This window comes from Triturus cristatus, chromosome 5_1 (genome assembly GCF_964204655.1).
Source record: "Triturus cristatus chromosome 5_1, aTriCri1.1, whole genome shotgun sequence".
NCBI lineage: Eukaryota > Metazoa > Chordata > Amphibia > Caudata > Salamandridae > Triturus > Triturus cristatus.
In genome coordinates this window covers 342,964,603-343,036,691 of record NC_140587.1, presented here as the reverse complement: position 1 = coordinate 343,036,691, position 72,089 = coordinate 342,964,603, and positions in this window count along the sequence as shown.

Here is a 72,089-nt window from a genome sequence, read left to right as displayed (position 1 = left end):
GGAACACTCATTGATATAGATTCATATTTTCGTAACAATTCTGTAGGTGTCCTTTATCCACATCCAATGAGAATAGTTCACAAGGTGGTGTCGTCCGTCAACTGATGATTCTTCTTCTTATTTCCACAGTGTGTACTGTCGCCACCATGATTGATACAATTATGACCGCATTTGTTACTTGAGAGAAGGTTCTTATGACTACCCTCTTACCTAAGCTAACATATGCACTATGTACTTGATTTGTGAACAATGGCCAGTTAGCAATATGGAAGCAACTATCAATGTCATTAGGAAACAGCATTCATTAAAGGCTCTAAGTCATTTATTTATTTATTTATTTTGAAAGTTTTATATAGTGCAAACATGACCACCGAGGGTATCAGAGCGCTTTACAGATTGTGCAGTAGGACGTGTACATGGAAACACGAATAATCAACATATCGACAGGGACATAGACTTAGAATGTCCAACATTCTCAAGAGCCTAGCATCTGGGGCACAAAACAGCGTCGAATGCTCTGGGAGTCAAGTGGGGAAGGAAGACTGAGGCAGATATTTCTTCATCAGGAGCTCTTTAACTTCTGATTTGAAGAGGGCAGAGGAAGGGATCACCCTGACTTCGGGGGGGGGAAGAAAGTTCCAGATCCATACCTGAAAATGTTCAATTATAGATCTTTTTTTTCTTGAAATGTTGTGGTTTAAGTAAGAGGGTGCTGGTACTTCTAGTGGCTCTTGAACCACATGAGAGCTCCAGTTTCTGAGCCAGGTACATCGGGGTCTTGAGGTGGATGGCTTTGTGTGTCATGCATGCAATGTTCAGCTGTATCCAAGCTTCATAGGGGAGCCATTTCAGAACTATCAGGTACGGAGAGATGTGGTTGAATGTTTTTGTGCCCGTACCGAGCCTGGCCGCAGCATTGAAGGTCACCCTAAGGGGAGCCATTTTCACTCTGGGCAGGCCACACAGCGTAGCACTGCCATAGTCCAGCTTTGCGATCACCAATGCTTTCACTGCAACTTTTAGGTCATGAGCAGGGAGATAGTGTTTGAGCTTTCTAAGGATGCTGAGTTGGAAGTTCGGTTCTCTGTTAGGGAACTGATGTGTTTTTGCATGTCCAGACTCTTGTCTAGTATGATACCAAGTGAGGATGCCAAGTCCACTAGGTCAGGTCTGCAGTTAAGAGCTGTAAGCTGATTCAACCATTGTTCAATGTCCGGTGATTGCCTATGGGGTGAGATAAGGAGGGATTCTGTTTTTAGAGCATTTAGTTTCAGGTGGTTACGTGGCAGCCAGCTTTGTGTTTCCAGTGCGACTGAGTTGAGGGACTGAATGTCCTCAGGGGAGGCGATCTTCAGGTATAGTTAAGTATCATCCACATACATGTGATAGTGAATGCTGGATGATTTCAGCATTTCTGTTAGAGACTCCATAAACAGGTTAAAGAGCATGGGAGAGAGATTGCTGAACCTTGGGGAACCCCCAGCAAAACCGGTGCAGGATGGGACAGGGATTGGTTCACCTTGAAGTGTTGGGATCTATTCAGGAGGAATGAAGAGAACCAATTAAGCAAAGGCCAATACAATCCCATCCTGTTTTCCAGGAGGTCAATTAGAGTATCATGTTTGACAGTGTCAAATGATGATGAAAGGTCAAGAAGGATCAGTAGGCATGACTCATTGTGGTCCAACATGCGTTAGGGCCAACTCTGTGCTATGGCCTGAGCGGAAACCAGATTGGCATTGGTCCAGGAGTTGGAAATGGTCGATATGGTTGCAGAGTTGGTCAAGCACACATTTCTCCAGGAGCTTTGCTAAGGTGGAGATTTGGTGGAAGTTACGAAGGTCCGAGGGATCCGCAGTAGGTTTCTTTAAAATCGGAGTGACTTGACCCATTTTTAGGCAATCTGGAATAACACCTTGCCGCAGTGATGCTCGCAGGCAGGTCGCTCCCCATGCCGCTGTACTGCCTCGGTTGTACTGGTGTTCATTCTGCTGCACTGCTTTGTCTGCAGTCTGCTTGACTGAATTTGCCTTGTTGTAAATTGCCTTTTTTCCTCTCCTTCCTTGCCTTGTTGTAACTTGCCATTTTTTCTCCTTCCTTGACTCTATTTGCCTTGTTGTAACTTGCTGTTTTCTCTCCTTCCTTGACTGTATTTGCCTTGTTGTAACTTGCCGTTTTCTCTCCTTCCTTGACTGTATTTGCCCTGTTGTAACTTGCTGTTTTTCTCTCCTTCCTTGTTCCCCCTGCTAATTCTGTGCCCTACTTACCTTCTGTTCCCCCGCTCGCCGTCCGTCACCCGTTCTTTTCCCACTCTTCCTGCTGGTGCGTCCCTGCGGCCCCGCCCCCTGCTCACTCATTCGCCACCCCGCTCCAGCCTCCCAGCTGCTCCTCCCTCCCAACTCCCCTTATATGGAGGTCGCACAGCAGCCAAGCTGCTGGAGTGCCGAAAGCGTGCCTAAGGCAAGCCCATCTGCGTCCGTCCACGCCTGGACCGCGCCCAGCACCAGAACCCCTGGCCCCCGCTACCGCCACGACGCCCATCACCGCTACAATGCCAGCACCCTCCACACGCTCAACACCAAATGACCAGACACCTGCTTCCTGGCCGCCCCGAAGCGCACCCACGGACCTTTCATCTGCCGGAACAGCAGCTTCACCAGCATCCACCCGCCAAGCCGCCGACCAGGAAAGAACCGAACTACCTCAGATGCATCTTCCTCAACACCCACTCTGCTCGCAAACATGCCATTGAATTCTGGGACCTACTCGACTCAACCTCCCCAGACGACGCCTTCCTGACGGAGACCTGGCTGAACCCCGCCTTGGCACCTGACATCGCCATAGCCATCCCGGAAGGCTACAAGATCACCCGCAGGGACCGCACCAACGGAGTTGGAGGAGGAATCGCCATCATCCACAGGAACACTCTCAGAGTCTCGACCAACACCGACGACACCATCATCACCGCCGAACACCTGCACTTCCAAATCCACACCGATACCAACACCACCCTCAGAGGAACTCTGATCTACAGACCCCTCAGACTCTGGCTTCAGTTCAGCAACTCCATCGCCGACTTCGTCAGCACACACGCGCTCGGCTCCACGGACTACATCCTCCTTGATGACCTGAACTTCCACCTTGAGAACAACAACGACACCAACTCCACCACCCTGATAGACAACCTAGCCAACCTCGGACTCAGACAACTCGTCACAACACCCACCCACTCAGCCGGCCACATGCTCGACCCCATCTTCTCCGCAAGCCCCCACGTCTCCTTCAACTCTACTGGACCGACCAACGCTGCATCCACTTCACCTTCAAGAAGCCCACCACGCACCACATCACCCAACAGATGCCCCGCCGCTGCTGAAGCGAAGTCACCGAAGACCAGCTAACCACCTCCCTCGCCCAGAGCCCACCCGCTGACCCCATCAACCCCGACCTCCGCCCGCAACCTCAGTCAGTAGATCGCCGACTGCGCCAACTCCCTTGCCCGCTCAAGAGACCCTCCAACAGTCACACCAGCAAGAAAGCCAGCAGGTTTACTGAAGACCTCCAGGCCTCCTAAGCAAACATGCCGAAAACTGGAGAAGAAATGGCTCTGTGAACAAACACTAGACAGCTACGCAGCCCACAGGAACGCCACCCACAGACACCATCACCTCATCAGATCTGCCAAAAGGGCCTCCTTCAAAGACCGCCTAGACAACAATGCACACAACAGCAAAGAACTCTTCAACATCGTGAAGGAGCTCTCCAATCCCAGCTCCAGCACCAACGACGTCCCACCTTCACAAGACCTGTGCGACTCACTGGCCACCTTCTTCCACCGCAAGATTGCAGACATTCACAACACCTTCAACGCCATGACCACCCCGACAACCACCAAGACCTCCGCCCCCACAGCCACCATCCGCATCGGTCGCCTGCTCGCCTGGACCAACATCACCGACGATGACAGCTTCATGATCTTGAACTCCGTTCACTCCGGATCTCCGTCAGACCCATGCCCACACCACATCTTCAAAAAAGCCAGCACAGCCATCGCGCCACACCTCCGAAAAGTCATCAGCATCTCCTTCAAGACACTAACCTTTCCACAGAGCTGGAAACATGCTGAGATCAACGCCTTACTCAAAAACACCCAAGGCGGATCCCAAGGACCTCAAGAACTTCCTGCCCATCTCCTTGCTCCTTTTCCCGGCGAAGGTCATCAAGAAGACCGTGAACAAACAACTGACCCACTACCTCGAGGAGAACAGTATCCTGGACCCTTCCCAGTATGGGTTCCGCAGCAACCACAGCACCGAAACTGCCCTCATCACCACCACAATGACATCAGGACCCTGCTAGACAATGGAGAAGCAGCGGCCCTCATCCTTCTGGACCTGTCAGCTGCCTTCGACGCGGCCTGCCACCGCACACTATGACCATGCCTCCACGACGCCGGGATCCAAGAGAAGGCCCTGGACTGGACCACCTCCTTCCTCCCCGACAGAACACAGAGCATCTGCCTCCCCCTTCCGCTCCGAAGCCACCTAGATCATCTGCGGCGTACCCCAGGGCCCAACGCTGTTCAACATTTACATGGCACCACTCACCCACGTCGCCCGACTGCACGACCTCAACATCATCTCCTATGCCGACGACACCCAGCTGATCCTCTCCCTCAGCAAACACCCCCACACCGCCAAAACCAATCTCCACGAAGGAATGAAGGCCATCGCCAAATGAATGAGGAACAGTCGACTGAAGCTGAACTTGGACAAGACGGAGGTCCTCATCCTCGGATCCACCCCCTCAGCCTGGGATGACTCCTGGTGGCCGACCGCATTGGGAACAGCCCCAACACCCACCGACCATGCACACAACCTAGGGATCATCCTCGACTCCACCCTCTCCATTACTAAACATGTCAACGCCGTCTCTTCCTCATGCTTCAACACCCTCCGCATGCTTCGCAGGATCTACAAGTGGATCCCCACCGAAACGAGAAGAACGGTCACCCAGGCCCTCGTCAGCAGCAGATTGGACTACAGAAATGCCCACTACGCAGGAGCCTCGGCCAAACTCCTCAGACGACTGCAACGCATCCAGAACGCCTGTGCACGCCTGATCCTCGACATCCCTAACCACAGCCACATCACACCCCACCTGAGAGACCTGCACTGGCTCCCCGTTAACAAGAGGATAACCATCAAGCTCCTCACCCACGCACATAAGGCACTCCACAACACCGGACCAGCATACATCAACAGACGACTCAGCTTCTACACCCCCACACGCCAGCTCCGCTCCGCCGACCTCGCCCTCACCACAGTCACCCGCATCCGAAGAGTGACCTATGGTGGCAGATCATTCTCCCACATCGCTCTCAAGACCTGAACACCATCTTTACCTACCTATGGCAGACCCAAGACCTGCTGACCTTCAGAAGACTCCTCAGGACCTGGCTCTTCGAGCAGTAGCAGCATCCCCCCACCCCAGCACCTTGAGACTCTCACGGGTATGTAGTGCGCTTTACAAGTGTTTTGATTGATTGATTGATTGATTGACTATCGTAACATAATCAGTTTTAATGAGCTCTTTCTAGTCTAACTCTTTCTATTTTAACATATGATCTAACATAGGGTGAGGAGCTGGATGAACATGATGTTGGAGTCAACATATTTCTAAAGGATTTCTCTTATGTTAAGCAGTTTTACTAAATGTCTTATTCATGTGAATGTGAGCAAGAGTTCAGTGAATAATACTTTTTAGGCCTTGTTAACATACAAGTTAAGAAACGGTGGCCTGGTGCAAAAATATTTGAAACACACATTAATTTACTAACATTCTAGGGATATTCTGAATCTTACATGTGATTAACTAATATATTTTCACAGTTTATTTACTAGGATTCTAAACATTATGCGTTCACACTTTTCTAATGCTAACATTTCTACAGCATTTAATGCATTTTTAAAGTGCAATTCTAGCGCAGTGTGTAAGTCAGTTTTCTAAATTCGTGCTACTTTCTCCAAGAATTCACTCTTTTTGCACAACTGGGTGCTCGTGTGGCTCATTCAGCATTGCTCCCAAAGAAGGAACTTGAAAAAACATGCCAACAGCCAGTGGCTGAAGGGATTGAAATAAAGTCTATTCTTCTGTACAACATGAACAGCCGTCTGTAGGTGAGGCCTAAAAATGTTGATGCTTTTACCATGCTGGCTTGTATGCTGCTCCAGCATATACTCTTGTATTTCTAGTTTCACCAACCTTCTCTAGTATTTTATAACAGAATCTTACTGCATTCAGTGGAGTGATATGCAGCTCATTTTAAATGATACACACGCGAACAATAACCCCAGGCGCACAGAAAAGGAAAGGTGTCTCTTAACTTTCTTTTACATTCACACCTTTACTGGTAATATAATATGAAAGCAGTCTTGTACATTTCAAATTTCTTTTTGACTTTAAAACGTATAATTTCTGAAAACCAGCATTACTTGCTACAGGGGCATTTTGGAGGATTATAGTCACTTCCTTTTATCGACTTTGAAAAGGAAAGGCAAAGTAACTTTTACAAAATATCATATTTTCACAGGAAGTGATTTAATTGTCTTTGGTTGAATGTCGTGATTAGATTTTTTAGGCCCCTTCAATACCTAATTTATAAAATTGATTTTGTCATTATAGATTTGCTACATTCTCATTCTTTTCGAATGCACTTAAAGTATGTATCTTAGAACTCTTAGCAATAAAACACAAATTGCCTAATAATTCAGCATGTCATTTTTAGAGAAATCTTTCTCTGGATGATAGTAAAAGAAAGTTGCTAAGGCAATTCAATTTGTAAAGCTGTAATATACATATATATTGAGCCAGCATTTTACTGGTCTGAATTTCCTCTGATCCTAATTCGGGTGGAAACTGCATGAGGACACATTACATTTTATTATAGCTGGGAGTGATAACACCTCCACCTTAGTATTTTAAAAGCATGTCTCCATATTTACCAATGCTGCTCTTGTCGGGCAGTAGCATTTTCTGTCTTTGAGTTTTTCATACCATTTGACTATATGCTATTGTGTTTCTTTCTCCTCATCACAGTTACAGGACATTTATGGAGAAGCAAAAATTTCTGAAAACCTAATAAGCTGTTAAGAGTGGGTTTGCTACTGCCTCCTTCTACAACACTAAAGCATCTTCCGTGTACCCCTGGAATATGCTTCAAACAATTCCTTGAGGGCATGGTTCAGCCAGAAATGTATACACAACCATCACAGTAACGCAGCATGAAGTATTTTATCATAGGAAGCGTCATGACTGTTACAAAATGCACAAAGTGCACTGAAATATTTAAGTAAAGCTGGCCACATTCGTTTTTCAATGTTGTGCTTTCATTGTTATATATTTGTCAATTATTTTAAAACTATATGTATTTCAGTGCTGTTACTCTGTGCATACCCTCCCGGAGCGAACCAGATACTTGGAATCTGTTTTACTTTTCACTCACCCGTGAAACAGTCAGGAGCAGGCGGACATACTGGGTAGGGCTACGGGCAGCGCGCTAGTCGTTCTCCTCCGTCTTCGATAAAAGAGGATGACAGCGCGTGCGCGCCGGCGGCGCGCCGAAGTAGCGCCAAAGGCAAGCACGTCTGCGCACGTCCGCGCCCAATCGGGCCTAGGGGCCGGAGATGCTGTCCCTCCTCAGGTAACTTACTACAAAAAACATTATTAACTACACAGCTGAATCACTGCGTGCCGTAAGAGACACTGAATCCTTTAAGAGACATAGGTTAATTATATGTAACCACATTTTTCCCGGGTTATTAGAAGGACCTGTAGGATGTCAGCTCTGTCAATTCTCTACCATCACATATATAGCGGACCACATTCCAGGAATAAAAGCCTCAGACCATTCCATCGTAGGGTCCAAAAATATCCTATGTAATGTTAGGTCTCTCGCCAAACACCCCTTCGAAATTTGGGACAAGATTGTCTCTTATTCCCCCGCACTATGTTTCCTTACAGAAACTTGGTTAAACCCTTCTAATCTTTCCATGATAAATCTGGTGATTCCAGACAATTATCAATTTATATACTTGAATAGGGAAGGAAAAACAGGTGGGGGCATTGGCATTGCCTTTCAGAATTACCTTAGGGTAAATTGGGTGTTTACAGAAAAAAATGAATGGCTGGAACTAGGTATTTTTAAGGTTACTGTATCTCCAACTGACTGCTGGCACGGCGCCTTGCTGTACAGACCCCCAGGACCTACAGCTAATTTTTCTAACCTCCTGGTGGAACATATAGGGTTGCACGCCCTAGCAGCAAGTACATTTCTCCTACTTGGGGACTTTAATTTTCATGGGAAAAACACCTCTAAACTTTTTGCCTCGTTGAAGTCAATAGGCCTTACTCAACGAGTGGTAGGCCCAAGGCATCGAGCTGGCCATCTGTTAGATCTTGTGTTCACTAACTATGACCAGCTGAGCTGTGACCCCCCTGATCCCCTGACATGAACGGACCATTCCATTATCTCTTTCACCTTTAATCAGACTAAGGGGAAAAAAGGGAAATTACAAAAAAGAAAAATAGGGGAACAATATAGGGTCTGACGGAATCTTTCCCTAGAATCTTTTAACAAGGCTTACTCCCCTGATGTGGGAATTAACCTAACGGAGGCTTCCAAAAAATTGGAAGCTTTTAACTCTGCTCTTCAATCTGCTTTTGATGTAATTATACCTAACAAACGGAGCTCGACCATACAACGAATTTCGACTCCTTGGTATACGGAAGAGCTCAGGACGGAATAAGCCAAATGTAGGCGCCTTGAGAGAACTTGGCGGGCAAATAAGGAACATCAATTTAGACTTCTGTACACTTACAAGCAGCGAGACGCTCCTTCACCATTAAGCAGATAGAACAAGCCAGTAATTCCTCGAAAGCCCTGTTCTCCATAGTTAAAGACTTTGCATCTCCTAGAGCTTGCTCTCAGCCACTCATAGAATCTCAGGATCTCTGTACCTCCTTGGCATCCTTCTTTCAGGATAAGATAGCTAAAATTTATAACAGTTTCCCTCCGGAAACTTCGTCAATCCCGGATCTAATGCCAACAATGAGTGATGCAGCTCAGACAGTAAAGGGCCATCTGGAGCACTTTGAATTTACCACCATTGAAGAAGTTATAATAGGCCTTTCCAAAGCGAAATCGGTGTCCCCTAACGATCTGTGTCCTCCAAAAACTATGGCCCTCTTAGCCACAAGCTGTGCCCCGGCAATTACAGATATTTTCAACTGCTCCATAACAACGGGCATCATTCCTACTGTTTGGAAAGAGGCATATGTCCGCCCCATATTGAAAAAACCCTCAGCGGATCCGTCAATTATTGCCAACTACCGGCCTATCTCCCTGCTACCACTTCTCGGAAAATTGCTGGAAAGCATCATAAAAAGGCAACTTTGCTCCTATCTGGAACAAAATGATATTCTGGCCCCCTCTCAATCGGGTTTCCGGAAAGGATATAGCACGGAAACAGCTGTATTGGCAGTGACGGATTCACTTAGATGAACAGTAGATGCGGGGGGCTCAGTGATACTGATTTTTCTTGATCTCTCCGCAGCTTTTGATACTATCTTGCATGTAAAGCTGGCGGAGAGACTAGACTCTGGCGGTGTAAGAGGGACTGCCCTGAAGTGGCTAAAACAGTTTCTGGTTGATAGAACCCAAACTGTCACTCTGGGTCCCCATTCCTCTCCCAAAATGCCTTTGAAGAGGGGTGTTCCCCAGGGCTCCTGCCTGAGTCCTACTTTCTTCAATATTTACATGACCCCTCTGGCGAGGACAGCTGAACAATTAGGCTTCGAGATCATCTCCTACGCATATGACACGCAGCTTATGTTCACTGTTGGGGAAATCTTAGGGAGTGAGAAAGTTTGTTTTGCTAATGGCATGAAGATGATCTATGACTGGATGACTGCCTATTATCTACAGCTGAATCCAGACAAGTCAGAAATTATGCTTCTGGGGAAAGCAACCGATGCCTGGTCTGATGACTGGTGTCCTGCCCAATTGGGCTCCGCCCCCATCCCCAAACTTTCAGTTAAAAATTTGGGCATATAAATTGATCGGCTGTTGTCCATGAAAGACCATTTTGCGATCACGTCTTCCTCATGCTATTATAGCCTCCGTCTTTTGAGAAAAATCCTTCCATATATGCCTACTTGTTATCGCTGGACTTTAGTGCAAGCTTTGGTAACTAGTCGGCTGGATTACGAAAATGCACTGCTGGTAGAGGTAGGTGAGACCCACCTAGCTAAGTTGCAGGTGGTTCAGAATACAGCAGCGAGAATGATCTTAAATCAACCAGCAGGTTCCCCCTCTCTGCCACTGCTCAGAGAATTGCATTGGCTAACTGTAAAGAAGAGATCTTTTTTCAAGATTTGCTGTCTCACCTACAACGCCTTGAACAACAGAGTTCCTCTCTACTTACGAAAAAAACGTTTTAAATATTGTCCATCAAGGAGTCTCAGATCTAGTCTACAGGGCCTCCTCCAGGTTCCACGTTTCCGTCTTAATCGGACTGGAGGCAGAGCTTTTTCATACCTTGCTCCAAAATATTGGAATCAGCTTCCCCAGACTTTGCGATCAATTCCTAAGTACGAACATTTTAGGAAAAAGTTGAAAGCCTTTCTGTTCTGAACTATTCACACTGCTCCTTTCGCTTTTTCTGTCCAGGATGTTAGTCTATCAGGTAGCGCCGAGATGCCCTTGGGTGAGTTGAGCGCTTTACAAACTCTTTAACATAACATAACATAACATTATGCTTTTAACATTTGCCTGACACCTTATTCTAAGCACGCCCGACGGAAAAAAGAACTCTGGGGTTCTATCCAGATCCTTTAAGAGAAACATTGGGATTTCAGTTGCATTGACTAGCATTTAATATCCTCGCTGGCATTTTTCCCTTATCAAAACATACCTTTAACAGTTCATGTAAGAAGAAAACATTTTAAAATGTGTTTCCAGCTGTCTTAATGGCCCCTTGCTTATAATTTAAGTAAACAGAGACAAAAAAGCAATGTTAAAACCATACGGATTATTTTATGCAAAGTTCTACTTAACAATCATGTGCAGGCCTTTACAGAATCCTAAAACATGAAGAAAGAGAGCTGATATTTCTTTTCTGGGAAATGTGGCAACCCTCCCTTTGCTCCAGTCATTTCCGTGCTGCCATTTACCCTCTTAGAGAAGCAGTGCCCCCCTGGGGATGCTCTCCTTCAGGAGCCCCATCTACTCATATAGGTGCCTGGCAGGCTTGGACTGAATATAAATAAATAGGTTTTGTTTCTTTTCAGTCCTGTCTCTGTGCGGTGTCATCTCAGAGTATGCTGCACATTGCAGCTGCTTTAGAGAGACATGCACAGACAAGTTGAGGGGTCCTCCTTGATATAGAGAAGACTGGGGGTCCCCAGCACCACGGGTGCTGCATGGGTGTCTGTTACACCTCCGATCATGAAGTTTGGGCTTTCCTTATTTCCTTGGCATGTAGACAACCGAGCTTTACATGATACCCTACCTGAACTGTTGAGTGTTTTCCACGACTAGGATTCTTGTACTCTCCACCAACTGACTCACAAAGTATCGATAACTTCCCCTCAGAAGACTTTGTATGACTCAATTTTTGCTCTTCTGATTAGTAAAACTTACTTGACTTTTCTGAATTCAAAATGCTGCAACCAAGAAGTCTTTTGATGTTTGATTTCCCTTACCTTTTGAAGAGCTGTCAGCTCTCACTCTGTTTGTTATAAACTGCAATCCATGACTGCCATATGTCGTAAACATAGTTAAAGTGACAATCGATGTTAGTGAAGATTCGCAGTTTGCCCGCAGTGGATGACATAGCTTTTACTGACCTTTTTCAAATATCAGCATGAAATTGTAGTGGCTTTGACAAAATGTTCAATGTCGGGTGAAAATTATTTTGAACTTTGATGATTTTAATGATGCATAGGGTCATAATTGACGAATTACCAATGTTGCACTTGAAATTACTTTACTGAATCAAAGAGAAAAAACAAATAGTTATGCCACATTTTCTGCGAGACACTATTTATTTCACTATGGATGCCGTTTCACTTGTTCTACTCATCTCACTCCTGCTCATTCCCTCTCCCAATCAGTGTCCCACTACAAATCATGCCTCCTCTCATTTTTGTGGAGCGGCGTCAAGATTCAAAAAAGCCCTATTGTATTATGAAGTTTGTATTGTGAATGAAGCGTCCAATGCATGCCCAAGAATGACATTCAAGGACTGGATCTCTGACAGAATATCAAAAATAACAATATTGTGTTCCAAAAATATTATGTCAAAAATATTTTTTACAGAAATATTGTGTTCCCGTATTTAAAATGGTAAGTATAAAAATATTGAAAATAAAATATTGTTTCAAACTAAAGAAATTAAATAACATACAAAAATACTGTCTTTGATATATGTGTATATATATATATATATATATCTTCACTTAAAAAACCATAGGTTTCACACATGTTATAGTTAGGTGGACATTTCACTCGTAAAAAACCAATGAAATTCCCCCGTTATAGTTAGTTCAGATAACTATAACTCGCGCGCCCGCAATTCACTGCTCATGACGTCACATATTACATCACTCATGACATGGTCAGTGGCATCACTCATTACATCACTGATGACATCATCATTGTGATAGACTGGCGGTCGTGCGAGTTATAGTTATCTGAACTAACTATAACGGGGGAATTTCATTGTTTTTTTACGAGTGAAATGTCCACCTAACTATAACATGTGTGAAACCTATGGTTTTTAAAGTGAATTTGCAAGGTTTTTTAAATGCTAATTCCTAACTATAACGTGTGTGAAACCTATGTTTTTTTCAGTGAATTTGTACAGTTTTTTAAATGCTAAGTTATGTATTTATTATTATATTTTTTATATATTTATTTTACAATAAACTACGTATCAAAAATTATTATTTTTTAATGGTTTTTCACCGTGCGCGCACGGTGCGCGCACCCTGCGATATTTTTTAAAAAAAATTAAAATGTTTTTTTCTGCCTTCGTGGTCCTTCAGGGACCCCCTGACAAAGGCTAGGTGGTCAGGAACTCTCTACCCTGCCCCCTTTTCACGTTCGCCACCTTCCTTTTTCACTCTCTCACTCAAAACAAACAAAATGGCGGCCGACACTTCCTGATTTTGACCGATTAGAACGTTGACTGACATGTAACCACCAATCAGAATTACGCTCGCGCACGTTAGGGTGCGCGCACCGTGCGCGCACGGTGCGCGGCTATAGATATTTATGTACTTTAACTGCAATTTTCTCAGGAACTACTGAACAGATTGACTCCATATATGCAAAAGGCACATCCCTGACCTGAGGACTACCTCTTTGCCAAATTTCAAGTAATTCTGTTCAGCTGTTCGGGCTGGACCTTCGACTAAAGGTCCTATGGGAAAATGCATGGGGAAAACGCGTTTTGGGACCCCCCTTTTTTCTCGGCCCCCGCTTGACGAATCCCCCCGAGACTTTCAGGGTGGGAGCTGAGCAGAGCGCCCCATTAGTTTTGAAAATTTCGCAAGGATTTGTCAACCGGCGATAAAGTTATTCAAAATAGAATTTTGAGATTTCCTATGGAAACACGGTCCTAACTATAACTATCTACTGGCGACCGCCAGTAGATAATATATATATATATATATATATATATATATAGATATATATGTCTCTTAGTTCTTGCTCCTTCTGCCTTCCCCCGCCCTATGCAGTATATCGCTGGTAGGTTACTGAATGCGCCAAACATGAAAATTCCAAGCACGCAATAAAGCGATCATTCAGAGGTTTTTGCAAAAGCACCAGCAGTTGGTTTTAATCCAGGTAACGCGTTTCGCTTGCACAGCAAGCTTGGTCACACAGTTTGTTGTGGGAATCGGCTAGCAATACATAGGAAGTATGGAAATCAAGGAGGGACCACAAATTACATGTAATACTATAGCCAATTGGCATCCATTTTGTAGTGTCACGTTATACACATGAATGTATTCAATTCATACATAAATAACAGTCATAATAAAAGGTTGTATTAAAATCCTACAATACTTTCCAAAGTGGATCAAGAGTCCACCCTACCACAGTTTAATCACACACGACTGAGGTTCAGAGACCATTATTTTACCTGAATGCAGTGATCACATGGTTTACCCAAATACTCGTGGCATCCATTTTGAAACGTGCATATTGTCATGTGGTTATATAGGATTCGATTATATTTAGTTACATTTAACCGACTTGGTAAACCACTGTTATGTACTTCCTAACACATGTGCTGTATGCAAACTGTAACTATGCATTATTCGTTTCAGTCGGCTTAGTGCCCTAAAACATTATGCTTAATCTGTGTTGTAGGTAACACGGTCTCTTTTGAGAGGGTCGTGGTGCGTGGGGAACTTTCTTACCAATACTCATCTGCATAAAGGCTATACTCGGCATAGTGCCTGTTAATACCCTGTGTGTTCAGCCCACTTAAATGCCCCAACCCCTAAGTAGTTTGTCATTTGGCATAGTGCCCTAAAGCTCCTTCAGGCACTATCTGTCCCCAAATGTTGTATTGCTATAAGCCCTTGCCCATTTAACCAACACCCAACCCAGTAGTCCACAAAGGAAACCAGTGTAAAGTGATGAATTTGAAAAATCTACAAAATAACTGATGACATAAGACACGAAGAGAAAAGGTAAGATTATGAAACCATATCTCTTATCTGTCTGGTCAAGCCTTCCACCATGATGACTGAAGAAAAGGTTAGGGGGATCCAATGGAGTCGATTCTCAGAGTCCGCCCCTTCCTTTTCTCCTGTGTAAAAAGAAAATACAAAAATCTATGAGAATACTCACAGTAGAGATTAAAATCTTATGTATGTCAAAAAACAAAATTTGCCTTAATAAATAGCATGCATGCCCTAATAGAAATATACAGATATAGAATACAGATAGGAGATCAACTCTTTATCGTTGCAGTAAACACTACTCATGTAAATTAATGCTCATTTCTTTGTCTTGCTTAAGCCCTTCGGGGTTTTGGTTTGGAGATTGATTATGTGCCAGGATTCTTTTTTGCGCAACTGTAAAACTCTATTCCCCCCTCTATGTGTGTACTCAATCTGTTCTATTGCAAAAAAGGTTAGTAGGGAATTGTTGGAGAGGTGGTATTCTGCAAAATGTCTTGCCACCCGGTAGCTGGGGTCTTTGTTAGTGATTTCCCTCATTTGTTCCAACTCTCCTTTCTTGGTGGCTAGTGTGGTGCTGCCTACGTATCTTTTCTTACATGGCCATTTGAGGATATAGATGGTGAATATGGTACCACATGTGAGGAATTGTTTTATCATTTTTTCTCCTGTCGGTGTCTGGTGTGATTTCTTCATTGAGCTATTCCTGCAGGCCTTACAGTGGCCACAGGGACAGAAGCCTTTTAGGTTAATCTGTGTGTCTGTTGGTAATGTCCCCTTTCACCAGAAAATCCCTGAGATATCTTCCCTTCCTGTACGTTATCTGGGGTCTTTCTTTTATTGTGTAACCTATGATAGGGTCGCTTGTAAGGATATTCCAATTTCGTGTCAGGATTTTAGCTATTTGTTTGGACTCTCTGTTGTAAGTAAGGATCACCCTAGTTGTAGTGTCTTCCTCAGTGTGTGATTTGTCTATCAGTGGCTCCTCCCTTTTGATTTTTTCTACTTTACCTTTAGCTCTAGCTAAGGCCCAATTAGGATACCCTCTTTCCTTGAACCTAGTTATCATATTTTCTTTTTCAATGAGGAAACTTTCTTGTGTGCTGCAGTTTCTCCTTGCCTGCAGCAGTTCACCAAACGGGATACTCCATTTGAGTGTATCAGGGTGGCTGCTGCAAGCATGGAGACTGTTCCCTGCTGTTGTTTTCCTATGGAGTTTAGTGTCCATTCTGTTGTTCTCTATTTCTACCACTACATTGAGGAATTCAATATGTTTTTCGCTTATAGTATATGTGATGTTCAGGTTAAAAATGTTATTATTAAGTTCCGTGATCATATCTGTACCACTTTACTCAGTCTCTTTCCACACCACAAACAGGTTGACAATGCACCTGTACCACCTGATCACCTTGTTGGTTATAGGATCTGACTTGAGTTTAGTGAGGACTTCATCTTCCCATACCCCCAGGAATAGGTTGGTAAAGCTGGGGGGAAAGCAAGTACCCATAGCTGTGCAAAGGACTTGTTTATACATTGTGCCATTGAACAAAAACATGTTATTTAAGAGATAACATTTCATAAGTGTCAATAACATTTCCGGATGTTCCAGGTATCAAATATTGCGGGTATTTAGGAAATGCTGACAGCATTGGATGCCAAGCGAGTGCTCAATAATAGAGTACAGTGAATTGACATCCATGGTAATCATCAAATAGCCTTCTTCCCAGGCAATGTCATGAATTTTGCCCAGGAAGTCTTTGGTATCCCTTATGTATGAGGGAAGGGTCTCTACATATTCTCGGAGGAAATGATCAATATATTTGGAAATATTTTCTGAGACACAACCTATTGAGGATACTATTGGTTTTCCAGGGGGTACCTCCGGGATCTTATGTACCTTCGGTAAAAGGTAACAAATGGGTGTTCTGGGGTAGTCACATTTAAGATAGCAATATTCTTCCCATTGGAGGATACCTTTGTCTTTCTATTCAGTGAGCATATCCCAAACGTTATTTATACTTTCTTTGTACTATTGTACATTAGTGGTGACATCATTTCTAGTGTCTTCTAGTTGTTTTCTGGCTTCCACAATGTAAGCCGTTCTTTCCCACGTTACAATATTGCCCCCTTTATCGGCAGGACGAATGATGATATTTTCATCCTCAGTAAGATAATTAATAACCTGCCATTGTTTTTTCGGGAAGTTCGGGGAGGTATTGTTTTTATTCCGGAATTTGATCAGATCTTTAGTGGTGGTTTCATGAAAGGCATCAATGTTATGTGACATTAGTGGAAGAAAATGGATTTTGGTTTGAACTTGGTATTTGCCGGAAGATCAGCTCTGGGAATGGGTTGTTCTTCATACTGATCTAGGCCTGATTCTAGGTAGAGGTCATGCATAGCCATTAGTGTATCTCTATAATTTATGTTTAGAAAAGCATTTTGCTCAGTTAAGGGAATTTCCTTCGAGCAATCAGGTGTCCCTTTCAAAGTATGTCATTTTTTAACTTAACTTTTCTCACAGATTTGAACATATCAACTCTTGTCTCTGGGTAATTAAAGGAAGTAGTAGGGCAAAAGGAAAGGCCTAAGCAGAGTGTTCCATATATGTGTGTATATATATATATATATATATATATTCACTGAAAAAACCATAGGTTTCACACACGTTATAGTTAGGAAATAGCATTTAAAAAACCTTGCTAATTCACTGAAAAAACCATAGGTTTCACACATGTTATAGTTAGCTGGACATTTTACTGATAAAAAACCAATGAAATTCCCCCGTTATAGTTACTGTAGGCAACTATAACTCACGCGACCGCAATCCTCTGCTGATGCTAATACTGTATTTAGACACTTATTTGCCCATATCTTCTTCCATTAAATTTTAGCTATACATATATTACAAATATTTTTTTTTCATAAAGACACATATGTCATCAGCAGAGGATTACGGTCGCGTGAGTTATAGTTGCCTACAGTAACTATAACGGGGGAATTTCATTGGTTTTTTATCAGTAAAATGTCCAGCTAACTATAACATGTGTGAAACCTATGGTTTTTTCAGTGAATTAGCAAGGTTTTTTAAATGCTATTTCCTAACTATAACGTGTGTGAAACCTATGGTTTTTTCAGTGAATTTGTACGGTTTTTTAAATGCTAAGTTACTTTACGCCATTTGTGGCGTGCGCGCCCACTTAACGCAGTTCGTTCCGTGCACGGTTTTTATCAACTTTAATAAGCCCTGTACATTTGGTGGCCTTCGGCCACCAAAAGCACAGGGGGTGAGGTCAATGTGGATAGTGTTTTTTTTATTTCGATTTTATAATTTCATGTTGCCAAAATTACGTTTTTTTTCTCTATTAATAAGCCCTGCACATTTGGTGGCCTGCAGCCACCAAAAGCACAGGGGGTGGGGTAAGTGTGGATAGTGTTTTTTTTATTTTTATTTTTTTACCGTAAGCGTACGGTAAGCTTACGGTAAGCGTACGGTAAGCGTACGGTAAGCGTACCCCGCGAAATTGCCGAAAAAAAAATAAAACCGTTTTTGCTCTTGGGGGATGTTTGGGGACTCCCTCAACATGACTATGTGGGAAGGAGTTGTCAAAACAGCCCCGTAACATGTTTTTGCCCATCATGTTTGATAAACAACACTAAGTGCGAGAGACAAAATGGCGGACGCCGCTTCCTGGTTTCGGCCGATTCGAATGTTTACTAAGATCTAAGAGCCAATCAGAATCGCGCTCGCGCACGCCACCGTAAGCTTACGGTAAGCGTACGGTAAGCGTACGGTAAGCGTACCGTAAGCGGGCTCAGATATATATATTGATTTAAAGGCTATTTTCTCAGAATCTACTGAACAGATTTACACCAAACCTACAAAAGGCACTTCCTTGACCTAGGGACTACCTCTCTGCCAAATTTCTAGTAATTCTGTTCAGCCATTCGGGCTGTAGCTCGTTCTAAAGGTCCTATGGAAAAATGCATGGGAAAAACGCGTTTTGGGACCCCCCTTTTATCTCAGCCCCCGCTTGACGAATCCCCCCGAGACTTTCAGGGTAGGAGCGGAGCGTAGCGCCCCACCTATTTTGAGAAATTCGCGAGGATTCGTCGACCGGCGCCAAAGTTATTCAAAATAGAATGTTGAGGTTTTCCTATGGAAACGTGGTCCTAACTATAACTACCTACTGGCGACCGCCAGTAGGTAATACACACATATATATATATATATATATATATATATACACACACACACATATATATATAAATTACCTACTGCCCGTCGCCAGTAGGAAGTTATAGTTAGGACCTATTTTCCATAGGAAATCCGCAACATTCTATTTGGAATAACGTTGGCGCCGATTGACGAATCTTCGCGAAATTTTCCAAACTTTTGGCCAGCTCCGGTCCACTCCTATCCTGAAAATGTCACGGTGATTCGTCACGGGGGCCGAGAAAAAAGGGGGGTCCCAAAACAAGTTTTCCCCATGCATTTTCCCATAGGACCTGTTGACGCAGCTACAGCCCGAACTGCTGAGCGGAATTACACCAAATTTGGTAAAGAGGTAGTCCTCAGTTCAGACTTGTGCCTTTTGCTTAAATGGTGTAAATCCGTTCAGTAGTTCCTGAGAAAATTAGAGTTAAAAAGATAGATATATCTGGGCGGAGCCTAACCAAACATCTCATCGTGAGATCTGATTGGCTGTCAGCACTTAATCCAAGAAGTGTTGGCAGCCATCTTGGCACCAATATACATGATAGTGATGGAGCTTAGATTTCACCTGTATGTATGTATTATTATATGACATAAAGCTGCAGACATGAGTTTTAAAATGGCACGCAGATTGTGGCGCAAGCAATATCAAAACATAATGCTTCAGTTTGGAGGTGTTTTCATGTGAAAACATGCCTAATTAGTTGAACAGCCATGCTTATATGTGATTAATCCATATGTAATCTCACTATAGAATGCACATTAATTTAGAAAATGTATTTGTACTTTTAAAATGGCATCATGTATTTTTGCAAGAGTAGAAATGTGCTGAATTGTGTTTCACAGTGTAGAAAACCACGTGATTTTAGTTTGCTTTAGTGGACTAAACTGAAACAGTTTGGAATGTGCTACTTTTTCCCTAGCAACTTCCAATGAACGGGCTCTGATAAAAAATAAACCTGCCTACCGCTTCCTCTGACCTTCAAAATGTTGCATAATTTTGTAGCTTGTTTAAACGTGGAGAGAAGAACACACTTTTTTTCATAAATCACATGACTGAAATTTGAACAGGAACAAGCCTGATAAATGACGTATCCAGCCAGCCCATGGGGTGATGATATGTCTTGAAGTTTTGATTGGACCAGCTATGAGTACTGAGCACGTGAACTTTTACTTGAAATATGGCTTACAAGTGGGAGGAGTGCCTTTTTTGTGCCTTGCTTTTTGCCTCTCTCCCAGGGGCAGGCCCAGTTTCTGTGCTGAACACAGAGACAGGGAGGGGCTGCATTCTGTGTGGGCTAAATACTGAAAATAGTGTACCAGCAAGTTCTACAGTGGTTACTGATTCTGTTGAACAGAGAGAAATACAGAATGAGAGAAATGTGCAAACATTTCAGATTGACCCACTACCTGTTGATACAGCACTGACAGTGATACCTCCAGGTGTTACTGCTTTAAATGTGATTGATTCAGTGAAAAAACTACAAGCTGCAGATGCACAGACAGTGCCTAGACAAATTATGACTGTTCAAATTAATATGGACCCTACTCAAAAGGTTCAAAGAGTTGTAGAAGGAGTAAATATGTCAGGGTTTATTTCAGAAACTCAGAATGCACAGATTATTGAACAGAAATTAACCCAGACAGTCCAAGCATTGAAAGATGGGGAAAAAATGGAGTTTACAGCACCCACACCCCAGGTTAAAATGAATATATTTGAAGATGGGATTTTTCAAACCTGCTTTGAGGAAGCAGCAGTAATTAAAAAGATATAAAGCATGGGGGAACAAATTAACCCAGATCCCGAAAAAGAGAAACAGCTTAGGGGCATATGTATCAGCATCTCCATTTGCGATTCTCAAATAGCGATTTTTAAAGAATCGCTATTTGAGAATTGCAAAACGGGATGTATTTAAAAAATCGGAAAACTTTAGCGATTTCTTAAAATTCCTTAACTGCGATCAGCAAATTGCGAAATCGCAATTAAGGAATACCCTCCCATTCATTTCTATGGGCCAGGAGACCCATAGGAATGAATGGGAAGTAATTCTCAAATTGCGATTCGCAATTTGCTAATCGCAATTTGAGAATAACTTCAAAGGTGCAAGGGTGTCATGATGACACCCTGATGCACCCCTGAAATGAGCATGTGGGCATTTATGTGCGCCACGTGGCACTTTGTAAAATTACAAAAAGTGCATTTTTAACAGAAATCGCAAATTACGACCAACTAGAATCGCAATTTGCGATTTCTTACATGCTTACGCAAACTTAAGAAATCGCTAAATTAGTGATTCCTTAAATTTGCGATGAGAATTTGCCTCATACATCCCGTTTTGCGAATTTTTAATCGCTAACGCTGTTTTTTGCGAATCGCAGCGTTTGCGATTAAAAATTCGGTTGATACATATGCCCCTTAGTGTTTTAAATTCAACATTTGAGCATGAAGAAATTAACAGTCCTTGCTATTTAAATCAGGAAAATATGAACCAGTGTCAGGAAAAATAATTAATTTCCCTGAGTAAGGAAACAAATACATGTGCAGTAACTACACATGGTAGACTGACCAATTTGGCTCAAAAATAAGAAATTAATGTTTCAGGAAGTCTTCCATTTCAGAAAAGCTTCAGGGTACACATGAATGAAGAGGCAAATGAGAACATGTGTTCTTCAGGAATAAAATTGCACATTGCAAAAACGAAATATATTTTTAAATGCAATGGATTTCAGAAATTAGGAGACAAGTGCACAAGAAAACATGAGAAGAAAAGGAAACCACCAGACCTAGCAAGGAAATTGGATAAGAAAAAGAAACCACCAGATTTAGTTGAGGAAACTAATAAGCAGAATGGGGGAGAAGCTTTTGCTTGCTCATTGAGAAAAATGGTGGGAGAAGTGCATGTTCATGTGCCACGGAACAAAAGTGAACTTGCAGAATTTCTGAACACATTCCCAAAATTGAGAGACAAACTTATGCTGTGGTACCCACAAGTTGATGGATTTATCGAAATGTTAAAGGAGTTGTGTATTAATTTGGAAATGATTTTTGACACTGCCATGCAAACTGAATTACGGTTTGAATCTAAAGTTGCGATGCAAAGGCCAGGTGAGAAGACAGTGAAAAATGTTTGCATGAATGCACCATCATTTTCTCTTGTTGTTGAGAAAAATGAAGCAGTGATTACTTTTCTGAAGGGCAGAGTGCCAGGAAAATATGTTAATTGGGTACAGATTAAAAGAACAAAACAGGAGCTAAAATTGGTTCATGAGTTTTGTGAAAGTGTGTGTTTAATGTTTCAGCAAAACAGTGGTAGAGTATGTCCAGATGCTACTAGCATAATATTCTTTGTGACTCAGCTGGTTATTGGTTTAATATTTTCTGATCAGATCAGTGTGCACATACAGCAAAAGCTGATAGAATAGCATCTGAAGGATGAAGATTACTATTGTGCAGGACAGGGAATGAAGCCAAAAGAGTTTGAAGAAAAACCTATGATGGTACAGAGAAGGTTTGCACAGAAAAGTTTTCAGAATAAGCTGTTTGCAGAGAATACAATTGTGGTACAGGGTGATGTTTCACAAGCAGAGGTAAAAAGTGCTCAAGAAAGATTTGGTGTGCCACAGGATGGAAATAGAGGTGGTTTGGTTTGTGCAAATTCAGGTATGGATGTTGTACTGCTGGAAAAATTTTAATTTAAAAGTGATGCAGGAATAGGAAATGTGCAAAAATGCAGGTGCAAGAGGTGCCAGCTAAGCAAATGCAAATGCCAGTTCAGAAACAGGTACCAATGGCAGAAATCTTTCAAGCCCAAATTGTCCCAAAAAATATGGAAAATGCTAAAATTAATTTAAATAAGCTGTCCGGAGCAAATGTGAATTATTTCCAGAAACAAGGCCTGACAGAAAAACAATTGTTTTGCAAATTTAACAGCACAGATTACTATACACCAGATAATGTTAATTTTCAGATTCCTGATGAGGATGTACATTTTAAAATGGCCCAACAAGAGACAGCTGTAGCATTGTTTTCAGAAAAGACAGCTGAAAAATTACCTTCTGATTTGAAAGCAATAATAAACACAGAAATAAGAGAGTTCACAGAGAAAGATGTCCGATTGATAAAATGTGCAGAGCATGTCTTATTCAAATTAGAATTAGATGACATGTATTCAAGAACAGCATCAGTTGCAGGAATTTTACCAATAAAAGGATTTTTGATGGAATTGTTTGGAAGTTTATGTAACTTTCTGATCACAGGTTCGCAGAAACTAAATGAAAAGAACAGATTAGAGCAGGAGATTAATTGCATAATTTTTCCATGTTGTCCAGTGGTACCGAATCCAGCCAATATATTTTTTCACATTCCATGTGCTGAAGAATGGCTTACTGTTATTGATTTTTGCCTAGTTCATGTCACAGTGTCATTGTATGAAGCTAGTGAGGAGTACTGTTAGAAAGAAAATGAATGGCTGTGACACATAATTGGAAAGGGAGGTAGAAAGGTGTCTCCACAGAGAGTGGAAATAATTTACCAGATGAATCCACCTCAAATTCAGTAAGAAGTCAGGACGTTTTTGGGAATGGTTAGATGCTGCAGTGAGTGGTTACTAAACCTAGTGGCTAAGCCTTTACTGAGGCTGACACACAAGGATGTGTCTTATCCGCTTCCATTGGACAACAATTGCACAAAAACATTCCTAGAGTTGAAAGTGAAAAGGTGTCGCGCCCTTGCACTAGGAATGCAAGTTTATTTAAAAGAAAATACACCAATGTGCATTGAGAGGGAGGGCTGCGCTCTCTCAGTGCCTGTTCAAAAACATGAATTTGGTCAAAGGTCTGTGACGTATTTCCCAATGACCCTTGACCCCAACGTCACAGAAATGCCCAGCTGCCTTAATTTAGTAGCTGTGGTAGATGTCAGTCATAAAAAGAGTGAGTTTATAATAATGGCATTTCCAATTATTGTAATGGTTGCTTCCTTTGTGGAGTTGTTTTGGGAAAATACTGTGACCAAGAAATGTCTAAATTCAAATGTATTTAGCTTACTGCCAGCAAATGAAATTGTTTGTGATCAAACTGAACCTAAATGTTTAAATGTCATGAATTTCTGCCTGAAACCAAAGTTAGACTTTAATGATAAACGTCTGATTCAGCCCGACCATTTTGTAGATAGACCATATTTGAAAGGTAACAATGACACACTAAGAGCAGCACATGCTGTGCTTCCTATACATTGGTGCTGATTACGATCCTGTAAAAACCAGGTACGAACCGTCGGACGGAGCATATTCTCCGTCCGACGCGTACCCGGTCGGAACAATATACAAACATGGGAGTACGATTCGCACGGAAATACTATTTCCGTACGATTCGTACAAAACACCGACCGACGAAAATATACATACAAATGTGATCCGGGAAAGCGCCGACGTGACGTCGGGACGCACGTAGCCTGCCTTTCACGAACCAGGAAGTACGATTCGCGCCGACGTCATCCCGCACGGAGAATATTTTCCGGCAGCCAAAAAATGCCGGGAAATCAGGACGACGCGAATAAGGAGTACCTGCACGCGACGGACAGACATGGACCCGAACCTACGTGTCATCCCGGCCCTCATAGCAGTCGACCTCCTCTACAGGTTCCGACGCAGATGCCGCAGAAGGTCAGAACAACAAAGGGAGGGGGGAAAGGGGTGGGGGGGCAGGAGCAGGGGCCGGCCACAAAACCCCCACCCAAGTCACACAGCACACATGCCCTGGACATACCTGACCCCCAGGCCCTGGTCACTACGAGGGGGTGGGGGTGTGTCCAGCAAAGCCAGCGTCCGCCACAATGGAAGTGGTTGACGACGCGAACCGGTAACACAACAATACAGGTACGTCCTGTACCCACGCCTTAAGAGCGTGGGTACGAGTCGTACCATGCCCACACATACGTCACCCCAACAATGGCGGGACGGCTCGTACCCACGTGGCAAAGGCCTGGGTACGGCCCGCACAAGCATTCCACAGCGTGGGTACGGATATGTATGGACCGTACCCCCATCCGCGTATGCATGGAGCGTACCCCCCCAACAGTGTACGTACGGACCGTACCCCACCCGCGTATGCATGGAGCGTACCCCCACCCCAACAGTGTACGTACGGACCGTAACACCACCCCCGTATGCATGGAGCGTACCCCCACCCCAACAGTGTACGTACGGACCGTACCCCCACCCCCGTATGCATGGAGCATACCCCCACCCCAACAGTGTACGTAAGGACCGTAACACCACCCCCGTATGCATGGAGCGTACCCCCCCAACAGTGTACGTACGGACCGTACCCCCACCCGCATATGCATGGAGCGTACCCCCACCCCAACAGTGTATGTACGGACCGTACCCCCACCGCCGTATGCATGGAGCGTACCCCCACCCCAACAGTGTATGTACGGACCGTAACACCACCCCCATATGCATGGAGTGTACCCCCCCAACAGTGTACGTACGGACCGTACCCCCACCCGCGTATGCATGGAGCGTACCCCCACCCCAACAGTGTACGTACCGACCTTACCCCCACCCCCGTATGCATGGAGCGTACCCCCACCCCAACAGTGTACGTACGGACCGTAACACCACCCCCGTATGCATGGAGCGTACCCCCCCAACAGTGTACGTACGGACCGTAACACCACCCCCGTATGCATGGAGCGTACCCACCCCAATAGTGTACGTACGGACCGTACCCCCACCCGCGTATGCATGGAGCATACCCCCACCCGTGTATGTTCTAAGCGTACATATCCTGATATAGCAGGGTTGGGTGCAGAGTCCTCCCAGCAGTGCCCAGACACAGGAGGGGTGGGTGCAGAGTCCTCCCAGCAGTGCCCAGACACAGGAGGGGTGGGTGCCTATCACTCCCAGCAGTGCCCAGACATAGGAGGGGTGGGTGCAGAGTCCTCCCAGCAGTGCCCAGACACAGGAGGGGTGGGTGCCTAACACTCACAGCAGTGCCCAGACATAAGAGGGGTGTGTGCAGAGTCCTCCCAGCAGTGCCCAGACACAGGAGGGGGGGTGCCTAACACTCACAGCAGTGCCCAGACATAAGAGGGGTGTGTGCAGAGTCCTCCCAGCAGTGCCCAGACACAGGAGGGGTGGGTGCCTAACACTCACAGCAGTGCCCAGACACAGGAGGGGTGGGTGCCTAACACTCACAGCAGTGCCCAGACACAGGAGGGGTGGGTGCAGAGTCCTCCCAGCAGTGCCCAGACACAGGAGGGGTGGGTGCCTAACACTCACAGCAGTGCCCAGACACAGGAGGGGTGGGTGCCTAACACTCACAGCAGTGCCCAGACATAAGAGGGGTGTGTACAGAGTCCTCCCAGCAGTGCCCAGACATAAGAGGGTTGTGTGCAGAGTCCTCCCAGCAGTGCCCAGACACAGGAGGGGTGGGTGCCGAACACTCACAGCAGTGCCCAGACACAGGAGGGGTGGGTGCCTAACACTCACAGCAGTGCCCCTGCAAAGAAAAGGGTGGAGTACCCAAAGATCCAATGCCCACAAATGTCAGTCAGGTGCACAAAGATCCTGCAGTACATTTACCACATGTGTGCGAGGCTGGGAGTATACACATGCATAGCGCCGAAAAGAAAACATGTCCACATGAAGTCATGTCAACAGTCTACATACACAAGTACAGTGACCACCAAGGACGCCACGAATGATGCAGGTAGAGACATCGCTCAGCATGCATGGCCAAAGTCTAACGAGTCCGTCACACACCCAGCCAGTGTAGACACAGCTCAGCACCACATATTGGAATGACCCTGCAGGGAAGATGTCAGGTTACACAGAGGAAGGAACACACCTTGGGACGGTGTCACCATGCAGTAACTGCTTACATGAACAAAGTTATGTAGCCAATAGCTTGTGATGGCACACAGATACCAGGGTCCACCCTATGACCAGCACAAGACGACAATTCACACACACCCAACACATTATCACCACCCAAAATAATGGAGCAGGTCCACCAACAGCAATACCAGATAGACAGTAGTGTACTAAGGAAAAATAAATTGCTTTATTCAGCATCCAAAAATGTGTTTGTCCCTTGAAAGTTCAAAATGTACTATGCCCATAGGCCAATCCAAAGTTCAAATCCAGCTGGGGGACACAGTGGGACGCGTGTCCCCTAGCTTGCCTGCACTCCTTTGTCTTCCAGAGGGGGGGGGGCATCATGTGGGGGGTAAGGACCAGGCACCGCAGGGACATGAGGGCAAAGGGTAGGCGTCGTGGGTGCAGGGACGGAGGACTCCACCACAGGGGGTGAGGCAGCGCCAAAGGCGGAGGTCAGGATGGCGCTGCACACCTTAGCAAGGTCCTCCAGCGACTCCCCTGCACCCGAAGGAACCACAGGCCCCAAGGAGGGGGGGGTTCGGAGGGATGGGTCGCAGCGCCACTGGGGGAGGGTGTGGACAGGGGGGGGACTCAACTCCCCTGCCGGTGTCCTGCCTCCACCGCTTGCGGGGTGGTGCCACACTGGGGCTGATGGACAGACTGGGCAGGACTGACCCTGTATCCGACTTGTGGCCAGGAGAGCTGAGGGGAGGGGATTTGGAGGGAGTGGATTTTGTGGAATGTGGACTCCCACTCTGGCTGCGTGTCTTACGTTTGCCCCCCGACCCAGTGGGTGTGCCTACTTCACCCTGTGTGTGCGTGCCAGGAGGTGTGCGTTTGACCTTCCCTGCTGGTGTGGTGCCTGTGTCTGTTGTGGTGGGTGCATGCTGACGTCTGGGTGTATGTGGGACAGGCATGGGAGTGGGAAGTGTGGATGGGTCAGGGGTAGGGGGTTGGACGAAGCGCTGCAGGAGACCCACTGCTGCAGACAGTGTCGAGTCAATGGACCTCAGCAAGTTGCGTTGGTCAGCCTGCGATGAGAAAATGCCCTCCAAGTATGCCTCCATGTTGTTCAGCACTTGGCTGTGGCCATGGAGGACATTAAGCATCGCAGCCTGACCAACCTGCAACTGCCGCTGGATGTCCACAGACTCGGCATTGGCGGCAGCAGTGGAGACAGGGGCAGGGGATGCGGTGCCTGGCAGGAAGGAGACATGTGGTGACCGGGCACGCTGGAAAGGGACACGAGCAAGTGGGAGGCGGCTGATGGCAATGGAGGGGGCGGGGAGAGATGTTGTGCCGCTGTCAGCTGGTGGTGCAGCCTCCGCCCACTCGGAGAGCTCAGCCTCGGACCCGTCAGCTTCATATTCTGAGGTGGCAGTGGACAGGTCCTCCGCCTTACTCCCCTCCGCCTCAGTTCCACTCGATGTGCCAGCCAAGATGTCACCGCTGGCACTGGTGCTCGGTCCCTCCGCTCGGTCTGTGCTGATGTCTCCCTCCGTGTCCCCCGACGATGCTGTGGGCAAGGTGAAGAGACAGGAATTAATCATACACCTGTATACATATGTCACATGAGTCCAATCTACATAGGTTACAGTGCATAGCCTGAAAAGAAAGATGAGTAACATCTACAAAACAAAGTACATATGTAGGCCCTGCAACACACAGTTGGTTGACCCACCATGCCACTGAAAAACTATGGAGAGCATGACACAATAGCAAATGACGTGAAATGGATTTTGACAGAGGAGCCAGGCTTTGGGGACAATCCAGCACTGCATCTGCACCACACAGCGTTGCCGAAAATAGGGATGAGCAGGGACCATATCCATGAACTTTAGGCACATGCTGCATAGGTAATACTGAAAACATGCCCACCATGACTGGCTCACTGCACCTTGAGTGTATGTCCAGACAAACATCACACACTGGCCAGACCTAGCAAGGAGATATCAGGTTTTGACATGTAGGCTTTGCCCGCACCAACCACCCCCTACATGAGACAATTTGTTGAGATACAGGAAGCACTTACATCTCTTAGTCTGGGTGAAATACACATGGGCGTACGCTCACTATCACTATGGGTGTGCTCGCGTATACGTACCCATAGTGATACGGACCGTACACGCGCGCGTACGCTCACTATCACTATGGGTGTACTCGCGTATGCGTACCCATAGTGATATGGACCGTACACGCGCACGTACGCTCACTATCACTATGGGTGTGCTCGCGTATGCGTACCCATAGTGATACGGACCATACACGCGCGCGTACGCTCACTATCACTATGGGTAGGCCTACGGCAGCACTCCCATAGTGATAGGGAACGTACACAGGCCCTCAGAGCGAATGTACGGTGCCTTTCACACATCACAGTGGTGACAGGCAGCACACAGGAAGGAATAGAGCTGACATACTTGTCCATGGATGGACATCAAGGCATTGTCTGGGCAGTACTACATGTGTGGGGCACAGGTGTGAAAGGCTGTGATGTGGCACATTACTCCTGAGTTGAGAAGGCAATAGATGTATGATGAGATGTGTACAGATGTTATGTGTGACGGTGCAATATGTGCCAGGCATGCCCTTAACTCCTTTGACATGTGTGCATGTCGTACTGCACACTTGGGATGAGCGTCCCTGCCATGGCACAGTCAACAACACACGCAAGTGTCCCCTGATGCCTGCTACAGGGGTTACCACACCAGACATGTGACTACCCATGGTGCACGATGTGTCTATGTCATGTATGTGTGGTGTGTTCCCATTAGCTTGATGTTGGTGTTCCCTCAAAAGCATCTGCTGTTGCAGCAACCAACATGTGTCTGTGTGTAGATGGCCATGGCACACTGTTACGCACACCAGGCCACATGTGGTATCGGATGTGAGGTGTGTATGTATGCATGGGACATGGAGTAGCATAACAAGGACCTGTCTGCATCCTCTCAATGTATGTGTGGTGAGTCATGACATGTACACCTTAATGGCAAGGTGTGTGGGCTGTCCTAGTGTAATGTCATGTGACCTGTGGCTCTAGTGTTCCGCTACCTGTCTCTGCAATCGACATCCTACTTCTGCTGATGTGTTGATGTATGTCACTCCTGTGTTGCGTCTGGCTGTTCACTTACACTGGGACACAGCTAGTCCCATGCCATGGGATGTGGAGGTTCACAGTCTCCGTGTGTAGCTGGGTCTTGGTAGGAGTGTCACCTGGCAGCCATACGTGTCCAGGGCATGTAGCACATACCTGACTCCCTATGTAGCATATGTGTATTGACAGATTAACATGTGCTCAGTACATATAAATTGTTGTTGTAGTGCACTCAATCTTCCTTGTCACTTCCAAATTACTGCAGAGCGCCGCCTCTTCCCCGACCAATTCCGGACTTGGCTGACATGCGGGAGAATGACTGTTTACGCTGCTACCGCTTCCCACAACCGTTGATTGAGGAGTTGACGGCAAGGCTGGCACCACACCTGCAACCGCTGCACAGGTATCCTACGGCACTGACACCCAAGCTGAAGGTAATGGCAGCCCTACATTTTCTTGCCACGGGTACCTTTCAATATACCATAGCTCATGTTGGTGGCATGTCCCAGAGCATGTTCAGCCGTGTGCTGCATGATTTCTTAGAGGCCATGTTGCTTCACCTGGATGAGTTCATCCATTTCCCAACCCCTGAACAGTTGACTAGGGTCAAGCGTGGATTCTATGCCCTGGGAGGGATGCCCCATGTCATTGGGTCCATAGATGGGACACATGTGGCTTTGGTACCACCACAGGCATAGGAGGTAGCGTACAGGAATCACAAACACTACCACTCCATCAATGCCCTTGTGGTGTGTCTGTCCAACATGGTGATTTCACATGTCTGTGCTCGTTTTCCAGGATCAGCACACGATGCCTACATCATGAGGAGTAGCAGGGTGCCTGAAATGATGACGCAGCTGCGCAACGAACGAGCATGTGTTGTTGGTGGGTACACTCTGTCTGTCCTGTATTTTGCATAGACTTCCAGCACAACCGCTTCTCCTGTCCTACTTATGTCCATGTGGTTTCCATGTAGGAGACGCTGGCTATCCCAACATGCCATGGCTGATCACACCTCTCCGCAACCCCAGCACGCCGGCCCAGCTCCGCTACAACACCACCCATGGGCGGACAAGGCGATTGATAGAAAAGACATTTGGCCTCCTGAAGAGCCGATTCAGGTGCCTACACAAGACCGGCGGCGCCCTCCCATATGCCCCGGCGAAGGTCTGCAAAATCTTCATGGTCTGCTGCATGCTGCACAACATGGCAGTTGAGAAAGCTGTGCCACTCATCCTGGATCAAGGTGATCAGGACCATCCACCCGTGGAGGACGAAGGGCTTGGCAATGGGGCTAGTGATGTGGAGGATGTGGTTCCACAAGAGGACATTCGTGGTCGGCTCATACGCGACTTCTTTGCTTAGTGGTGAGTACCAGTGTCTGAGTGTGCACGCATTGGTCCCCGTGTGGCATGTGTTGCGATGTGTGTGTCCATCTGCATGTATGCCACGTGAGTCAGAGGTGTGTGTGGATGTGTCACTCGAGTGATGGTGCCAGTGATGAGTGTATTTCCCCAGTCATAATTGTGACCTAGCATGTTGTCATCCTTACATGTGTCGAGTACATGCACATGCAAGTGGCTGTGCTTTTTGTGGCTGACTTCTTGTGTGTCTCTCATCCCCAGGTACTTGCGCATGCCGTCTGCTGGTTGCATTGTTGTGGCACTGCTATTCCTCATGGACACGTCATCGTGTGCTGACTCAGCGTTACACGCACGGACAAGTTTGGAAGTCTCCTTAGGGTAAGGGATGCATCAGGGGTGTATTGGGTGTGGCAGTTGTTTACGATGTGTGCACACTGCCCCTGTCGATGTTTGGTTCCTCTGCAGACATGTCGCGTCACCATGGGACACATTACATGTAGCTGGATACACCTGAATAGATGGTCAGACTTGTTGACAGTCATCTGTGATGGGATAGTGGATTGTTATGATGGCATCAATGTGTGTAACACTGCCCTCGGACACAGACGGTTTGCATTGGCTTGACATGGTGTGGGACTTCCACATCAGAGGATCAATGGTGTATGGAGCCTCTCCGTGAGCAGCAGGGGGTGTTTAGCTGTTACCCGACACTTGTGTGCCAGTTCCATGGCTATCACGCATTTGTGCTGCAGAAGGGGGGTTCCAGTGTTGGACCCACATGTTACTCCACATGACCTGTGTATGTGTACTCCGAGTTGCCTCTGCATTCCCGAATACATGACTAATAAATGTGTCCCTATGCCTCTGAGGTGCCTCTTCTCAGTCAATGCTGGTGTGTTGCCATGGTGCATACGGCATGTCTGGCATGGTTTTCCGTGATAGTGGCTATGTGTATATGTGTAGAGTAGCAAGATGCAAGCTGTTTGTGTGGGATTAGACTCTGTATTGTGCATGATGTCCATGACTGTGTGGGTATTGTGACATGTGCCATCCCCATGCATCCAACGTTGGCCAGGCCACCATTCTCTGCATCCACCTGACTCAAGCTTGCAGGACATGGTTCTGCCACCTGTCTACACATACCTGGGTGCCCCCAGGACACTCCACATGATCCCTGACCTCTGCGCATGACTGTCGCTGTACTCAATATGTCTGTCAGCACGGTTGTGCGGCCACCCCCTCAGCTGGTTGGGCCCATCACGGGTGTGTATGGTGCTCCATGTCTGTCTTGCCTAATACATTGTGACCCATGTGTGTCCTGTGCCAGACTCAGGCCCCAGGGTATGGATTGTTGAAGTCATATGAGAACTCAGGCATGGTTAGACTTTACAAGACACATGTAAGGTAATAATGCAAAATGTAGGCATCATCTCTTTATCGTGTAACTTTTTATTTGTGTTGGGGTACGTGTTGGGGGGGGGTATGACAAGAGGGGCTTTCCGGGTGTGTGGAATCCAAAGTTCACTGGGGGAGTTGGTGTCCTTGCCATTGGAAATCATCAGAGTCCATGCCAGTCTTTGTCAACATTGGTCAGACAGTGACCAGCAAGTCCATGTGGCAGAGAATGTCTTTTGCTGAGGTGCTGCTGTTGGTCCAGTGGGCCAGGTGCCAGGCCAGGTGTCCTGGGAGATGGTGCTGTTGCGCCGACCCTCACGGTCTTTTCCGTGGATGACCCGCCCTCCTGCAGGAACCCTCAGAAGCAGGCCGTGACGATGTTTGGGATGCTCCGTCGGATGTCTCCTCCTCCTCCTGATCCCTCCCTGTGGGTGGTGATGTTCTTGGCCTGGTGGCACAGGGAGGGTTGCCCATGTTGTCGGCTATCCGACGGAGTGTACGGTGAATTCCCGTGAAAACCGCCACGAGCTCAGCCTGTCTGTCCTCCATCCGCCCTTGGTGTCGCAGTAGACAGGCATGTTGCTCCGCATGTTGCTGGGCCTGCTGGGTCTTGATCTCCTCGAGGGTCCCCTTCATCTCGTTGAGGGTGGACACAACCTGGCCCATGCCCGTGGTGTCCTGCCGGTATGTGTCCAGGATGTTTCTGACATGGGAATATACCGGTTCCGTAGCTAACTGGTCAGGCTCGCGCCTCCGCCGTCCTCCACTCCCACCACCCCTGCCCACTTGCACCTGGCCTGCCCTTGTGGGCACATCGGGTCTCCGGGACCCCTGAGGGGTGGCATTAGCGTTGTCGCCTGCCTCCTCCTGGGTGCCCGGTACACCGTGTCCCTACTGGTCAGCCTGGCTGCATTGTAGTGGTGGGGCAGGGATCCTGGGTGTCTCCTGGGATGTGGCAGGAGTGGGGGTGGTGGTTGGCCCAGTTGTACCTGACGCAGGTGCTGCAGGTGGTTGGACACCAGAGGGGCCAGGTTGGTCGGGGTCGTCCACAGAGTGGTGAGAGTCGTCGCTGCCGGTGGGATCGTCCTCCCGCAGAGCCGGGTCCTGTGAGTCTTCCCCCCCAGTGTTGGGGGGTGATCCACGACGTTGACCTGTCTGTGAGAGAGACAATGTTATTTTTGTTCCATGCAACATCCATGTTTCATTCGTTTCAAAGTTGGCACATTTCCTCTGGGTATTTGGATATGTCTTGCATTCCACTCACAGTGCACTTGTGTTTGGGTATGTCCCTTGTCCACAGCTTTTGAGACTTTACCTATGTGTGACTCAGTCTTACTTGCTGCGTCAATTGTGACTGCAGTCAGCAGTGGAGTGAGCAGGTGTGGCGAGCCATGCATTGGCGCCTTCCGTGTTGCACTGTACGTGGGCACATGGAGTTGTTCCACACACTTATATAATGCAGGTAGCTGGCGTTGTGCTCATGCACAGGTTGAGACATGGCCCAGTGTTTTGCCATGGAGAAGAGAGGGTGATTCAGGCACTGGCCACCCTTGTCTACATGCACGCAGTCCACCTGCTGACGAGCAGACATTCCCACACCACCCATGGCTGAATTGGTCTCCCTGTGTCTCCCTTTCTCACTCCCTCTCTGTGTCAGCCTCCTTCCTCTGTCCGTCTCCCTGTGTCTCCCTCTCTCTCTGTCCCCCTCTCCCTCCCTCCCTGTGACAGCCTCCTCCCTCTGTCCGTCTCCCTGTGTCTCCCTCCCTCTCTCTCCCCCTCCCTCTGTGTGTCACACTCTGTCACCTCAGCCCAGCTTCCTAGGCACACACTTTTTGCAGATCTTTGAATGGCCCTTGGCTTGTTCATGTGAGTTTGTTTCTGATCTCCAGGCACCCATTGGGTGTAGTGTCTGTGTCTGCGCTGCTGCTGTGGTGGTGTGTGCTGCCACTCTTTCACAGTGTTGGCTGTTCATTAGCTGCTGTCATGTACAAAAAGTGCCTTCACCCCCATGTCTTAATGCAAGGCGTCCGCCATTTGCTGGCAAGTCTTTCCGGTGTGGGGACACACTGTTTGTCTGTCTGTGACCTAGGCCATATGGGCAGAGGGCATTGTTGTCTGCTTCTGAGTTGCACTATGTGATTTTTGGGGCCCACACTCCCGCCATCCGGGTTACCGTGTCTTGTGTTGGTGTTTTCTGTGGCCTGTGACTTGGCATTGTCCAGCTGGGTGCATGGGGCATGGTGGCGCTAGTGGCATGTGCGTGTTTATGGAGTGTGGTTGAGTCATGCGATAGCTTGGGGTGGTTGCGTGCATGATTGTGAGTTTGGTTGTGGATGACGTTCCCCCCATGTGAGGTGAGTTGTTTGTGTACTCACCCGGCTCTCGGAGTCCTTGTACTCCGTCCACTGCCACCACCGGCAGTATGGCCATCACCCTCTCCTCCCAGGGATGGTATTGTACACGTCTGCGGGGCGGCCCTCCTCCAGTGATGTTGGCCTGGTTGTGGTCGTCGGTCATTTTGGCTCGGACCCTCCTCCGCAGATCGGACCACCTGGCTTGGCATTCATGCCTGGTCCTTCTGGTGGATGCAACAGCATTCACAGCATCGACAATCGTCTGCCACATGGCTGTTTTTTCGGAAATGCTGGTCTGTCTGACCAATGTTCCAAAGAGGTGTGGCTAGACTCTGAGGATTTCGTCAACAAGGACCTCCAACTCTTGGCTAGTGAACTTTGGATTCTTGTTAGTAGGCATGGTGAGGGGTGTGGGTGTGGATGGTTGTGGGGGGTGTGGGTGTGGATGGGTGTGGGTGTGTGGGTGTGGTTGTGCAGGTGTGTGTGAGAATGTGATGAGGGGGTGTTTGTGAAGGTGGTTGTGTGAAGGTGAGCAAGTGTAAGGTGTAGTAAAGGTTCAAGTATGGTGCTGTGGCTTGTCTGTGGGGTCTGGCAGAAGTGAGTCTGTTGCAAAGGCTCATGGTTTGTGTCTGTGGGCCCTTTTTATTGGTCCATTGGTGGGTGTGGCTGTGTTTGAACTTTGGGTGGGTGTGTTATAAGGAGTGGTTGTGTTTTGGGCCTCTGTTTGGGAGTTTGGCAGTTGCAGGTCAGTGAATGTGTTGTATTTGTGCTTGTTGGACATGTTTTATGGCTTTGTGCGATTCGAATAGAGTATTCTTGTGTTGTTTTGCTTTGCCCTGGTTGTGTACGTGTGTTTTTTGCGTGTGTACGGTGTGTACATCGGCCATTTTGTTGTACAGTGCTGTCCTTGTCTCTGGCTTGGTACGACTCGTACATGCGCGATGTTGGGTGAAGGTGATGGTGTTGGGGCCTGGGGTGCGCTCCATACTTAGACTGTTGGGGTGGGGGTACGCTCCATACATACGCGGATGAGGGTACGGGCCGTACATACACGGTTGGGGTGGGGGTACGCTCCATGCATATGGGGGTAGTGTTACGGTCCGTATGTACACTGTTGGGGTGGGGGTACGCTCCATACATACGCGGGTGAGGGTACGGGCCATACATACACGGTTGGGGTGGGGTTACGCTCCATGCATACGGGGGGAGGTGTTACGGTCCGTACGTACACTGTTGGGGTGGGGGTACGCTCCATACATATGCGGGTGAGGGTACGGGCCGTACATACACGGTTGGGGTGGGGGTACGCTCCATGCATACGGGGGTGGTGTTACGGTCCGTACGTACACTGTTGGGGTGGGGGTACGCTCCATACATATGCGGGTGAGGGTATGGGCCGTACATACACGGTTGGGGTGGGGGTACGCTCCATGCATATGGGGGTAGTGTTACGGTCCGTATGTACACTGTTGGGGTGGGGGTACGCTCCATACATACGCGGGTGAGGGTACGGGCCATACATACACGGTTGGGGTGGGGTTACGCTCCATGCATACGGGGGGAGGTGTTACGGTCCGTACGTACACTGTTGGGGTGGGGGTACGCTCCATACATACGCGGGTGAGGGTACGGGCCGTACATACACGGTTGGGGTGGGGGTACGCTCCATGCATACGGGGGTGGTGTTACGGTCCGTACGTACACTGTTGGGGTGGGGGTACGCTCCATACATACCCGGGTGAGGGTACGGGCCGTACATACATAGTTGGGGTGGGGGTACGCTCCATACATACGCGGGTGAGGGTACGGGCCGTACATACACAGTTGGGGTGGGGGTACGCTCCATGCATACGGGGGTGGTGTTACGGTCCGTACGTACACTGTTGGGTTGGGGGTATGCTCCATACATACGCGGGTGAGGGTACGGGCCGTACATACACGGTTGGGGTGGGGGTACGCTCCATGCATACGGGGGTGGTGTTACGGTCCGTACATACACTGTTGGGGTGGGGGTTTGCTCCATGCATACGCGGGTGGGGGTACGGTCCGTACGTATGGTGTGTACATACACGGGTGGGGGTATGTCTCGTACATACACGGGTGTACATACACGGGTGTACATTCACGGGTGGGGGTACGTCTCGTACATACACGGGTGTACATACACGGGTGGGGGTTTGACTCGTACGTACATGGGTGTACATACACGGGTGTACATACACGGGTGGGGTACGTCTTGTACATACAGGGGTGCACATACACGGGTGTACATTCACGGGTGTACATTCACGGGTGGGGGTACGTCTCGTACATACACGGGTGTACATACACGGGTGGGTGTTCGACTCGTACATACAAGGGCTGGGGGGGTGGTTGGGCGCGTACATATGGGGGCTGGGGGGGTGGTTGGGCGCGTACATACGGGGGCTGGGGGGGTGGTTGGGCGCGTACATACGGGGGCAGGGGGGAGTGTTGGGCGCGTATGCGGGCACATGTCTCTATGGTTGCTATGGGAGTTCGGTGCGGACGGTGCTTTTCCCATCCGCTTGTAACATCGGATGCACGGGATGGATCATACTTCCGCGGTCGGACTTCACTTTTCACATTTGTACGGTAATTCGTCCGGAGACGTGTCGGGCACATTTTCCGACCCGAGGACGTGTGGGGAATTATTCCCAATGCGATTCGTATGGACTTTTTCCCATGCGAATCGTAGTTGGTAGTTTGTACGGCACTTGTACGATTCGTACGGTAGAAAGACCGGATACGAGTCGTACGGGGAATTTTTTTACAGGATCGTAATCGGCACCATTATGTTGTCAAAGTTTCATGGCTGTCAGAAGTTACCTCAGCCCAAAAATCGAGATTGATTGCCCTTACCATAACATGCAATATAATTTCTCAATTGAGAGTCACAGTTGTCCTGGGAAAGAGAAATGCTAATTCAATTGCACAATATCGTATCCTGTTAGTCTCAAATGTGTTATTGCAAAAGCTGATGCCCAGGTATAGATTGCCAGTTTCTCTGAATTCAGATCAAATGAGGTCTCAAAGATGATGAGTGCAAAACCACAGACTGGACAAGAAGTGGATTGTAGCTATCTGCCTGAAGTTTTAAGCATAATAAAGCAAAACAAAGGCAGCACAGAGTTACACTTTGCAAAAGACTGTGTTTCAGCATCACCAAAGTTGCTTGAGTATTTACATGCAAATGCACTTGTGAAAACGACTAATGAAAAGACTAGCCATTGGCGTGAAGGTCTGATGGATGTGGAGCATGCAGTTTCTCACCAGATTGCAGCTGCTACACAAGATCTACATAATGAATGGTGTCAAAACTTTGATCTGAGAGATGCTGTGAAATGGAAAGGCCTGTTCCAAATGATCCTGGCAAAGACTGTTGTGAAATGTGGTGGCCTTCCAAATTGGGTGCATTCCTCTCACACACGTATGGTCCTGTGTCCCCCTGATAAAACAGCCCCTCTTCAAGAAAAGATGCCAGCAGTGGTCAAAAGTCCACAGAAGAGGGTCAGACAAGCTGTAAGGGAACACACGGAGTTTGAAGCAGCACTAGAGAAAACTGAGGTGGCACTGGAAAAGCAAAAAGTGGAAACTGACTCAGATGAAAGCAGTATCCAAAGGGTGAAAGAGTCAGATGCAGCCTCTGAAGAAGAAATTAGTGCTGTGGGCCTACGAGTGGAGGTAGGAAAAAGCTTGCTGAAAGGGAATCCAAAACGTTTTCAGTGGTCCCTTGAAAAATCATTTGCACCCATAGCTGAAACATCTGAATCTGATCAAAGTGAAAATAAAAGTGAAAAGCTTGGATTGGAAAAGTGCAAGGAATTGATGGTGCTCTGTCAGAGTTTTTCAGCACCTGAGTGGTCAAAATGCATGGAAAAGTACAGGATGCCACACTGTATGAGCCACCCTGAAGGCAAGCAGGTGACAAGGAGCAAAATTTGCTGAAACAAATAAATAAGAACTGTCAAACTGTTCCAAGAAGCTACTTACAGAAATCTGCACAACAACATTTGAGCTTGGCCATATATGATCTGCTTACATACCAAATTTGTGTGGCTTTAGAAATAGAGGTAACATTGTTATATGCTCAGCTTTTGTAATAACCAGTGATAAACAACATACTAATTTAGTAGGGTTTTCTTTTAGACTTTAGACATCTGAGTACTAATGATGAGTAGTAATATTTCAGGTAGAGAAAACATATATTTGACTCAACTAATGTTGTTTTTTTTTAAACAAATGTAACATGTGAAATTTAGTGTGATAAATTTCGAAATCATTTGAGGTACAATGATTTGATATTTATCAAAAGGGTGAATTGATGGAGCTTAGATTTCACCTATAAAATGTATGCATTATTATATGACAAAAAGTTGCAGACATGAGTTTTAAAATGGCACGCAGATTGTGGCGCAAGCAATATCAAAACATAATGCTTCAGTTTGGAGGTGCTTTCATGTGAAAACATGCTTAATTAGTTGAACAGCCATGCTTATATGTGATTAATCCATATGTAATCTCACTATAGAATGCACATTAATTTAGAAAATGTATTTGTACTTTTAAAATGGCACCATGTATTTTTGCAAGAGTAGAAATGTGCTGAATTGTGTTTCACAGTGTAAAAAACCACGTGATTTTAGTTTGCTTTAGTGGACTAAACTGAAACAGTTTGGAATGTGCTACTTTTTCCCTAGCAACTTCCAATGAACGGGCTCTGATAAAAAAAAAACCTGCCTACCGCTTCCTCTGACCTTCAAAATTTTGCATATTTTTGTAGCTTGTTTAAACGTGGAGAGAAGAACGCACTTTTTTTCATAAATCACATGACTGAAATTTGAACAGGAACAAGCCTGATAAATGACATATCCAGCCAGACAATGAGGAGATGATATGTCTTGAAGTTCTGATTGGACCAGCTATGAGGACTGAGCACGTGAACTTTTACTTGAAATATGGCTTACAAGTGGGAGGAGTGCCTTTTTTTGCCTTGCTTTTTGCCTCTCTCCCAGGGCCAGGCCCAGTTTCTGTGCTGGACACAGAGACAGGGAGGGGCTGCATTCTGTGGGGGCTATGGTGCAGCTTGAGACAGAGACACAGACTAGCACAGCGAAGCAGAAGCAGAGGGAAAAAGCTGAAAGGATCAGAACAGATTTAGATTTTAGGTCCTAAACTGCATTTATTTCTCTTTATGGGATATTTTTGCCATTATTAATTGTTGATTAACCTTGTCAGACTTACTCTTTTTCTTAGAGACTCTTTAAGAGTTTTGACTGACAATTTGCGCCACATTTCCCTTCCTATATGTGATGCTTATAAGTAGGCCTGGGCGGTAAATTCCGTTCCGCTCGCGGAATTTGCGGAATTTGGGTAATTTCGCGTTCCGCGGAGAACGCAAAATTGCCCAAAAATCTGCTTTCCGCGACTTCGCGACATTTTTTGCTTGTTCGCGTTCTCAATATGCGTGTTCGCGAGATATTTCACCCCGAGCACGCAAACAGCGATCGCGAACAGGAACAAAGTATCGCGAACAAGCAATTCCGCGTGTTTGCGGAATTTCTGCGTGTTCGCGGAGATTTTTTACCGTTTCACGGAGATTTGCGTAACGCGATTACGCAAATTCCGCCCACCCCTACTTATAAGCAGATTGTAATATGTTCTGTATTAATGCTATTTTTCCTATTTTTCAATTCTGTAACCTGATTGATATTTGACTAATGAATAAAGAGTCAGAGAACCTTAACTTTTGACTTAAATAAAACCCTTTCAAATAACTCACCACTCTCATTATTGCCTCTAATATTGTTTGCATTTAATTTTTATATATTTGTCAAGTCTCCTGTTTGATGAAACACGGTCATCAAAAGATCCATAATTTTTCACCCTTTACAGCGGTAAACCATAGGTGATGTGGTCTTGAATAGGGAAATTACCAGGTAATTACCGCTGGATCAATAGCACCTCATTAAAAAGCATTGCAGTTAATAGAAGGTTGTAAGACTTTAGTTACATTAGAAATCCTTTGTTGATGGTACCATACTCATTTTAGGAATTGTGGTGTGTTCTAAGGTGATTTTACCATGTGAAAAAGCCTTCTGCTGTGATATCATGAATCATGTTTGAGAAAAAACTATTTTCTCATGCATTTCCCACAGAGGTTTGTAAGGTGATCTATAAGCTAAACTGAGAGCATATTTTCTGTAAATTCACTATCTTTCTCAGTCATGTGAGAATGAAGTCTGACATTCTCTGTAAAACATGTACATCCAACAAGGTCAGAGACTGTCAGTTGATTACTTTGTGTTCTACTGCAGCTTCCCAGAGTGTTCTAAAGAACAACTAGAGCGCTAACAGTCCTACTTATGACAACCGTATTGCACACCTGAAGCCATCTTGATTGGAATAAAGTGGTAACTCTTAAAGCATTTAATTTAAAAAGGAACAAAATGAGGTGGTTCATTTTGCCATACACAGTATGATTAGTGCTGCAGAAAGAAAAATTAGGGCACATTTTGAGTGACTTCTCAAATCCTCTTCTATTTCATTAAAAAATTCTGACATGCAGACTGAAACATGCACTTTCAATACCAGCAGCAGACTTCCCTGGTGAGCAGTAGCTTTACTACAGTGATCTAATAAGCAACTAGAGTGCTAACATTCAGAATTTATGGTAAATGTGTGACACATCTGAATGCCTTCTTGATGGAATCAAAATAAATAAATGAAAGTATTTCCTACTGAGGAGACTGTAGTAAATTAGGAAATTAGGAAACTTCATAACAAATAAGTCTCCCAAAATGGCTACCAGAGACAAAAGAGCCCAAATGTAGCCCAAATATCACCCAGATGTAGCCCAAGTATAGCCCAATGACTGAATGTCCCAGAGTGATCTAACAAACAACTATAGCGCTAACAGTCTTAATTATGACAAAAGTATGGCACACCTGAAGCCATCTTGATTGGAATAAAGTGGTAACACTTAAAACATTTAATTTACAAAGGAACAAAATGAGGGGGTTCATTTTGCCATAGAAATTATGATTAGTGCTGCAGAAAGAAAAATTAGGGCACATTTTGACTTCTTAAATCCTCTTCTAATTCATAAAATAATTCTGATATTCAGACTGAAACATGCACTTTGAATACCAGCAGTAGACTTCCCTGGTGAGCAGTAGCTTTACTACAGTGATCTAATGAGCAACTAGAGTGCTAACATTCAGAATTTAAGGCAAATGTGTGACACATCTGAATGCCTTCTTGATGGAACCAAAGTAAAAAACTGAAAGTATTTCCTACTGAGGAGACTGCAGTAAATGAGGAAATTAGGAAACTTCATAACAAATAAATCTCCCAAGATGGCCACCAGAGACAAAAGAGCCCAAAAGTATCCCAAATATCACCCAGATGTAGCCCAAGTATAGCCCAAAGACAGAATGTCCCAGAGTGTTCTTACGAACAACTAGTGCGCTAAAAGTCTTACTTATGACAAAAGTATGGCACACCTGAAGCCATCTTGATTGGAATAAAGTGGTAACACTTAAAACATTTAATTTACAAAGGAACAAAATGAGAGGGTTAATTTTGCCGTAGAAATTATGTTTAGTGCTGCAGAAAGAAAAATTAGGGCACATTTTGACTTCTCAAATCCTCTTCTATTTCATAAAAAAATTCTGACATACAGACTGAAACATGCACTTTGAATACCAGCAGCAGACTTCCCTGGTGAGCAGTATCTTTACTACAGTGATCTAATGAGCAACTAGAGTGCTAACATTCAGAATTTATGGCAAATGTGTGACACATCTGAATGCCTTCTTGATGGAACCAAAGTAAAAAACTGAAAGAATTTCCTACTGAGGAGACTGCAGTAAATGAGAAAATTAGGAAACTTCATAACAAATAAATCTCCCAAGATGGCCACCAGAGACAAAAGAGCCCAAATGTAGCCCAAATATCACCCAGATGTAGCCCCAGTACAAGCCCAATGACAGAATGTCCCAGAGTGTTCTTAAGAACAACTAGAGTGCTTACTGTCTTACTTATGACAAAAGTATGGCACACCTGAAGCCATCTTGATTGGAATAAACTGGTAACACTTAAAACATTTAATTTAAAAAGGGACACAATGAGGGGGTTCATTTTGTCATAGAAATTATGATAAGTGCTGAAGAAAGAAAAATTAGGGCACATTTTGAGTGACTTCTCAAATTCTCTTCGAGTTCATTAAAAAATTCTGATATGCAGACTGAAAGATCCACTTCTAATACCAGCAGCAGACTTCCGTGGTGAGCAGTAGCTTTACTACAGTGATCTAATGAGCAACTAGAGTGCTAACATTCAGAATTTATGGCAAATGTGTGACATATCTGAATCACAATCAAGCGAAGGAAAATAAAACCGGGTGGGCTATATTTAACGAGGTCCAGTATACAAGCCCTGAAGTAGTTATGCGAGAAAGGTATACCGTTCCTCTTAGTGTGGAGTAGTGTGAAGAGTACACTAGTCCCTGGGATTGAGACAAAGTGGGGAATAATGTCTAGATAGCCTGGGAGCTAATAGCATGTGATGGGTGGGGGAACCCACATTGGTGGAACTAAAACCCTCACACACCCAGCAAGCTAGGTGTCATGCTTCATCATCTGGGTTTTGCTCCTCGTCGGGTCGGCGCTGCAATTCCCGACGGGCACCCAAAGATGGGGCTCTTTAGCGGAGATCTTTTGTTCCTTGCCGAAGGTGAGTGCAAGTGAGGGCCAGGTAGGTGTAGACGTTGGTGAGTGTATTTTAAAACAGGGTTGGTTAGTCTGAATAATAAATTTTATTCGGTCAGTAAACCACCCTATTAAAAACGAAATGAGAGGCGGTGGTCTGGACACAATGGGTCAAGGACTACCCTGCTCTACTCAGATGGTCAACATGTTTCTTGCCTCAAGGTCAGGGGGATCCAGCGGCAATTCATCAGGACCGGTGAAAGGTGAACTATCTACAAATTGTGAGGGTGTAAAAAAGAATATTAAGTTGTTGTGGTAGTGCCTGGATAAAACTACCCTAGGGAAGTGTCTGGAAAACTTAACACTTCCGTATTGGAATGGCCTAGAGGAGAAGGAGAGAGGAAGCAAAACAGGCCAACACAGCACATTAAAAATACACTTTGTCATATATATACAATTTGTAGTCTGGAGCCAAGGACTCCTCATATGCATGTCCAATACATGTAGCAATTGCGCTAAACAGGAGTGATCATGCATAAGTGGATGCAGTGTGAAGATACGTGTCAAGTGATAAAAATCCAATCCACTCAGAATCTCACGTCATGAGGTCTGACAAGGCTCACCTAACGTTATAGAAGGTGCCGCTCCAATCGGTACATGGCGAGCCTCTTGGGATGGCGTGTTAGCCTACTGTGGATAGTAGTATAAACAAGAGGCTCAAACAGGTAGGTGTACACGAATAACACACCTGCTAGTGCTAGGTGTTATCTGGGGAACTGGTAAGCAAGGTCCCCCGGTACCCCGGTCACCGGAAACCACCGTCCGAGGAGCGAGCCGACCCCCAGTCCTGAGTGCCACCCAGGAGAGAGCACAAAGCAGCCTGAGGGTCGGTCCGCCACAACAGCCGCGGTCAGCCGTCCACCGGCACAAAGGGAATCCCTGACCGTTCAATCTAAGTGATGTTAGTCGGGAGGTGATTACTTACAGTTCTGTCGCCCAAGGGTGGTCTGCAAACCTACCCCGCTCCGCCGAAACCGGGAAGTGTGGTTCACTTTCCACTGCTCAGTTAAGAACCAATCCGGTAAAGTGTAAGCGAGTTCTAATTGGGCGTCTGCAATCTGACGACTAGTTTCGGAAGAACCCCGCCTACGTAGAGTGACTACGGGCGCCATCTTGGAATGGGGTGCTGAGGCAGCATCAGGTCATGTTTGGTACGTCTCAGAGGCCAGGAGAGGGTCCCCGGGAATACTAATGAACTCCATTAAGCCCTAGTCTTGTGTATCAATGTCTACACGGGAGGATAAAAGACTAGTTGTGTGCATACTGCCCAAGATCAGGTAATATGATTAGGTAATGCGGGTTGAATCAGGCTATTTACGGGATCACTGTTGTGTCAGTTGGAAGTCAGTGATATCCTGAAGGGGCTATAAGGTATGTAGGATCGCTGTCGTATCTGTAAGTCTAAGTCCATCCCTTGTCTCCCACGTATGCTCAGGTTTGTTGACAATACTCGGGCGGGTAACAGGATATCAGTGTGTTAAAGTGCCCCATGGTATATCGTCATTCAGACCTCTCGTGTCAGATGCCAATCTGTGCACCCATCTTTGTTCTAATCTAAACAAGGCTTGTGATGTAATACCTGGATGTGACTCTAGTACGACCCATCTTAAGGAGTCTGGTGTGTGATGGAGACTTTTAAAATGGCAGTACAGTTTCGTGGTCTCTTTTAAGCATCTTATGTTGCTTTTATGCTCCGTGATGCGTGTTTTGATGGGCCGTGTCGTCATCCCTATGTAGTTCAATGTACAGGGGCACTGCAATAGATAGATACAGTTGGTGGAGTTACAATTTGTATGACGTATCAGTGTCCAGTTTAGGGTGTCGGACAGAATCAATTCCTTGGTAGTCATCGTCTGTTTGCAGGATGTGCAATTACCACAGGGGAAATGTCCAGTGACAGGTGGAAGCCCCCATAGAGTGCCCTGAGGGTTCTGTGCTTCATTTTTTATAGGTCTGGTGTGGATTAAGATATCTTTCAGATTTTGAGTTCTTTTAAAGGCAAATCTGGGTAGAGGCAAAGAGAGGTTACCAGCAGCTAGTATGCCCCAATGTTTTTTAATTACTTTTTTCATTGTATTAGAGGAGGGGGTGAACGAGGTAACACAGGTCAGGATGTCGGTTTGTTCCCGGGTCTTGGTCTCGAGCAACACCTCTCTGGGGTTATTCCTAGCACGTTTCATGGCTTTTGTGATAGTGATGGTCGGATACCCTCTCTCTTTTAAATTGTTTGCTAGAATATCAGCCTCTTTTTTGTAGTCCGACACTGAGCTACAATTTCTCCTCACACGGAGAAACTGACCGAAAGGTAAGTTATCCCTCAATGCCTTGGGGTGGTGACTACTATACAGCAGAAGGCTGTTCCTGTCTGTTGGTTTTTTGTAGAGGCTAGTTGTTAACGCCCCGGACGCTAATCTAATATCTAGGTCCAAGAAGGCAATGTGAGACGGAGAGATGTGGTTGGTAAATTTTAAATAGGGGTTCTGTATATTAATCCATTGGCAGAACTCTTCACATCTACTCCAGGATCCCTTCCAAAGGATGAGGACATCGTCTATAAAGCGCCTCCACATGATCAGATTATCGCCAAAAGGATTGGTGGGGCTCTGGATGACCTCTTCCTCGAAAGCTGCCATATAGAGGCAGGCCAGACTAGGGGCAAATGTGCTGCCCATAGAAGTCCCTTGGCATTGGTGGAACAGTTCGTTCCTGAATTCAAAGAAATTCTCCGTTAATGCTAGGGACGCTAGGTCCATAATGAAAGACACAGGAGTGGGTGATGTCCAGTCTTCATTTCGAAGGGCCTCTTCGATCACTGTCAGGGTTGCTTGTTGTGGGATATTGGTGTATAACGCCTCCACATCTAAGGTGACCAGAAGGCTGATCTCCCCATTAGGTTCAAACCCTTCTACTGTTCTTAGGATGTCACTGGTGTCTTTGATGTAAGACGGTATTCTTTGGACCAAGGGTTGTAAAAAGTGATCTACAAATATGGACAGTGGCTCTAAAACAGAGCCGATCCCGGACACAATGGGCCTGCCTGGAGTCGGTAAAGTACCTTTATGGACTTTGGGCAAAGTGTAAAAGTATGGTGTTACCGGATTACGTGCGTTAAGGTAATCGGCTTCTTTCTTCGTGATCCACCCATTCGTCTCTGCCTCAAGGGTAAGGCTATTAATAGCGTTCTTCAACCTTGGTGTGGGGTCTAATGTGATAGGTGTGTAGTATTTCCGATCACCTAGTTGCCTCCGACATTCTCTCTCATAGTCGAGGGTGGACTGGATGACTGTAGCACCACCCTTGTCTGCTTGTTTAATTGTGATCGAGTGGTCGTCAGCCAGGGCCCTGGCTGCATTCATTTCCTCTATAGAGAGGTTGTAAAAAGTGTTAGACCTATCTCGTGCCACGGCTAGATCTTTGAGTATAGCTTTTTCAAAGGTTAGGACTTCTGGGGGAACCATGCCCGCGCTGGGGGTGAAGGTTGATGGATTATGTAGCCCAGTATCTGTGTTCTCTGCATCTATAGAAGATTCGTTATGAAAAAAGGCTTTTAGGCGAATCTTTCTAAAGAAACTGTGCAGTTCGCATGCTTCCCTGAATTTGTCTACCCTTGGGGTGGGTACAAAACCCAGTCCTTTTCGAATCACTCGTAGCTCAACACTGTTGAGTGGTCTGTCAGACAGGTTGATTACTAAGTCCTTCTGCCCCTGCGTTGGCTCCGGGTCTCCATCGGGGGCTGGACTTGGTTCTGCCACTGGACATGCTGTGTTCCTCGCCTTCGCCCTCTTCCTCTGCCCCAGCCTCTGCCTAAAAAAGGTTGGGGGTTAGCCCCTGGGTAGAATTGGGGAGGGCACGGTGGAAACATTGGGTATTGCCAAAATTGAGTTTGTGGTGGACCGGGGAACATTGATTCCCCTCGATTATAGAAAGTTCGATTGTTCTTTCTTCTCTGGTTCGGGGTGTCCCAACTGCCAGAGCACGAGTTGCTATTGTTGGAGTCCCTCCTGCTATTGTTACTCGATTCCTCATCACTGGAGTAATTACTCCTACTAGGTGTGAAATCTGGTTTCAGGTAGGGGAAGATCTTTTCTTTGTCGAACCTCGAGATATCCTTCTGTAGTTTGGCAATCTTTTGTTTGAGAAGATACTCTCTATTCTCTGTTATTTCTGAGTTGATCTCAGCCAACTTGGTTTTAAAGGTGCTGTTAGGTACTGTAGATTTCATAGTAGACTCAGCGGCTTGTATCCGTATTAGCAGGGCATCAGCGAGTCTTTTGGCAGTATTGATTATAAGGACTAGGAGATCACGGGTACATTTCCAAGAGACTGAGGACCAATCCTTCTTGAATGGGGATCCTCCAGAAATAATCTGGGGAAGATATTGACGATCAGTCCATTCGGGGCGATGTTGGCCTTCAAATACTCAGTCATTACTGCTCCGTGCATCGTTATTCTGAGCCATTCTTTCTTGAGGGAGACTAAATTAGACCAGTCATCCGAGTGGGACACGCTTGCTGTTGTACCATCTGCTCCTAGGAGTGACGGTGTTCTAAGGATATCAGTGACTGCATCTTCGCCATAACTAATCCCTAATTCTCCATCCATTATGTGGAGTATGGGGAACAATGGCCACTAACCCAACGTGAGGGTTAGTCTGCTGCGGAGTGGGCCTACCAGCGTTAGTTGACACTGTAGGTAACCTCAATACGTTCCTGCGGTTTGTCAGCCGCACAAGAAATCACAATCAAGCGAAGGAAAATAAAACCGGGTGGGCTATATTTAACGAGGTCCAGTATACAAGCCCTGAAGTAGTTATGCGAGAAAGGTATACCGTTCCTCTTAGTGTGGAGTAGTGTGAAGAGTACACTAGTCCCTGGGATTGAGACAAAGTGGGGAATAATGTCTAGATAGCCTGGGAGCTAATAGCATGTGATGGGTGGGGGAACCCACATTGGTGGAACTAAAACCCTCACACACCCAGCAAGCTAGGTGTCATGCTTCATCATCTGGGTTTTGCTCCTCGTCGGGTCGGCGCTGCAATTCCCGACGGGCACCCAAAGATGGGGCTCTTTAGCGGAGATCTTTTGTTCCTTGCCGAAGGTGAGTGCAAGTGAGGGCCAGGTAGGTGTAGACGTTGGTGAGTGTATTTTAAAACAGGGTTGGTTAGTCTGAATAATAAATTTTATTCGGTCAGTAAACCACCAATTAAAAACGAAATGAGAGGCGGTGGTCTGGACACAATGGGTCAAGGACTACCCTGCTCTACTCAGATGGTCAACATGTTTCTTGCCTCAAGGTCAGGGGGATCCAGCGGCAATTCATCAGGACCGGTGAAAGGTGAACTATCTACAAATTGTGAGGGTGTAAAAAAGAATATTAAGTTGTTGTGGTAGTGCCTGGATAAAACTACCCTAGGGAAGTGTCTGGAAAACTTAACACTTCCGTATTGGAATGGCCTAGAGGAGAAGGAGAGAGGAAGCAAAACAGGCCAACACAGCACATTAAAAATACACTTTGTCATATATATCCAATTCGTAGTCTGGAGCCAAGGACTCCTCATATGCATGTCCAATACATGTAGCAATTGCGCTAAACAGGAGTGATCATGCATAAGTGGATGCAGTGTGAAGATACGTGTCAAGTGATAAAAATCCAATCCACTCAGAATCTCACGTCATGAGGTCTGACAATGCTCACCTAACGTTATAGAAGGTGCCGCTCCAATCGGTACATGGCGAGCCTCTTGGGATGGCGTGTTAGCCTACTGTGGATAGTAGTATAAACAAGAGGCTCAAACAGGTAGGTGTACACGAATAACACACCTGCTAGTGCTAGGTGTTATCTGGGGAACTGGTAAGCAAGGTCCCCCGGTACCCCGGTCACCGGAATCCACCGTCCGAGGAGCGAGCCGACCCCCAGTCCTGAGCGCTAAAGAGCCCCATCTTTGGGTGCCCGTCGGGAATTGCAGCGCCGACCCGACGAGGAGCAAAACCCAGATGATGAAGCATGACACCTAGCTTGCTGGGTTGCTGGGTGTGTGAGGGTTTTAGTTCCACCAATGTGGGTTCCCCCACCCATCACATGCTATTAGCTCCCAGGCTATCTAGACATTATTCCCCACTTTGTCTCAATCCCAGGGACTAGTGTACTCTTCACACTACTCCACACTAAGAGGAACGGTATACCTTTCTCGCATGACATATCTGAATACCTTCTTGATGGAATCAAAGTAAAAAAACTGAAAGCATTTCGTACTGAGGAGACTGCAGTAAATGAGGAAATTAGGAAACTTCATAACAAATAAATCTCCTAAGATGGCCACCAGAGACAAAAGAGCCCAAATGTAGTCCAAATATTACCCAGATGTAGCCCACGTGTAGCCCAATGACAGAAGTGTGCAAAACACTTATTTTCTGTTTATTTGCAGTTTTATATAGTGCAGACTTGTCAGGTATTGGATTGATTTACATGAGCATTGGATACATCACACAAGATCAAAATAATTTTGGTTGTAGACATGGGAGATTCATTGATTTGACCAGAATCACAGAATGTTGAGCTGAAGCAGAAACTCCAACCTGGTTCCCCAGTCACAAAGTCTGCAGCTCTGGAAGTAACACCACACCCTCTCCCCTAAGTGCAACATTTAATCAAGTGGTCAACTGGATAAAAAAACATAAAGATTACAAATAATTTAAGAGTTCTTTGTCGCTATTTGAAAACTCAGAAAATATGTCCTCATTTTAGTTTTTTAGAGCACTAACCATAATTTTGATGCAAATAAGACCCTCTCATACATGTAATTTCTAAAGGAAATGTTCTAGGTATTACAGTTTTGATAACATCAAGATGACGTCAGGCGTTCCACACTTTTGTAATAAATATAGAATGTTAGCATTCTAGTTGTTCTTTGGGATACTGTTGAGAGGCAGGGGCCAGGGGCACGGACTCTGAAAATTGAAGGCAGGTAGGAGAGTGCAGAGGCAACAATTTGACCGCACTGGGCAGACTATGGAGGGCAGTGGAAAGGGGTACAGGGGCAACAAACCAACTATACAGGACTGGCAAGAGAGGCTGTGGCAATATAATAGACCATTGTGGGCAGAAGGAAGAGGCAGTGGTAGTACAACCATACATGCCAACAGACCCGTTTCAGCCAGGAAACGTCCAATGTTTTTAAGCTCAAATGGGCTTTATTTGATCTGTCTCCTATCTACAATCTCCTCTTTTTCAATGTAACTCAAAGGGGAAAATCAATACTCCAGTTTTTTTTCAAAATCTCCCTCTTACCAAGTTCAAAATGTTCGCAAGTATGGTACATTGGATCATGGTAGGCAGGAGGAATTGGGGTAGGGACATGGACTCGGATAACAGAGGGCAGGAGGGACATGGAGAGGTGCAGGCATTAGGGTTTGCAGCAGCACAATACTAGGGGTGGGCGGAATTTGCGAAAGCGACTTTCGCAAATTATCACGAAAATGTTAAAAATCTCCGCAAACAAGCGGAAATATCGCGAAGATGCGGAAGTTTTTTTCCGGCATGTTCGCGAGATTTTCTGCATGGTTGCGGGTCGCCAACTTACCCATGTGGTTGCTTGCGGGTGCGGCCATCTTGTTTTCAGTTGTCTCGCGGTGCATGATCGCGAGAAAAAAGACGTGATCGCGCGACGCATGACGTCACTGCGGTCGCGAACTGTCGCGAGACAGCGCAAATGGCTAAAACAATACAACATCTCATGGAGAACGCGACCGGATCGGTAAAACTTGTCGGCGAACGCGGGGATTCAGGTAAGGCGATCGCACGCGCGCGAGTATGTATTATTTTACAGCGCGAGCAAGAACCAAATTATCGCAAAGCTGCGGAATGCGGAAATTTTGACATTTCCGCGCTCTCCGCGGAACGCGGAAATGCCAAATTATCGCAAATTCCGCGAACGGAACGGAAATTTTGCCCAGGCCTACACAATACACCACATGCGGGACGGGAGTGCAGCACAACAATCCATAGAAAGCAATAGGGAGGGGACAGGACCATGCACATGGACAACAGAGAAAAGAGGGGAAAAAGGCAATGGTAGCCAGCTGACCACAATGGACAGACAGGAGAGAAAGATGCAGCATAACAGACCATAAAGGGCAAAAGGGATGGATCAGGGGCATTACAATGGAACAGACACGCCAGGAGGGAGGGAATAGGGGTCTGCACATGGAAATAGAGGGCTGGGGGCAAGGGGGCAGGGCAGGAGCAGCAAGATGACCATGGAGGTCAGGCAGGATGGGCACTAGAAACAAGACACACCATGGAGAGCAACAGTGAGACTATGATGGCATACACACAGACCATGGAGGGAAGGTGGGAGGGGGTCAGGGATAGCTAGCTGACCACACAGGAAAGGTGGGAGGGGCCATGGCAGCACAGAAGTCCATGCATGGAGGGTTAGTGGCAGCACAATGGCTATGATGGGTAAGAAGGAGGGTGCAGGGGCATGCACAAAGGACCATGGAGGATAGAAGGGAGGGTCAGGACCTGGGCACAGACAAGAGAATTCAGGGGCAGGGGCTTCACAACAGACTGTGTGGGGCATGCAGGAGGAGCAGTTGCAGCACAACAGACCAGGGAGGGCAGAAGGGTGTGGCAGTAAAATGGACCATGGAGGACAGGAGGAAGGGGATAGGGGCATGGCATGTGGACAGGCAGGGTGGAGGTAGCAGGGACAGGATACAGTCATCTGACAATGCTAGGCACGTGGGAGGGGAGTGGCAGCTCAACAGAACACTCAGAGTAGATAGGAGTGGCAGGTCCATGGAACATGGTGGGCAAAAAAGATGGAGCAGGGGCGTGCACAAAGACATCGGAGGACAGGGGGAAGGAGAATAGGGGCAGCAAGCTAAGCACAGAGGCTAAGCAGGAGGTCAATGATGGGCCATAGAATTGGGCAATGGAGGGCAGGAGGAGTGGACTGGTACATCATGCTAAATGGAGGGCAGTGGCAGCACATCAGACGAAGCATGGCAGGAGGGAGGAGGCTAGTACATGTATTCAGACAACAGAGGATAGGTAGGAGGTGGATGGGGCAGAAACGCAGCCCCCCTCCTAAAGAATTAAAAAAAAAACAAAGCCATGCACCGGGGGTTGGGGTCCCCGGTGCCGATTAAGGCCTTGGGAGGGGGGCCACGCGGCCCCCTTCCAAATTTATTTTTTTCAACAAAAAAAAATAGGGTGCAGGCCCTGGGGGATGGGGTCCCCAGGGCCAATAAATTAGAAAAAGAAGGGGGGCCACACAGCCCTCCTTCTTAAAAAACTTAAATAAATAAAAGACTGGCATCGTGCCGGAGGCCACGCCCCCTCCTTGCAGCACTCTGCAAACGCGCCTACTGGCCAGTTGTAAGTTGGGGAAATAATTCCCCTTCAATACTGAGGGTTCCTGAGGGCCAACTAGCCCAACAGGTATCTCCAGTATGCACCAGGGAGGTGCGCTGCAGACAGGTGTTCTGAGGCCATGCCCCTTTTTACACCTCTATGCAACGCAGCTCTGTGGCGCTTACTGGAGGTACCTATTGGGCTATTTTGACCCTAGTAACCCTTAGGATTCAAGGGAACTTAATCTCTCATCTTAGAACGGCCACAGGGCGCGTTTACACAGTGGTGTAGGGAGGGGACGGGCCTGAGGTGACGTGTGCAAACATGCCCTGTGGTGCGTTTTAAGTTGGGGAAATAATTCCCTTTCAATCCTGAGGGACCCTTGGGGCCAACTAGCCCACCAGGTGCTTCCAGTAAGCGTCACTGCTCTGCGTTGCAGAGAGGTGGTGCAGGCCGTGCCCCTTTTCACACCTCTCTGCAATGGCGCTTACTGGACGTACCTAGTGGGCTATTTTGCCTCTAGGGACCCTCAGGATTCAAGGGGACTTAATCTCCCAACTTAAAATGGCCACAGGGCGTGTTTACACAGTGGGGAAGGGAGGGGACAGGGTCTGAGGTGACGTGTGCAAACACGCCCTATGGCGCATTTTAAGTTGGGGAAATAATTCCCCTTCAATCCTGAGGGCCCCTGGGGGCTAACTAGCCCACCAGGGGCTTCTAGTAAGTGCCACTGAGCTGCGTTGCAGAGAGGTGGTCCAGGCCGTGCCACTTTTTACACCTCTCTGCAACGCAGCTCTGTGGCGCTTACTGGAGGTACCTAGTGGGCTAGTTGGACCCTAGGGACCCTCAGGATTCAAATGAACTTAATCTCCAAACTAAAAACAGCCACAGGGCGTGTTTACACAGTGGTGAAGGGAGGGGACGGGGCCTGAGTTAACGTGTGCAAACACGCCCTGTAGCGCGTTTTAAGTTGGGGAAATCATTCCCCTTCAATACTGGGGGCCAACTAGCCCACCAGGTGCTTCCAGTAAGCGCCACTGTGCTGCGTTGCAGAGAGGTGGTCTAGGCCGTGCCCCTTTTTACATCTCACTGCAACGCAGCTCTGTGGTGCTTACTGGAGGTACCTACTGGTCTAGTTGGACCCTAGGGACCCTCAGGATTCAAGGGGACTTAATCTCCCAACCCAAAACAGCCACAGGGCGTGTTTACACAGTGGGGAAGTGAGGGGACGGGGCCTGAGGTGACGTGTGCAAACACGCCCTGTGGCGCGTTATAAGAAGTAGTTTTAATCCCCCGCCCTATTATATACTAGGGGCTTAAAGAGAAGGTCATGCTAATCACAGGGGGACCCCAACGCATGTATTCTGAGTGTCTTTTAACATAGCACTGGCTCTAGGACTGGTTAGTCAGACTCAGTTACCACCAGTATCCGTCCAAAAAGTTGAGGGTACAGGATGATTTTGCAAGGCTTCTTTCTGCTCTTCTGTTTGTTCTTTCTGCACGTTACCATTCTTCCTGCACTTTTCTTCGTCTTTGAGGACTTCTGTTGCTTCTTTCTGCATTTCTTTTTTTTCTTTCTGTGCGTTCTTTCTTCTTTCTTCACATGTCCTATCTCTGTAGGCATAGTTAGAAATTAGCCTTTAAAAAACCTTTGTAATTCACTGAAAAAACCATAGGTTTCAGGCACGTTATAGTTAGGAATTATCATTTAAAAAACCTTAGAAATTCACTGAAAAAACCATAGGTTTCAGGGGCGTTATCGTTAGCTGGACTTTTCACTCGTACAAAACCATTGAAATTACCCCGTTATAGTTAGTTCAGCTAACTATAACTCGCGCGCCTGCAATGCACTGCTGATGACGTCACATATTACATCATTCATGACATGGTCAGTAACATCACTCATGACATCACTGATGACATCTCAAATGACATCACTGATGACATCACTGATTACATCATCCTTGTGATAGAGTGGCAGACCTCCTCTCCCCATAATATAACCTTTGAAACACGCATTCAAAAATAGAGACTAAAATTTTCAAAACAATGGACATACCAATACCAGTTACAACAACCTCTTCAGTAATTCTAAGATCCACATACACATCCACTCATTCACCAACAGTCCTATATGGTCACTCATACATGTACTCACTCATCATATGTACTCATACACCTATACATCCTGTTACACAATGCCACTCATCCATAGAGTTACTCACACACATAGTCACTTATGCTAATAAAGATAAACATACATTTACTTGCATATACAGTGATACACACACCACCACACTTACTTCTACGGAAACTTACACATACTTAGTCTTTTAAACAATCACTTATAGAAACACATACTTATTCATACAGGAACTCTTATAATCTCTCACTCTCACATATACTCACTTATATACTCACTTATATACACCAATAGTCACATATACTAGTTTAACACATATGTACTTACTCATAAAGACACTATTAAGACAGTCATTCACTCACTAACACACCCATACACACACTCATCCACCCATACAGTCCTGCACACATGCTGTGTTCAACACATACAAACAGTGAGTCACTCATTCATGCACCTATGCACTACGTACCATGCAGACACTCAGACTGATACTCAAAAAAACAACTAATAACCTATATGGACACCCATGTAGCTACTCACCAACCCATGCAGCCACTTATACACAATGTGAGAGACTGATACAGATATTTACATATTTAAACATTACTCACTAAGCCATGTATTCACTATGATACACTTAATCAGTCAGTTACACAATCAATTTTTCAAAAACAAATCATCCATTTAGACACTTATATACCCATTTATTCTTGCATCGACCTTGAGATATACATATATAAAACATATTTAATTTTCAGAAAAACACACATTCACTGGATGATGACATCAGTGATGTCATCAGTGATGTCATTTGAGATGTCATCAGTGATGTCATGAGTGATGTCACTGACCATGTCATGAGTGATGTAAAATGTGACGTCATCAGCAGTGCATTGCGGGCGCGCGAGTTATAGTTAGCTGAACTAACTATAACGGGGGAATTTCAATGGTTTTGTATGAGTGAAAAGTCCAGCTAACTATAACACCCCTGAAACCTATGTTTTTTTCAGTGAATTTCTGAGGTTTTTTAAATGCTAATTCCTAACTATAACGTGCCTGAATCCTATGGTTTTTTCTGTGAATATATATATTCACAACATATTACCTACTGGGAGTCGCCAGTAGGTAGATATAGTTAGACCTATATTCCATAGGAAATCCGCAACATTCTATTTGGAATAAAGTTGGCGCAGATTGACGAATCTTCGTGAAATTTTCCAAACTTTTGGCCAGCTCCGGTCCGCTCCTATCCTGAAAATTTCACGGTGATTCGTCAAGTGGGGGCATTTTCCCATTGGGTCCTTTAGACGCAGCTACAGCCCGAACTGCTGAAATTTGACAAAAAGGTAGTCCTCAGTTCAGACTCGTGCCTTTCGCTTAAATGGTGTAAATTCGTTCAGTAGTTCCTGAGTTAAAAGTACATATATATCTATGGCCTCAGAGGATCTGCGCACCCTATGCGCACCCAGCGCGCACCCTGCCGTGCACGAGCTGTATTCTAATTGGCTGTCAACACTCCAGATCAGGAAGTGTTGGCAGCCATCTTGTGCCTCGGTAGAACCGAGGCACAAGAAACCTAAAAAACAAACACGAAAAACTCAAAAAGGGGGCAGGGTAGAAACACCCTGACCCCTAGGCCTGCTCAGGGGTCCCACAAGGACCCCCAGGGCCAAAAAAGAATAAAAAAAAAAAAAAATTGCCAGATTCGTGCACCCAGCGCAAATTTCAGCCGAAAATAAAAACAAAATTCAGCGCGGCCTCCCGCGCTGAATATGCTAATTTGCCCCTGGGGGGCCAAATCCCGGGGGCAGAATAAAAAAAAAGTGTGTCGGGGGTCCCAATCCCTCCATACTGCCCCGGGGACTGCCACCCCCCGGGGCTCGAACATTCTATATGCAGGGCTCACGGCCCCCCCGCAGCCCCAGGGACCGCCACCCCTGGGGCTTCTTCAATATGAGTGGGGGGCTCTCAGCTCACCGAGCCCCGGGGACCACCACCCCCTGGGGCTTGAAATAATTTGGGGTGAGGGGAACTCAGGCCCCCCCAGCCCCGGGGACCACCACCCCCTGGGGCAACTTGACGATGTGGGAGGGGGGCCATGCGGCCCCCCTCCTAGAGCCTTGTATAGGCCCTGGGGACCGCCACCCCCAGTGTCCTGCAGTGTCCCAGGGGACACTGTAGTTTGCAATGACAGGGCGGGAGCCTCGCGGCTCCCACCCTGTCATTGCAAACTGCTTTGCTTCATTGAAGCAAGAGCAGGGAAACCTGCTCTCGCTTCAATGAAGCAAAGTTGATTGCTTTTCCACATGGGGAGCAGCATGTTAGCTGCTCCCCATGTGGAAAAGCAATGCCGGCTCCCGCAGGATGCGGGGAGCCGGCTGGGACCGTGGGGGGATTGGGGACCCCCCCACGGCCCCCAACGGAATCCAGACCCCGGAGGGATGGGGTCCCCGGGGCCATAAGTGGCCAGGGAGTGGGGCCACGCGGCCCCTTACTGATTTCTTTTTTTTTTATAAATCAAAATTGGGGGCAAGCCCTGGGGGATGGGGTCCCCAGGGCCAAAAAAATAGAAAAAGAAGGGGGGCTACATAGCCCCCCTTCTAAAAAAAAAGCAGAAAAAAAAGACCAGATCGGGCAGGAGGCCACGCCCCCTCCTTACACCACTCTGCAAACGCACCCCCTAGCACATTTGCAGAGGGGGAACTAATTCCCCTTGAATACTGGGGGTCCCTGTGGGCCAACTAGCCCACCAGGAACCTCCAGTCCCTCCATACTGCCCTGGGGACTGCCACCCCCCGGGGCTCGAACATTCTATATGCAGGGCTCACGGCCCCCCGCAGCCCCAGGGACCGCCACCCCTGGGGCTTCTTCAATATGGGTGGGGGGCTCTCAGCTCACCGAGCCCCGGGGACCATCACCCCCTGGGGCTTGGAATAATTTGGGGTGAGGGGAACTCAGGCCCCCCCAGCCCCGGGGACCACCACCCCCTGGGGCAACTTGCCGATGTGGCCCCCCTCCTAGAGCCTTGTATAGGCCCTGGGGACCGCCACCCCCCAGTGTCCTGCAGTGTCCCAGGGGACACTGTAGTTTGCAATGACAGGGCGGGAGCCTCGCGGCTCCCACCCTGTCATTGCAAACTGCTTTGCTTCATTGAAGCGAGAGCAGGGAAACCTGCTCTCGCTTCAATGAAGCAAAGTTGATTGCTTTTCCACATGGGGAGCAGCATGTTAGCTGCTCCCCATGTGGAAAAGCAATGCCGGCTCCCGCAGGATGCGGGGAGCCGGCTGGGACCGTGGGGGGATTGGGGACCCCCCCACGGCCCCCAACGGAATCCAGACCCCGGAGGGATGGGGTCCCCGGGGCCATAAGTGGCCTGGGAGGGGGGCCACGCGGCCCCTTACCGATTTCTTTTTTTTTTATAAATCAAAATTGGGGGCAGGCCCTGGGGGATGGGGTCCCCAGGGCCAAAAAAATAGAAAAAGAAGGGGGACTACACAGCCCCCCTTCTAAAAAAAAGCAGAAAAAAAGACCAGATCGGGCAGGAGGCCACGCCCCCTCCTTACACCACTCTGCAAACGCACCCCCTGGCACATTTGCAGAGGGGGAACTAATTCCCCTTGAATACTGGGGGTCCCTGTGGGCCAACTAGCCCACCAGGAACCTCCAGTATGCGCCAGGGGACTGCATTACAAAGAGGTGTAATGAGGCCACGCCCCTTTTTACACCTCTCTGCAACGCAGCTCCATGGCGCTTACTGGAGGTACCTGGTGGCCTAGTTGGCCGCCAGGGGACCTCAGGATTCAAGGGGACTTAATCCCCCAACTTAAAATTCACCACGGGGTGCGTTTGCACAGTGGTGAAGGTAGGGGGCGGGGCCTAAGGTGATACTGTGGAAACACTCCCTGTGGCACGTTTTAAGTTGGGGAATTCATACCTCTTCAATCCAGAGGTCACCTAGAGGCCAACTAGCTCACCGGGTACCTCCAGTAAGCGCGATGGAGCTGCGTTACAGAGTGTTGTAAAAAAGGGCGTGGCCTCTGAACACCTCTCTGCAACGCAGCTCCCTGGCGCATACTGGAGGTACCTGGTGGGCTAGTTGGCCGCCAGGGGACCTCAGGATTCAAGTGGACTCAATCCCCCAACTTAAAACACGCCACGGGGCGCATTTGCACAGTGGTGAAGGTAGGGGGCGGGGCCTGAGGTGATATGTGTGCAAACACGCCCTGTGGCGCGTTTTAAGTTGGGGAATTAATTCCTCTTCAATCCGGAGGTCCCCTAGGGGCCAACTAGCCCACCAGGTACCTCCAGTAAGCGCCACGGAGCTGCGTTGCAGAGTGTTGTAAAAAGGGAGGTGGCCTCTGAACACATCTCTGCAATGCAGCTCCCTGGCGCATACTGGGGGTACCTGGTGGGCTAGAGACTATTTTTCCCAGGAATGCACTATTGAAGCATATATCAGTTGATACGCCCACTGAAACAATAAAAAGCATAAAAACAAAACAGAGCCTCACCTGGTCATTTGAAGCAAGCCTATGAGGAAGAGGCAGTCAAGCCTTGAAATGCGTCAGGCTGGGAAACAGTAATTGAGACTTCAAGCTGAGTTGCAAGTATATGCTGGATGGTGGGCGAACTGCTGTGTGCCCTTTCAAAGCTCAAGGGCATTTGTTTATTAATATTTTGGCGCGGCGGCACAGCCGCGGAAAGGAGCACCACCTCGCAAAGGTTCAAGAGGGGCTGGTGAACGGAACTGTGTCCGCGTCATGACAGCGCAATGAGCCCAGGAGTGAAAAAGACTCATTTTGACATCTTGAATCCTACTAAAGGAAATGAAGAAGCTTTCAAATTTCAAACGACACAGAACCCACTTAGGGATTACTAATGCTCACTATAGGGACTATTTTTCCCAGGATGCACTATTGAAGCATATATCAGTTGATACGCCCACTGAGGGTGATGAAAAAACAATAAAAAGCATAAAAACAAAAGAGAGCCTCACCTGGTCATTTGAAGCAAGCCTATGAGGAAGAGGCAGTCAAGCCTTGAAACGCGTCAGGCTGGGAAACAGTAATCGAGACGTCAAGCTGAGTTGCAAGTATATGCTGGATGGCGGGCGAACTGCTGTGTGCCCTTTCAAAGCTCAAGGGCATTTGTTTATTAATATTTTTGTGCGGCAGCCCAGCCGCGGAAAGGAGCACCACCTCGCAAAAGTTCAAGAGGGGCTGGTGAACGGAACTGTGTCCGCGTCATGACAGCGCAGTGAGCCCAGGAGTGAAAAAGACTCATTTTGACATCTTGAATCCTACTGAAGGGAATGAAGAAGCTTTCAAATTTCAAACGACACAGAACCCACTTAGAGATTACTAATGCTCACTATAGGGACTATTTTGCCCAGGATGCACTATTGAAGCATATATCAGTTGATACGCCCACTGAGGGTGATGAAAAAACAACAAAAAGCATAAAAACAAAAGAGAGCCTCACCTGGTCATTTGAAGCAAGCCTATGAGGAAGAGGCAGTCAAGCCTTGAAACGCGTCAGGCTGGGAAACAGTAATCGAGACGTCAAGCTGAGTTGCAAGTATATGCTGGATGGCGGGCGAACTGCTGTGTGCCCTTTCAAAGCTCAAGGGCATTTGTTTATTAATATTTTTGCGCTGCGGCCCAGCCGCGGAAAGGAGCACCACCTCGCAAAAGTTCAAGAGGGGGGTGAACGGAACTGTGTCCGCGCCATGACAGCACAGTGAGCCCAGGAGTGAAAAAGACTCATTTTGACATCTTGAATCCTACTAAAGGAAATGAAGAAGCTTTCATATTTCAAATGACACAGAACCCACTTAGGGATTACTAATGCTCACTATATGGACTATTTTTCCCAGGATGCACTATTGAAGCATATATCAGTTGATACGCCCACTGAGGGTGATGAAAAAACAATAAAAAGCATAAAAACAAAAGAGAGCTTCACCTGGTCATTTGAAGCAAGCCTATGAGGAAGAGGCAGTCAAGCCTTGAAACGCGTCAGGCTGGGAAACAGTAATCGAGACGTCAAGCTGAGTAGCAAGTATATGCTGGATGGCGGGCGAACTGCTGTGTGCCCTTTCAAAGCTCAAAGGCATTTGTTTATTAATATTTTTGCGCGGCAGCCCAGCCGCGGAAAGGAGCACCACCTCGCAAAAGTTCAAGAGGGGCTGGTGAACGGAACTGTGTCCGCGTCATGACAGCGCAGTGAGCCCAGGAGTGAAAAAGACTCATTTTGACATCTTGAATCCTACTAAAGGGAATGAAGAAGCTTTCAAATTTCAAACGACACAGAACCCACTTAGAGATTACTAATGCTCACTATAGGGACTATTTTTCCCAGGATGCACTATTGAAGCATATATCAGTTGATACGCCCACTGAGGGTGATGAAAAAACAATAAAAAGCATAAAAACAAAAGAGAGCCTCACCTGGTCATTTGAAGCAAGCCTATGAGGAAGAGGCAGTCAAGCCTTGAAACGCGTCAGGCTGGGAAACAGTAATCGAGACGTCAAGCTGAGTTGCAAGTATATGCTGGATGGCGGGCGAACTGCTGTGTGCCCTTTCAAAGCTCAAGGGCATTTGTTTATTATTATATATATATATATATATATATATATATATATATATATATATATATATATATATATAAAAAAAAATTTCACTGAATATATATATTCACTGAAAAAAAGAAATGATACAGGGACATTATAGTTAGGAAATATAATTTAAAGAACCTTAGAAATTCACTGAAAAAAACAGAGACATTATAGTTAGGCTCAAGTTTCACTCGTACAAAACCAGTGAAATTCAGCATTCAAGTACTACCACAAAGACCCTCCTATTGCTGCCGCTCTGACTGTCATTCAGTTTCAAACCAGCTTTCTTGCGTCCTCTAGGAAGTACTACCACAAAGACCCTCCTATTGCTGCCGCTCTGACTGTCATTCAGTTTCAAACCAGCTTTCTTACGTCCTCTCTATTTTTTTCGTATATTGCACTTAGCTTGAGTTGGCAGCCACGTAGGAGCGATCGGATGTTTGAGATCTTCTGCTGGGAGACAGGAGGTGGTGATCGCGTGCGCGGTTCCCAGAGCACCCTCAAAGCAGCGGAGTAACAGTAACAGAGCAATCGGAGCAGCAGGGGTGCAGCTTTGGTGGGGGCCGGAGGAAAAGCTGAGGAAAAGCGTGAGCGAGCCCAAAGCCCTTTGGACCGGGAGGTCCTGCCAGCCGCTGCGTTGTACTGCCGCGTTGTGCAAGGAGCCGGTGCCGGTCCGAGGCCCTTCGGACCGGGAGGTGTCCTGCCGCCGCAAGGAGCTGGAGCGAAAGAGCGGACTGGCTGTAAGTAGCAAAAGGCAGTCTTGGTGGGAGCCCGACGTCTCTGGCACCTTTGGGCATCTTTGGGCATTTAAGTTCCGAGTATCACCTGGAGCGGGTTGGCTGGGTCATATTTGGCCCTCCTTGGCCCTCCCCGACTGGGTCTTACCCTTCGAAGCTGCCGCTGTTGCTGCCCTGTGCCTCCAGCATCATGGCGGGGGGAGAGACAGCGCTAGAGACAGTGCTAGAGAGTCAGTGCAAGTGGCGTTGAGTCGCTGTGTCGAGCCAACCCAGGTTTGCGGAGTGTACTTGCTGGGGGAATCCGGTCGTCTGACCAAAAACAAAAAACAAACAAAAAAAACGTAATTTTATGTCCGAACGCTAGTGAAACTCCTGAGACCTGAGCCGTGGAGGCGAAAGAGACCAGTGATCTTGGGCCTCGTGAAAAGGGTCCTGTGTCCTGTGTCCAGCGTCTGGTGGCCGGTCGTATCTGATCAAAGCCCTGCCGCTGCAGAAGTCCGGCTTTGGTCCTGTGAGCTTTTCTTCAGTCAAGTTCCCCATCTACCTTGTTGCCTTGAGATGAGATCTGGCAGGGTGAGGACGACGGCTCCCCAAAGGAAAAAGAAAAGCAAAAGGAGAAACGAGAGGACAGTCTCTGACCCAGAATGGTTACCTATTCTGTTGCTGAGCGACACCGACACCACAACTGATATTGAGTACCAGGCCTTAAAGAAGCATTCTGATACAAGGGCCTGTAAATCTATTGGAAACCAACCGAAGATAACAACAAAATGTAACTACTTAAAGGACGCTGGGTCAGCGGTTTTTTCTAGCAACAAGAACATCACCGGGCTCCGAACCCCCCTAAGCCCACTGGTGATTATTTCCAAGGACCGCTCAGCGAACGGGGGCTCAAGGAGTGTTGACCTCAACACAAAGGAAACTGACACTGAACCAGCGGCGGAAAAAAACAGGATCTTGGGAAATCTCAATCGTACGCTTCCTGAAGTTAGCTTAAGCATCCCGTGCAGTCAAAACAGAGAATCTGCGCTTCATTTTATTAAGGATATTAACACCTCCCTTATGACGGAAAATCTATGCACCTCCTCTGGGGGGGGTGGTTGCAACCAACAGGCTTTGACCGTGTATGTAAATCTGAATCAGTGCACAATGAAACTGTAACGAACACAGAAGACGCTGAGGGTGTCATGAAGGGGCTTTCCTACCTCGAATCGACGGAATGGGCAAAAATGTTGAATTCATATGGGAATTCAAATCCTGGCTCTCCCAAGCCACCAGCAAATCCAAGGCAGGATAAAAGTGAGGTTCCCTCGCAAGAAAACGCATGGGCCACCGCCCTTGATATCCTTCAAAAGTCAGCAGACGCTATGCTCTATCAGGCTGATAAAATGGATCTACAAATCAGCCTCTTAAACACACTTGCCGTATATGTTGCCAAAATCGATGAAAGGATCTCAAATCTAAACAGCCTGATCAGACGGGCCCAGGAAACTGCAGATCGCCCGCAGCAAGGATGCGACTGCTTACCTATTGTGGAGAAACTCAGTTCGCTTCCAGGCATAATGGAAAAGCTGGTAGCAGACTTAAAAGCAATAGCAAAAGCTACACCTACCTCTGGGAATGGCAGCGATACAGACCCAGGAAATCCAAGTGAAGCTCGTCAATCTAAAACAGTCTTTAACTTAAGACCAAGCGAGGAAGAAATTGATAACTCCCTACGACCCGAAGAGAACACGGCGCAAAGTGGTGGCACGAGAGGGAAGCAGCTTACCAGCAGAGCCAGCTCCACCCCTCTCTCCCCAATTGAACAAGAAGAGGAAAACCCTGCGGGGAAAGTTAAGAGACAGAGAAAGCAGAAAGGACGCAATAAAATGAGAAGGGGCAAACAAGTTCTAAACCTTTACCCGATGTTTAACAGCCTTGGACCACCTGGTGTCTCCGGAGATGTCGAGCAAGCAACTCCCTCTGTCCCAGGAACAACAACGGAAGCACAACAAAATCAATCAAGTTTGTGACAAAAGGAAGAGTCTCACTTCCAGCCCGCCAACAACAAAGGAACCACCAACGGTCCCTTCGGGTAAATACTTGCCTATTGATGCAAAAGAACAAAAAACCACCACCAACTTGGCTCCCCCCAACATACACATCAAGCAGAATGAAATAGATGTGAATCATGCTCCGAGTCTTGCGACAAGGCCGCTTGGAGGCCCCATCTCCAAGCTGGAAGATGCAGCAATCTGTGCCAACAATCAACAGGGCTTATTCCCAGTAAATAAAAACTGGAACTCTGGTCATGTAAATAATGAAAGGCTTGACATTACGCGCAATGAGATCCCCTTCACGGGTCCTTTGATAAAAATAGCGCAATTACCAATCATGGATAAAACAGAGGCAATGCCCAGGCCAAACAGCATAGTTCGGAGTGGGAACAACTACTCTACCCTTTTCTATCCAGAATACAAGTCTAAAGGCAGCCACGATATCCTAAATCGGGGTAACATTTTAAAGCTGACACAAGCGTTAGGTCTGTCTGATGAAATTACCTCTCAAGACATAATCTCGGTAGAATTCATCGCACCATGTCAAGGTCAATCAAATGATTCTACAAAAATCACCTGGAGAACTGCCGAAGCAATGAACAAAATTCTAGGGTCAATTGACACCTTCAAACAATGAGGAATACTGATACAACCGGGAAGGGAAGAGGGTTATCCACACGTTTTACAGGGAAGCTGCGGTGCTGTAAATAGAAGTATAGGGAGGGGTACAGTTTACTCCGTCCTCAGGGGAGCATGTAATAAAACTCCCACTTCTGCCCACCCAATGAGGAAAGCAAAAGAAGATGGGTGCCTAACAAACAGGAATCTGGACGAGGTGGGTTCATGGTCATGGCTGGCCGGCGCCCTGAAAACAACTCGTCTTTTACGCTGACATCCTAGCAGGGTGGTCTGTAAGGACAAGATTCCTTTAAAAATCTGTTCATGGAACATAAATGGCCTCATGAACAAACTCGAGGACAACACTACCATTCCCTACCTTCGGGGTTTTGACATACTCTTATTACAAGAGACATGGCTTACGGCACCGCATCACCTAGAAGGCTTCAAAATCCATCACATCCCAGCGTACAAACTGAATCGTCCGGGAAGGGGGAGTGGCGGTCTAGCAGTCTATATATCAACAAAAAACGCAGTCACTTCCTGGGACTTGCCGGACTCATCAAATCGCCTCCAATGTGTGGGAATCTCTCTTATCTTGAACAATGGCCAAAAATGGAGGTTAACACTCATGAACGTCTACGTTCGCCCAAATACAGCATCCAGGAAATCCTTTGCAGATGAAGTATCGGCATCAGTAGTAAGAGCGCAAACAGGCTTTCCAAACTCAGAAATTTTACTCACTGGTGACTTTAACATGTGGCTAATGTCAGTCCTTCATAAAAACGAGGTCACCAAATCACACGATAGCATCTGGGTGATCCCACCGCAAGCCAAGCCTGGTTGGCATAAGGAGGATTCTCATGGAAGTTCTCTACAATGTGACCTTGAAAATCTGGGTCTAAGAGCCTTAAACGGACGTTATCCTGCTGACAAGCCACCTCGATTTTCCTACCTATCGAAAAAAGGCACTTCATTAATCGATTATACCTTCGTCAGCATCTTTTTGCTCCATCAAGTAGCAGGATACTGTCTTGGAAACAGAATAGAAAGTGATCATTGCCCGCAAGAAATTATTTTGAGTACTGGCTTAACACAACATAAAAAGGTAAGGGACTTGCCATCTGAGAGCCTCACAATCAACCTTAAACGCATCAAATGTTCCCTTAAGAATCTTCAACCCATATCAGCCGAGGCTAAACAAATAATTGAGCGCCAAACTTGCCCGGACAATATATGTGCCAACTGGTCAATATTTGCTACCGAACTTACGGATAGATTTGCGAAACCAACAAAATACGTAAGCCAAACTGATCATAAGAATATGCCGCGCTCGAACGGTGAGATACTATCTGCAAAAAGAGCAATGAATCGCTCATGGCGGGCATTAAAAACCAATCCATCGGATCCCAGCAAAATAAAAAAACCAAGAGAGGCACGTAATCATCTTAAGAAAGCAAAACGTGAACTACGCAAAAACCAATGGAATCTGTTTTGGGCCAAATTACAGTATGAGATTAAAACAAACAACTCTGCCAGGTTTTGGCGCACAATTAATAGCGCATCTGGGCGCTCTTCCAAAGTCGCTTCTTCGAGCATTCTTGAAATAGAGTGGGTTGAATATCTTTCTTCCCACTTTACCGACCAGGAATTGCTCAGTAATGATCAATATCCACCTCTCAGGGACACACTATCACAATTAGAGATTGCCTCAGAATCTCATCTGAACACTTCAAACTCCTCAAAAAAGCTCGGTCACAAAATGACACCAACAAAAGTAATTCATTCGATCCAAAGCTGCGCCAATTTTGTGACAGCCCAGAAGGGCGAAGTTGAAAAAATAATAAAAAAGGGACGTCAGGATGGCGCGCCTGGCCCAGGGGGAATTCCTCAAGCCTTGTTCAAGGAAGATCCAATTTTTTGGGCTGCGAAACTAAGCCCCCTTTTCAATACATGTCTCCAAAACAACATCATACCGCCCTCCTGGCGTGGATCTATCCTTGCACCAATCTTTAAAGGCGGGGACAAAAAATCTCCTGGGAATTACCGCCTCATTGCACTCATTGACAACGAAGCAAAGTATTTTGCGGGAGTGCTGCTAAACTCACTTAGGTCATGGGCTGAGGAAAACTCCATAATTCCTCCGAATAAAACAGGTTTTACAATAAACACCGGAACCTCAGTCAATCTCATGTCCCTCTCATGCCTAATTGACCAAGCTAAATCCTGCTCTTGTTCACTTTATATGGGGTTTATCGACTACCAAGCGGCCTTTGACAATGTCAACAGAAGCAAATTATGGCAGCAGCTGTCCAGTTTCAACATTCCAGCTGCCCTTCTAAGAGCCATACAACTCCTGCACCAGGACACATGGGTTAGAATTAAGATCGGGGATGGCTCAAGACTGTCTCGCCAGATTTCGACGGAAAAAGGCCTCAAACAGGGATGTGTCTTGGCCCCAATACTTTTCAATCTATTCCTAGCCGACCTTCCCGAAGTTCTCAATAAGGTCAATTCCCACGCTCCTAAATTATCTGGTTTGCCGCTGACAAACCTATTATATGCTGATGACGTGGTACTGTTAAGCAAAACAAAGATCGGAATGCAAAGACTTCTGGATGCTATCTCCGACTACTCAAACAATAATGAGCTTCGCATTAATAACAGGAAGACGAAAATTTTAGCGGTGCATTCAAGGAAAGCAAAGAAGCTGTCTTGGGCTTTGAATAACGAAAGCATTGTCGAATCCAACTGCCAAAGTACCTTGGAGTCACTTTTCACAACAACGGAAAATACAAATCCCAACTAGAAGAGCAAAAAAGGAAGGGTACGGCACTTGCCTTTGCAATCGGACTAATTCAAAAGAAATTTCAAGGCCCTACTCTTGCACCCACACTTCAGGTGGCTCAGGCAAAAATCATTCCCACTCTAACTTATGGCAGTGAAGCTCTAAAAGGACTGGACAGTGACCATCTGGATAAAATAATCACTAATATCTACAGGTCTGTGTTCAAATTACCAAACCACACATCACCTGCACAAATCAGGCTGGAATTTGGCATCTGCAAACAACGACTGGCCAGAGCCATGTCCTTCCTTGTGTGCTGTCACAAGTTGAGGTTATCAAAGGAGGGAAGTTTAGGTTACCATTTGTGGGCCTGCATTGATAACAACTTATGGCAAGCAGGACATGAATATTGGTCAAAAGGCTTAAAAACTCTGTGCCTAAATGACCTCTGGATCCTGCATGCCAGTCAGAAGGAATTCAAAAGGCTAGCGAAAATCAGCACCAAACGACTATCAAGAGTGGAAGACAAAGCCAGCCTTGCCAAAAGAAGTCATGGGTGGATGACTCTTCAAACCTATGCCTTGCTAACCCCACAGCCGTACCTTACTACATTGTTTAGTGCTTGGACGAAACTAAGTTTTTTAAAACTGAGACTGGGAGTCATTAATCTGTTGATACACCGGCCAAAATGGAAAAGAGAACATGGAAAAGTACAGTGCCGACTTTGTGGGTCCCCCAAAGAAGACATTACACACATCATATGCCTGTGTCCTCTACTACTGACAGAGAGACGGGCTTTACTCAAGCATCACTGGAATAGAAACATGATTAGAAGCTGTAGAGAAGCAGTCTTGCCGTGTTTCGATCCTAGGAACACTAAACTAAATTGTGCCCTAGTAAGATTTATGGAGTGCGCTGCAAAAAAACATACTGAGCTGTCCAGAGTCTGCGACCCCTCATTGGAATAATGCTGCCAAATCCTTACTTGCTGCTTCCGGCTCCCTTGAATAGGACTTTTAAACTGAAGTTTTATTGTTATTATCCATACACATCAACTTTTTAATGAAATCATCGTCTTAAATTAACCTTGAATTTTAAATGTTTGTATTTGCAATGGTTTACTTTTAAATCACGCAATAAAGTTTTTATTATTATTATCTGCATTCATAGTTATCTGAGCTAACCATAACTTAGGCCCCCGCAAAGCACTGCTTATGAGCTACATATTTCATCACTCATGACATAGTCAGTGACATCAATGATGGCATTTCTGATAACATCTCAAATGACATCACTGATGACATCATCCAGTGACTGTGAGTGTTTTTTTTTAAGTTTATCAGTGTTATATATAGCGGTGGGCGGTGAAAAGAATTTTTTTTTATTGAGTATCAAAAAAAAAATACCGAACACGCTAACAGCAGGATGGTCAATAATATACATGGTCCATGTATATTATTGACCATCCTGCTGTTAGCGTGTTCGGAATTTTTTTTTTGTTGTGAGCACGTTTCTTGTTTTTATCCTGTGGCACCTAAAGATACTCAATAAACAAATCTTTCTTTAGGTAGTCATTTTTAAACACCATTCATCTGCACTGCACTTCGTTATACACATAGTTTCACCACACTTTAGGCAGCTTCACCACTTGTTAAGAACATTATACCTCGGTTGTTACTTCTTTAAAACATCCGTGAGCTCCTCCTTTTTCTTCACTAGCAAAGGAGTTGTAGCTCCTTAACCACACCAGGTCTGGTTAAGAGGAGGCCCCAGATGATGAAGCATGCCACTTCGGTGGGTGATGGGACTTTGTCCTCTTTATGAGTACTTTTTCTTTGTAACACTTTGTCTTATAGCCATTAGCCTCTAGTTCTTTTTCAGCAGACCCACGGACTCCTTGTTGTTATAGCACTCTAATATATGCCAAAGACAGAAATGGAAGTGGTCAAATCAATTCTGTCCACAGATTGACAAAGCTAGGAAGCATGTTAAAAAACATCTTCTGCATTCCTCAGAGAACCTCGCAAGGGCTGTATCTATAAAAGCAATCTGCATTTTGGCATGCGTGGAAGGTATAGAAATGATGGAGTGCACTTTAACCCCTTGCATGCCCGCCCCTTTCCCCGCCCAGTGCCGCGCCTTCCATTAGCGGGCGGAGTTCATGACGAGCTGGACTCGTCATGGGCACAGCGCCACCGCAGCCCATGACGAGTCCAGCTCGTCATGGGCACTGAAGGGGTTAAAGACAAAGGCAACAGGGTGTTTCTAAGTAACCTGAAACTCTGCTTCCGTTATCATGTGTAGCTGTCATATACACACAATCAACACAAAGCCTCTAGTCAGAGCCACCCTAGTACCCAAACTTTTGTAAAATTTTTTTCTAAAGATCCTTTGGTTTTAAGTTTTGGGAATCTTCGTGATGACGTTGCGATGGTCACAAATAATTACTGAAATCACAAAGCAAAACCAGGCATTCAACCGCCACCAGCACATCCAAACATATTAAATAAAAAAATCCATTCTAAACATTGCGCTATACATATTACTATATACATGCTTCTTTAAAAACATGTTTCAATTCATGTTATGGAAATAAGTTTCTTTAAATTCCATCCTTAAGACCTTTTTTGTTTTTGCGGGTTTTCCGGAAGTCACGATGATGCCATTAACAGCGATGATCGTGCCATTTAAATAAAGTAAAAACACATATATGCACACATATTCCAGTATTATACACACTAGGGGTTTATTACTGTGCACTTCCAACTCATGTTTTCCTAGTGTATTTCTAGAACAACCATCTCTAAAACCTATTTTCCATTTTCACAGTGAAGTCAGATATTGTGATGACGTCGATAATCGCGATCCCCACACATAGGTGCATAAAAATCTATTGATGGACAGAATGCAGAACAATGTCATACATTCACCCCAGTACAGTGATCTGGGCCTAAATCCATCATTTTTTTGCTCACCATGCCATTCTAGTTTGGACCCAGCCATATGTAAATCAGTCTTGACCCTGTGCCCAATGGGAACAGTCCAGCCCGAACTGCCAGGCCGGGTCGTCCCTGGAATGGAAACAAGCATCCTAGGACCAGTTTCGGGGTTTCTCCCCTCTTCAGCCAGGATAGCTTGATTCCAGTGGTATGGAGAGCACGGGACTCACGTCTGAGCATACCCGTCCCACTCGGGGTGACAAATGCAAAAAGAACTATTGATGGACAGAATGCAGAACAATGTCATACATTCACCCCAGTACAGCGATCTGGGCCTAAATCCATCGTTTTTTGCTCACCATGCCACTCCAGTTTGGACCCAGCCATATGCAAATCAGTCTTGACCCTGTGCCCAATGGGAACAGTCCAGCCTGAACTGCCAGGCCGGGTCCTCCCTGGCATGGAAACAAGCATCCTAGGACCGGTTTCGGGGTTTCACCCCTCTTCAGCCAGGATAGCTTGATTCCAGTGGCATGGAGAGCACGGCACTCACATCTGAGCATACCCGTCCCACTCAGGGTGACAAATGCAAAAAGAACTATTGATGGACAGAATGCAGAACAATGTCATACTTTCACCCCAGTACAGCGATCTGGGCCTAAATCCATCGTTTTTTTGCCCACCATACCATTCCAGTTTGGACCCAGCCATATGCAAATCAGTCTTGACCCTGTGCCCAATGGGAACAGTCCAGCCCGAACTGCCATGCCGGGTCCTCCCTAGACTGGAAACAAGCATCCTAGTACCGGTTTCGGGGTTTCACCCCTCTTCAGCCAGGATAGCTTGATTCCAGTTGCATGGAGAACATGGGACTCACGTCTGAGCATAACCGTCCCACTCGGGGTGACAAATGCAAAAAGAACTATTGATGGACAGAATGCAGAACAATGTCATACTTTCACCCCAGTACAGCGATCTGGGCCTGAATCCATCGTT